Source organism: Lycium barbarum, chromosome 7 (genome assembly GCF_019175385.1).
Source record: "Lycium barbarum isolate Lr01 chromosome 7, ASM1917538v2, whole genome shotgun sequence".
Taxonomy (NCBI): Eukaryota; Viridiplantae; Streptophyta; class Magnoliopsida; order Solanales; family Solanaceae; genus Lycium; species Lycium barbarum.
Window position 1 is genome coordinate 6,967,397 of NC_083343.1, and position 72,089 is coordinate 7,039,485.

Consider the following 72,089-nt stretch of genomic DNA (forward strand, 5'->3'; position numbering starts at 1 on the left):
TTATTTGATTAGTTAGTTATTTGTTTATTTATTAATTATTTATACTAATTGTATGCTAACTAATTGTTAATTATTTGACTTATCTTTATATTTTAGGAATGAAAACCGTTAGTTTAGGATTCTTAACCCGTAGCTTAGGATTGAAAACCCTTAATATAATTTTCTATAAAAGATTACATAACTAATATTACTTGTTAATGATTTATTTAAAATACGTAAAACAGATGGGTCAACACAATCTTTAATAAAATATTCGATAAAAGATTACATAACTAATACTAATACTACTTGTTAATGATTTATTTAAAATGCGTAAAATAGATGGATCACCACCCTCTTGATCTAGGGCCCTTCGACCGAGAGTTACTGTATCTTCAGCCCGAGCATAGGTCGCAACATATATGGACATCCGACCTGCAGCCTGAGTCTCAGTTCCGTACCCGGTTAGGGGACTCAGCATGGGAGATCTTAGCTGCTCGCCCACCACATCCTCGTGTCCTGGATATACTACGTCGGGGCGGTATCTACCGGTGCGTCGAAGTTGGTCGGGTACAGCACGACAGGTCACTAGTGACGGCATTGATTGAGAGGTGGCGACCGGAGACGCACACATTTCATCTCCGCACAGGTGAGGCTACCATTACCCTTCAGGCTGTGGAGGTCATTTATGGGCTACAGGTTGATGGACGCCCATTGTATATTGAGGAGCCTCCTGTGCTGCCGCCTTACCGGGGTGAGTTGATTAGGCTCACCGGTTTCGCGGCTTTGGATGGTCATATTTCCGGCCAGAGTCGGATTTTGTTGTCGGCCCTTTAAGCTCACTTGCGCCTCACAGACATGCAGCATCCGATTGGAGAGGACACGCCTCAGGCTGATGTTGATCGACGTGCGCGTCTATACCTACTCATCATATTCGGGGCCATCCTATTCCCGAACACTTCGGGTTCGCATATGAGCTTGAGGTATCTTCGGTATATCGACGATCTCGCCGAGATTGGATGTTATAGTTGGGGCGCTGCTGTGCTGGGCTACATGTATCGAGGATTATGCCGATGTTCTATGGGCACGAGGGTAAAGGTCCCTGCATTTTGCTCGCTTCTTCAGGTAATATATTTAAGTGTGTGTACTTATACACAAAATATATTTATTTAAAACGACGACTGATAATTTTTTTTTAATTGACTATATTAGATATGGGTGTGGACTAGGTTGAGACCTTTTTATCCCATACCAGCTAACCCTCCCGCTGACTATCTTACTGTCCCGATGCCATACGCGCGGGGATGGTCGCGAGGAGTACGCCGACGTGTGGAGACACACCACAGCCTTCTCCCGTTTAGGGATCAGCTAGACCGCATGACGGCGCAAACGGTATGTTCATATTTTGGATTCACACGCTAGACCACATAACTACTATTTTAGTCTTTTGTTGTTAACTAGTTCAATTCTTTTTACAGGCTTTTATATGGACGTCGTATGATCATATTTTGGATGAGCTGCCGGCGTTTTGTAGGGCTGGTCAGCACATGTGGATGTCGCGGTGTCCATTGATACATATGGATATCGTTGAGTATCACGCGCCCGAACGCGTGTTACGGCAGTTTGGGTATGTACAGAATATACCCGTGGCTACGGTTTAGGAGCATGACCACTATGCGAGGGACGAGCGTGCGGGCGTCGATGATGCATGGCGACTCCATATGCAGCAGCAGGTCCAGAGTTGGGATGTGAGGATGGCGAGCCTAGCGGTGGTCGGACATGGCACTCCCATCCATGTGTACATGGAGTGGTACATGCGGATCACTCGCATCATTATTGGCAACCCCTCTAGGCGTCGTCCAGATGGCCTGGGATATGTAGCTCTCGCAGGAGCATACGAGGCGCTGGTAAGTTTTATTAGTCTTAAACTTAAACCATCGTCTTATGTACTACTTCACAAATTTATTCAATTGTTAATATTGACAAACATATGCAGGTACGGACTGTTCAGACGATGCGCTACAAGAACACTGCCCGTACGGAGTCCCCCAAGACGGCGGAGTACGCAGCACGGATGATTGAGCTTGCCGAGACTGGTATGAGACAGGCACATGACTTTGAGCGTTTCCATGAGCGTGTTCCCCGTGCCCCACCTGGGGCAGCAGGTAGCCGTGGTCGTCGAGGAGCTGGTGGCCGTCGCAAAGGTGCTAGGGCTGGCAGAGGTGATGAGGCTCCGTCGACAGATATCCCATCGACTTCTCATTCCCGGCTGTCGACTTCACAGACACCTCTGTATACGTCGGACCTTTTTTCAGGTTATGTGCCCTGGCCTTCACTTTCAGATCCACCAGTTCGTGATCCACATGGTGAGCGGCCTGTTCGTGATCTACAGGGTGGCCTACATTTGCAGTTCGACGACTCCATGTTCGAGGACTTCATGTTTAATGTGGCACCATCTGCATCTCCTGCTCCAGCGGCCACTCAGGAGCCCTCTCACCAGGCATCTATGGAGGTCGTCGACACACAGGTTTGACTTTTACAATAAAGTGGAAATAATTTATTAATTATTTTTTATTTCAGTTCCGTTTTAGAATACATCAAATCCAAATTATTTATATATTATTTCAGGTTCATTGTTCTACGCCTGTGGGTCCACAAGAGCGACCCATCCAGGAGACTACCTCATATTCACCACCACACCTATCTCAGGAGCCTACTCAGGCACCCGTTGACACACAGGTTCTATTAAATAAATAACGTTAATGTATTCAATATAAATAATAAATGGTACTAATTATTATATACTTTTCAGGTTCATCCTTCGGCGCCTGAGGTGGCGACTCCCGACGAGGTAGAGTTCGAGATACCAGACCTAACTCAGCCTGAGGTTCTGAGTGTGCCAGCGGGACCAGATCCCAAGAAGAAGCACGTTCTAGTCAAGGGAGCACGTGCCAGGCAAAGAGATGATGATCATTACTTGGAGCGCCCTGTTATTAAGAGGAAAAAAGGCGATGGAGACGATGACGAGGGCGGTGGGGATGGTATGAGCCTTAGGCCTAGGGATAGTCTCCAGCATACTACATGTGAGACCCATCCTCGATAGTGTATATACATTAGTGTTGTAAAATTTATCGTAAATAACGTATTTTTTTTTTTGCATATTTAGTCTTTATTATTGTTTCATATCGTAAATTGAAAGTGCAGCAACTACCACATAAACCCTAAAATCTGTGCGTGAAATGACGTTAAGCCCTTTCACGCACAAATTTTGTGCGTGAAAGTGGAAAATGTATTTTACCCTTTCACGCACAGATTTTGTGCGTGAAAGTGCACCATAAACCCTAAAATCTGTGCGTGAAAGTGCACCATAAACCCTAAAATCTGTGCGTGAAAGTGGAAAAATATATTTTACCCTTTCACGCACAACTTTTGTGAGTGAAAGTGCACCACGTTACCCATAACATTTCAGGAATCTATGACACATAAAGGCTTGATTTGACAATACGTTGCTGCAATATTTGACCGTTTTGTATTGCGCACCATTTTAATGCGCACTATAAGTATTGATTTGACAACATTTCAGGAATCTATGACACATAAAGGCTTGATTTGACAATACGTTGCTGCAATATTTGACCGTTTTGTATTGCGCACCATTTTAATACGCACTATAAGTATTGATTTGACAACACACCACGCATGTCAATTTCAGGAATCTATTTAACTTGAAGGCTTGACGAGTGAAAAAAGCATCAATTGCACAAGTGTAAGTCTTACAAGTCATAAAAAAAATCAAACTTCATTGAAAAAATGTCTCAAAATGCTTCACGTGTTAAGGTTTCACTATTTTGGGATGGAGATATCGTCGAGGACAATTACTCCATTCGTTATAGTACCAAACCAAAAGCCCATGTTAAATTTCCAACAAATTTAGATTATGAAACACTAGTCATGTACATGCACGAAAGAATGAAAACTACACCCACTGAGTTTGGAATCTCAATAACTGGCAGATATCCACAAACAATATCAAACGGTGTAGTGCGTTATGGCATGCACAATATCAACGATGATGAATCTTTGAGTGATTATTTGGGATCACCGGAAGAATATCGTGATTTAGTATTCATTAATGTTCTTGAGATGTATGTTGAAAAGATACCTCGGGAAGAAATCCCTCAAGTCCAGCCTATTCATGGTAACACATATGGGGACTTTAATTCCTATGGAGACATTTTGAGTGGTCAAGTGCCGCTGGAAAATCTAAGCCAGCAATTTAATCAAGCTTACAACGAATATTGGTAAATATGAGTTTTTTATATTATTATTACGTGTAGTAGCATGTGTTTGTTGTATAAATTGGTAATAACCAGTTTTTCAAATCTTTATAGGAACTATTCTCAAAACTCACCAGTGGTACCAAATATGGATGTTGGTCAATCCTCTCAGTTCGGTGGAGTTGATCATTCTCCACACCGTGACAGTGCTTATGAACGACAGTAAGTTCATCACCTTGATATTAATTTATCTATATATATGTATGAAGTTGGTATTTAAAATATGTTACTTTTCGTGTAGGAGGATGAATGCACTTGATAATGAAGATTTTCTTAATTATTATGAGTCATCATCAAGTGATGACGATGAACTAGCTAATAATGCAGAAGTAACCGATGATGATGATGATGTTCAAGTTGGTATGACCAACAATATTCCTCAAAGCCAAAACCAACAAGAACCAATGCACCACCACGTACCACCACCGATGGCTGAAAACCCAACTTCTGAAAGCCCAATTCAGTGGCATTCTAACAATATCCCTTATCTTGACAGCCTGCAGGGTCGTGATGATGCATTTGTCTTCACAAGAGAAGATGATGATAGTCGCCAAAAAACCTGGATTGAACCAAATGATCTCAACAAAGATCGATGCTACCTTGCAAAGGGAATGTTGTTCGCATCCAAAAAGGCGTTGCAACGGGCTGTCAAAATTTATTGTTTTAAGGACATGAGGGAGTTTAAGGTTGATCTTTCAACCTCAAAGATATGGATACTAGTTTGTAAACGACGGTATCAAGGCTGTGAGTGGTTGCTTCGGGGAATCGTTAGGCCTGATGGTATGTGGGCTATCACAAAATTCCGCGAAAGACACACTTGTGATATGGAAGAAAATCGAGCAGATCATTATAATTTAGATACAAACATGATTGCTCAAGTATTACTTAAGGACATTGCCGAAACGCCAAGGTAACTTATCCTACCTAGTACATCATATGTCTTATATCGATTAAAAGATCAATTACTAAATGTTGTTTGTTTAAACTTGTGCAGGATCCCCATCAAAGATTGTATTCGAAACATTCAAACCATATATAGAAAAACTATAAGCAACAGAAAGGGATTTCTCGGGCGTAGACGCGCTTTTGAGATGGTCTTTGGAAATTGGCATACTTCTTTTCAATCGCTGCCAAGGTATATGGCAGCTCTACAACATTTTAATAATGGTACTGTTGTAGAGTGGCGGCTTATAGAGGGTAAAATCTTCAACTTCGTATTTTGGACATTCAAACCATGCATTGATGGTTTTGCTCACTGCCGACCAGTGATATCCATAGATGGTACGCATGTATATGGTGCCTACGACATCAAGCTCCTAATTGCAATAGGAATGGATGCCAATGGGTCAATATTTCCTCTTTCTTTCGCAATTGCCGCTAACGAGAGCAACGACACATAGGAGATCTTTTTGACCCATTTGAAAACTCATGTTATTAAGGATCGTACCGGCATATGCGTGTTGTCTGATCGTCATAAAGGCATATTGCACAATATGGCTAATTTACCAGGGTGGCAGCCTCCCTTTGTTTACCATCGCTATTGTTTAAGGCACTTGAAGGCAAATTTGCAATCAACGTTTCACAATGGCACTCTAAACAAATTGATGTGGGGGGTTGCGATGGAGCATCAACAACGAAAATGGGCTGCAAAAATGGATCTGATCAGGGCAGTGAGTGAACCCGCATATATTTGGTTGATAAAGCTCGAAGTTGAAAAATGGACGCTTCATGCTGATGGAGGCAAAAGATGAGGCATGCTCACAACAAACAGCTCAGAATCTTTCAATGGCTTGCTGAAATCAGCTCGAGGACTACCTGTCACCGCAATGGTGAGAATGACTATCAAGCAGGTTGTGTAGCGATTTGTTGTTAGGACAAGGCAAGCTAGAGCGATATTAGCCGACGACGGGACATGGATGCCAAAGCCCTTCAAAATTATGGAGCATTATAGAAAAAAATGTGAGCACCACCAAATGACCGAGTATGACCCAATTCGACAAGTCTACGAAGTTAGGACGGGTTATCACAACGGTAAGGGTGGCAACGTGCATAACGTTTATGAGGCAACAAGAACGTGCACTTGTGGTAAGTGGAAAATGTATCACATGCCGTGTTCTCATGCTGTCAAGTGCTTCGAGAGAATGAGAAAAACGGTAACAAGTTATGTGGCGGGGGAATACAAGGTCCACAGTTACCTTAGAGCATATTCCGGTCAATTCCACCCACTTGGTAATAAAGCTTATTGGCCAAACGAGCCGTTTTCGATGGTTGCTAACAAGGATTACATCAAGAAATTGGGCATTAACTCACGAAGTCGTAGACCCAATCAAATGGATGTTAGTGAAAGAACTTATTCTCGCAAGTGCTCTACCTGTAAGCAATATGGCCATGACAAGCGTTCCTGTGGGCAACAAGGCCGTGGTAGTACAAGCACCTCTCGAAGTAATAGAGTCTCTAGAACTTGAAAATTGTATTATTATTGTATTACTTTGAATTAGTATTGTAATTTGATGGAATGAATTATTTTTAAATTAGTATAAACCTCTCGTATTGGATGAATTATTATTAAATCAAATATTTATATTTGAACATTCAAATATAATAAAACACTTAAATCAAAACCCTATAAATAGACAAGTTTCAAAACTTACTTCGGGGCACCTTAGAACCCCTAAAACGGTTATCCAAACGTTTAGGTGGACTTGATGTAATGAGCCGACATTATTGTACGCAAAAAAAGATATTAAGTTTTATATAAAATATTGATATTTTGGGATTTTGAAACATGACTAATCTTTGCCCAAAGTATGGAAAAAAATGTGATTTAAAAGGTAAGACCAAAAAAAAAAAAAAAACTGTGCTGCTTCACGAGTATATGGTACTATTGCAAGTTGATCCTTTAAAACGGTCAAATAATGCTCCATTCACGGACTAAATTCATGCGTGAAAGGAAAAATGGGAATTTGCTCTTTCACGCATGAAATTAGTGCGTGAAAGGAGTATATCCTATTACATTTCATGCGTGAAAGGAGTATATGGTATTATTGCAAGTTTGGTCCTTTCACGCACGAATTTCGTGCGTGAATACTACTTATGTTCTTTTTTTTTTATACTAGTTTGGTTCAATTTTTTATTTTTTGTGCTACTTAAGTCGCGGTTCCTTATTTGACTAAATTCAACAACAGCCTCATGTGATCAATTTGACGACAATACGGAAGGATGTGATAGAATGGATGGATCGCTAAATTTTAGAGGGCAATTTGCTGGATTGTCTTTCGTTGGGTGATCTTTAATTTTTATTCTTTAAGTAAAATTTTTGTCTCACTGGCAGAATTTACATATGGACAAATTTTATAAATTTTTACAGGTGCAAATTCTATTTTAAGGCCCAAATTACATGGACATAATACTATCTTAAGGCAGAATTTTACAACTTATGCCTTGAGTTTTTTGTTTTAACTGAGTTGAGGTTCAAACCCACAATCTCAGGGCATTAGGCGAATGATTAAACTTAAAGACCATCAATTTAAAGGACAAAAATTAAAGACCACCCCAAATGAAGGACAATCTGCGCAAAAAGAAAAATGAATTTTAGATATCGAAATTTAAATTTGGATTAGTCAGATTAGTGAATTTAGGATATTAAAATGTGAATCAGAATCAGTAAATTTCGGATATCAGAACACGAATCTACATTAATCGAATAAAAAAATTTAGATCATTAGACTACGAATTTAAATTAGTCGAATCAGTAAATTACAGATATCAGAACGCAAACATATATTTAGCCTGTTTGTCCAAACTTATTTTTTTTTCAAAAGTGTTTATTTTAAAAAATAAGGTGTTAGACTAAGCTTTTGAGAGAAAATAAGTACTTCTGGGAAGTAACAAATGTTATTTTTTGGAAGCTAAAAAAATAGCTTCTTCCCAAAAGCATTTTTTTAAAAGCGTTTTTGAGAAAAATACATTTAGAAACACTTCCAAAAAGCTTGGCCAAACAATAATTGTCATTCAAAAGTGTTTTCTAAAATTAAATGACCAGATACAAATTGCTTTTCGCCAAAAGTAATTTTTTGAAAAATATTTTTCAAAATAAACTGATTTTAAAAGTTTGGCCAAACACCTAATTAATTTCTATTAGTTTTGATTCTTTTTTATTTTACACAAAGATCTTTAAGTTTTTGTTCACTATAATATTATATTATTACTTGAAATACAATGGTTATAATCATTTTATAGAGGGAAGGGATAAAAGAAAAGGAGAGATACATAAGATTACAGCAGCTATTTCTAGGCTACAGTTAAGATGAAGCGGTCATTCGCACAAGCGTCCTTATTGGGGGTGGTCTTCAATTTCTGTCCCTCAAACTGTTAGTCTTTAATTTTTGTTTTTTAGCACTTTAAAATTTTTTTGAGATTTTGTGTTTGAACCTCATCAGAATATAAAAATAAATAAGTTGTAAGGCAGAATTTTGTAACAAATTAGGCCTATTCAAGGCTTAACTTTTGTAGAATTCTAGCAAAGTAAAATTTTTTTTTTTTTGCGGGGATTGCCCTTCTTTTGGTGTGGTCTTTAAATTTTACTCTTCAAATTTGTGGTCTTTAAATTTTGCCCCTCATATTTGTGGTCTTTAAGTTTTGCCCTTTGCTTGGAAAGATGGACGAATACATGAAGTTTTGGGTTCAAACCCCCGCTCAGGCAAAAAATAAAAAAATAATTTCGCTAGGCAGGACTGCGGGAGTGTATGCCGGATCCAGCATACAATTTTTAAGGAAAAGCTAAAGTTATGTCGGATCCGGCATAACTAAAAGTCTACCTCATAAGGTAGAATTTTTCCTAAGACATAATTTAGTTATGCCTTATGAGGCAGAATTTTAGTTAAGGCATAACAAAATTATGCCCCATAAGGCAAGAACTTGCCTTATAAGGCAAAGTTTAAGTTATGCCTTAAGAAAAGGTTCTGCCTTATGGGCATACTTTTAGTTATGTCTTTGGGGTACACTTTTTAGTTAAGGCATAATTAAAAGTTTACCTTGAAAAGTAATATATATATATATATATATATATGCTTCAAGTCAAAGTCTGTCGGAGGGGGCAAACTTTTAGTTAAACACAACTAAAAGTCTGCCCCCTCCGTCAGACTTCTAGTTAAACACAACTAAAAGTCTGTCGGAGGGGGCATAGCAAAATTTAAACTTTGCCGCCTTATGGGACATACTTTTAGTTTTGTTTTATGGGGCACACTTTTAGTTAAGGCATTACTAAAAGTTTGCCTTGAAAAGTTAAAAAAAAAAATATGTATATATGCTTCAAGGAAAAGTATGCCCCCTTCGACAGACTTTTAGTTAAATATGACTAAAAGTCTGCCGAAAGGGGCATAGCGAAATTTAAACTCTGCTTTGCAATTTTTTTTTTAAATTTTTGACTGAGCGGAGATTCGAACCCAAAACCTATGAATTTTAGCCGAAGGGCAAAATTTAAAGACCACAATATGAGGGCACTAAATACCACCCTAAAAAAAGGGCAATTCTGCGAATTGCCCCAAGTAAAAAACAAAAAAAATCAAAGTTGATGCACCTTTAAGGCCCATTAGAATTTTTGGACTGATCCATATATTTCACGATAATGGGATTCCTTGGGTTCTACAAGCTTCCATCCCAGAGCAGAGTTAATCAGGTTTGCGTTTAAATTCTACTAATCTTAGTGAATTAATGTTTCCAATTCTTAGTTTATTTTTTACTGCCCCTATAACAACAACAACATATCTGAAGAGGTTAGAGTATACCCAAATCTTACCCTTTATAGAGAGAATGGGTTTAACCTTACTATTGGACCTAAAATAAGTGTTGTTTGAGTGAAATAGAAATTGTCTCAAAATAAGTGTCTTTTATAGCAAAATGAAATGTTCCCAAATTACTTCTCGTTTTAGGAATTCTAAGATAAAAATTAGTCACCGAAACAAAACCTTTAGGTTTGAGTCTGTATGCTTCCAACGAGATGATAAGTGGTCGTTTGGTACGCGTACAAATTTGTGCAGAGGCATCAAAATATAATACAACCATTAAACCTTTTGAAGATCATGAATTTAGCAAAAAGTATCAACCCATGGCCAGCCCGTACAATCATATTAATGTTCTTGGAAATCTATCATTGACAACCATCCACACATATAACATTGACATCCACATCCTTATGCTCTTCTCGACTACATATCAAGTTTATAGAGCTAAGACTTCAAAAACAGATACAATCATTAACCCTTTTGAAGGTCGTCAATCTAGCAAAAATATCAACCCATGGCCAGCCCTTACAATGATATTCATGTACTTGGAAACATGTCATTGACAATCATCCATACAATGTTTTGACGTTGAAGTTCACCCATTCGTAAGAACAAATCAATTTTTCTAACATCAGAAGTAAGCCCCATTGATGCTTTGATTTGTTGATCTGGACTATACAACTCTTGATAAGTAGGGGATGAAAAGATATCTAAAACTTTTCCACGAATTTCAGATTCATCACGCGCCCCATACATGTCAATTAAAGCACCTATTATTTTGCTGTGATTTGTCGTAAATTCCTTCATAACATCAACTAAATCCCTTAAAGTTGTCTCGTTAACATCTTCAACATTTCTTTTTCTTTTTTTGCTTTTCTCTTTATCATTGACATTAGAAGAGGAGCTTCTAGTATTTTTACCTTGTTGTTGGTTTTGTTGGTGTTCAGGATTTACACTTTCAGAAGCTCTATCTGCACTTTGAGAAGCTCTACTAGGTCTATGAGCATTTTCCTCTTCTCCAGGGGCTACATCAGGTTCATGTCTAGCATCTTCTTCATCAACTTCAATAAGAAATCCTAATCTCCTGTCATTAGAAACTCCTTGACCTTGGCTCCTAACAATTTACTCAAAAGCATCTTCCGGTCCTTCTGCAAACTCTCCCGTTGCTCTATCTTGTTTTGCATTCCTTTGGCATTTGGATCAGCCTATAATAAAATAGGATAAAGCAACATATTCAATCAACATACGTACTTTATAAGTAAACAAATTATACTTGGCATATGCAACAGAAATCACATGTTAAGAAACTTTATTAACAACATATTCGATGAGTAGAAAATAAAATTTTCATTACCTTAACAAATTCATCCCATTTGCTTGGATCATCAACTATAATTCTTCCTTCACCATATTGAAAGCCCAAACCACTACGACTTTTTAATAAAGCTATAGTCCCGTAATCCTTCTTCCATGTTTTCATTTTAGAATTAATAAGTGGTTGAGATTTAAATCCATAATTAGGATGGATTTTGTTTAAATAAAGCTCCAATTCTGTCATGTGTCCGGGCCTAAAGGTGCCATTATCCGCTTTCCAACCCTTGACACACAAATCCTTTAAACCATCAATAAGAGTGCGTTCTTCTTCTAGTGTCCATGACCTTTGGCTCTGAGGTGTTGCTGTCACGACCCAGCCCCATGGGCCGCGACTGGCACCCTACCTGGGTACCCAGACCAAATCGCACATTCATTTACCGAATCCAAACTTATTTCAAAATTTCATAAAAGTCATATCAAACATAATTTATATCAAAGTATGTCTTAAGCGGTCGCACATATCAAAATATCATATCGAATCCGAAAGGAGCGGCGGAATAGACATCGTCGGTCACAAGTGCAAATATAAGCATAAGGGCCATTTAGGGCCATCATAACAAACGGACCGCTTTAAGACCAGAAAACAAAATCGAACAAACATATATAGGACCCTCGCCCCACACACATGACTACAGGCCTCTACGAATCCAAAACAAAGACATATGGCGAGACAGGGCCCCGCCGTACCCAATAGTCAGATGTACAAAATATACATAGCAAAAGATGTCTGTACCAGAAGTGGACTCCGGATCAAGGAGGAGTACTCCGAAATAGCAGAAAAGTGAAGCCTACAGTGGAGGATCACCAATGTCTGTACCTGCGGGCATGAAACGCAGCCCTCGAAGAGAGGGGGTCAGTACGAAATATGTACTGAGTATGTAAAGCACGGAGTACAGAAATATGGGCCAAAACTGAAAGCAAACCGGATATCAAAGGGAAGTACAAATCAGTATGTTAAAATCCGTATCAAAATCATATACATATACATAATGCAAACGAAATCATGCAAAGCTCAAGAACGTGGTCACCACTCCTACGCTGGTGCCACACACAGCATAACACCGGAAGGTTTCAAATATCCGTACATCCCCGAACACATACATATGGGAGCGTATCGCATCACCAGCCATATCACAGCATAACTCCAAACGGAACCCAGCCCTATGGCGAGGCCTCGGGAATCGTAACACAGCATACGGCCGAATTATCATAGGGCGCACGAATCATAACCGGCCCGGGAACCGGTGAATGAAGTCATAATAAGGCACGAGCGGAGTCGTGAGCAAACAAATGCAAATTATATTTCAAAATAGCCTTTCAAAACTTAATAATTTCATAAGTCATTTCGTAGACCCAAAATAGACAAATGGTTACTTGATACGAAAGTTTAATTCAGGAAATGTTTCCAAAGTGGTACGTATGGCTCAAACGGAACTTAACATGTCATACTAGTCAAAACATATTTCATAGAGGGAAGTTTCAAAGTCGAAGATCTCATATCGAAGTTCATCCAAAAAGAGAGCCCGATAGGACAACTAGGGCGTCTCGGGGTTAGCGGGCCCACCTCGAGTCGAATCGAGGTGGCGAACATAATTTACGAACATTTAAAGGCCAAAAGATCATACATAATGATTTCAAAGTGACCCGATCACATTTCGATAGGTTTCGAACATTTGGTTGCATTCTAGCCAAAATAGAGCCTTTAGGCTTCAATTGAATTGAATGAATAGTAGCCGTTTTATAGATCGGGTTTCGAGGAGCAAAATTGCTCCGAAGGTTCCAATATTCACCTAACATACTAAGACATGCCAAACGAAGAAGTGGGAAGCTTTACATACCTTATAGACGTCTTATGCTCTCCCTAAAATCAAATCCCGTTTCGTCCGGAATCTGCAAATGGTCAAAGTTACCAATTAGAGATTCTTAGGCTTAAAATCCCCATTAACTTGATTTTTGTCTACCGAAATTTCGGCAGCATTTCCCCTATAAATCTAACACCCCCGAGACTTAGCTCGGCTCAAAATACATCAACAACAACAACCCAAACATCATCAAACAACATGGACCATCATCAAGCCATTCTAACTTCAAAGTTCTACCTTACTACACAAGTTGACAACTTTCATTCAGACTTCACAATTCCAAACTTATATCCACATTATTGTATTCATTCACTCATTCAAGATTATTCAATCACATCCCAAATATGTTCCAAACCATATACAAAATTTCCCGAAGTTCATTACTTTCCATATTCTATCCAAAACATCAAAAGTCACGACGAACATTCTAACTTGCATCGTTTCATTCCGAATTCATTAACATCAACTACAAGTCACATTTAAAGTCTTTTAGTATAATAGATATACAATGATATACACAAATATACCAAAGGTATATACTTTCCGATAATGTTCCGAAATCATTTTCCAACACCAATTCAATTTATTAAACGATCATTTACGTCATAAATGTCACAACGACGCAATAAACAAACTAACAAGATCAATTCGCATTTCTTTCTCCTTCCAAGTGCACACGGCCACAACACAACCCACACACACTCACACGGTTTTCTACACACATCAAAACTACGGGATTCTCGTCTATTCTCAATCCTTAACACATTCATACCAATTCCATAACATTTAAGGGGCAAAATTCTTACCTTTTCTTGAAAATCCGACTTGCCGCAAACGTGATTCTTGTGCCAAACAAATTGTATCACGTCGAAGAGCGTCTTGCGCTTGGTATAACTACAACAAGGACACGATTTTTAGGATTAAATCAAGGCTAGCAAAATTTTTTTGTTGGGGAAAAGAAAGGGCTCGGCCGAATGGCTTTGTAGCTCAAAGTTGAAATTGTGATTTTTCCTTAATAATTCCAAAGGCTTACATTGATATATATCCACTTATATAGCACATGACCAAAAAAATTGGGCTTAGACCTTGCCTCTTGGCCGGCCACTTCAAGGCTTTGGGCCTCAATTTTCATCAATTTCTTCTTTGCCCAATTCATTAAAAGTCCCATTTTCTAATTTCCGAAACTAATTTCCGAAATTCCAAATTTACCCTCGGCCTTCCCCGATGTCTTAACATTAATGATTTCATAACCAACATAGCCATGTCAACTAGAATCAAAATATTTCCTTATAACATACAAGTCTTACTTATTCCTCGATTTCCAATTATACGAAAACACGGGACATAACATTCTCCCCCCCCCCCCCCTTAAGAACATTCGTCCCCGAATGTTAAATTGACCTTATAAGGTCTTATGATCATGGCGGGGGAGTTCTTTACTATTAGTGGCATACGAATTTTTTTTTTCAACCAACATAACAAACTGAAAGGTTTAGATTACCTGTGGACGTCGGGAACAAGTGGGGGTATCTCTTCTTCATCTCGTCCTCCGCCTCCCAAGTCATCTCTTCCCGATTACTGTTGCGCCACAGAACTTTGACAGAAGGCACCTCCTTAGTGCGCAATCTCCTTACCTGTCGGTCCAGAATAGACACAGGCTGCTCGTCATAGGCCAACTGCTCCGTTACCTGAAGGTCATCCACTGGGAATATCCTGGAAGGATCACCAATACACTTCCGCAGCATAGACACATGAAATACCGGGTGTACGGCCTCCAAATCGGATGGTAAGTCCAGCTCGTAGGCGACTGCGCCTATTCTTCGCAATCTGATATGGCCCAATGTACCGCGGGCTCAACTTACCCTTCTTACCAAATCTCATAACACCCTTCATGGGCGACACCTTCAGGAATACCCAGTCGCCGATCTGGAACTCTAACGGTCGACGTCGTCTATCAGCATAGGCTTTCTGTCGACTCTGAGCAGCCAATAATCGTTCCCGAATAAGCTTTACCTTATCTACAGCTTCTTGGATCACATCTGGCCCAATCAGCTTAGTCTCGCCCACGTCAAACCAGCCAATAGGAGATCTGCATTTCCTGCCATAAAGGGCCTCGTACGGAGCCATCTGAATGCTGGAGTGATAACTGTTATTATAGGCAAACTCAATAAGCGGCAATTGATCATCCCCGCTGCCCCTGAAATCAATAACGCAGGCCCGCAACATATCTTCGAGCGTCTGAATAGTGCGTTCGGCCTGCCCGTCGGACTGAGGGTGAAAAGCTGTACTAAGGCTCACCTGAGTCCCTAATCCCTCCTGAAATGACCTCCAGAAATTTGCTGTAAACTGAGCACCTCGGTCAGTAATAATAGATACAGGGACTCCGTGAAGTCTGACTATCTCTCTGATATACAATTTGGCATAGTCCTCAGCCGAATAAGTAGTCCGAACCGGAAGGAAATGGGCTGTTTTCGTCAGCCTGTCCACAATAACCCAAATAGAGTCGTACCTGCGTAGAGTACGCGGCAACCCAACAATGAAGTCCATATTAATCATCTCCCATTTCCAGGCTGGAATTTCCATCTCCTGTAATAATCCACCGGGCTTCTGATGCTCGATCTTAACTTGCTGGCAGTTCGGGCACTGACTAACAAACTCAGCAATATCTTTCTTCATGCCGTCCCACCAATACAAACACCTGAGATCCCGATACATTTTAGTGGAACCAGGATGAACAGAATACCGTGCATTATGGGCCTCGCCCATAATCTGCCGCCGTAAGCCCGCAACGTCCGGTACACAGAATCTGCCGTCATATAATAATACTCCTTCAGGCGAGATCTCAAACTGAGTCTTTGCTTTATTAAGGGCCACATCTCTGTACTGAATCAAAAGAGGATCTTCAAACTGGCGCTGCTTTACCTCCTGAATGATGGATGATTCAGCAACTGCACGAACATAAATCCCAGAATCTCCAGAATCCGCCAAACGAACTCCGAGGCTGGCCAGCTGGTGAATATCACGAACCAAATCTCTCTTATCAAATGGTACACCAGCCAGACTGCCTACGGATTTGCGGCTAAGCGCATCAGCTACCACATTGGCTTTCCCCGGATGGTACAGAATATCAACGTCGTAATCCTTTAGTAACTCAAGCCATCTCCGCTGCCGCAAATTTAGATCCTTCTGCTTAAAAATATACTGGAGACTCTTATGGTCCGTATAAATATCGACATGGACCCCATATAAATAATGCCGCCAAATCTTCAAAGCATGAATTACTGCGGCCAACTCAAGATCATGAGTGGGATAATTCTTCTCGTGCGGTCTGAGCTGCCGGGAAGCATAGGCTATGACTCGACCGTGCTGCATCAATACACAACCTATCCCAATACCAGAGGCGTCACAATAGACAACATACCCGTCGGATCCCTCTGGAAGAGCCAAAACTGGTGCTGTAACCAATCTCTCTTTCAGCATCTGAAAGCTGCGCTCGCAGGCATCTGTCCACTGGAATTTCGCTGCTTTCTGAGTAAGCCTTGTCAGTGGTGCTGCAATAGAAGAAAAATCCTCCACAAACCTGCGATAATACCCAGCTAACCCCAGAAAACTGCGCACCTCTGTCGGTGTAGTAGGCCTGGGCCAATTCTGCACAGCCTCAATCTTCTGCGTGTCGACCCGAATACCATCTGCGCCGACAATATGGCCCAGGAATGCTACAGAAGTCAACCAGAATTCACATTTAGAGAATTTGGCGTATAACTTCTGCTGACGGAGAATACCAAGCACCGTCCTCAAATGATCTGAATGCTCCTCGGCTGATCGCGAGTAAATCAGAATGTCATCAATAAACACAATAACAAACATGTCCAGAAAAGGCCGAAATACCCGATTCATCAAATCTATAAATACCGCTGGAGCATTAGTCAGCCCGAAAGACATAACTCTGAACTCATAATGCCCGTACCGGGTCCTGAAAGCAGTCTTCGGGATATCTGACTCCCGCACTCGCACCTGATGATAACCTGAGCGCAGATCTACCTTCGAAAAATATTTAGCACCCTGCAGCTGATCAAACAAGTCATCAATCCGGGGGAGGGGATATTTATTCTTAATAGTCACCTTATTCAGCTGCCGGTAGTCGATGCACATGCGCAGTGACCCATCTTTCTTTCTCACAAATAATACCGGCGCTCCCCAGGGTGATGTGCTGGGTCTAATAAAGCCCTTATCCAACAAATCTTTCAGCTGCTCCTTCAACTCCTTCAATTCAGCCAGTGCCATCCTGTACGGAGGAATAGATATAGGCTGCGTGTCTGGCAACAGCTCTATAGTAAAATCAATCTCCCGCTCAGGCGGAAGGCCAGGAAGCTCGTCAGGAAATACATCTGGGAATTCATTAACGACCGGAACAGACTGAACGGTAGGTGTCTCAGTTGCAGTATCGTGCACACGAACCAAATGGTAGATATAACCCTTCTGGATCATCTTCTTAGCCTTGAGGTATGAAATAAACTTACCCCTCGGCGATGCTGTAGATCCGAACCACTCTATAACTGGTTCCCCTGGAAACTGAAAACGGACTACCTTCCTCTGGCAGTCGACATTAGCATAACAGGAAGACAACCAGTCCATACCCATAATGACATCAAACTCAAGCATGTCTAACTCTATCAAATCAGCTTTAGTGCAACGATCATAAATAGTCACAGAACAATCCCTATAGATCTGTCTTGCTATAACAAAATCCCCAACAGGCGTAGCTACCTCAAATGGCTCTATAGGCTCAGACACTATCCCAATTTTACTAGCAACGAGCGGTGAAATATATGATAAAGTAGAGCCAGGGTCAATCAATGCATATACAGATCTGGAGAAAACCAGTAGTGTACCTGTGATGACGTTTGGCGAAGCCTCCTGATCCTGGTGGCTGGCCAAAGCATATATGCGGTTCGAGGGACCGCTAGAACCTGAAACGCCACCGCGGCCTCGACCGCGTCCTGCCGGTGCCGGCATACCTCGCCCTCCAGGGCGTGCAAAAGATGGAGCAGATGATGAACCGGCGGCTGACCCCGTCGGCTGAGCCACGCTACCAGAACCGCTCGCCAACGGACAATCTCTCATAAAATGGCCCTGACCACCACACGAAAAACAAGCTCCAGTAGCTCGATAGCACTCCCCAGGATGAGACTTCCCGCAATGAGAACAACGGGGCCTGGGTGGTCTGGTCTGGCTGGGACCTCTAGTCATCTGTGAACCTGCCGCTCTAGAGCTCTGACCGGCCCCAGACGGTCCCGCACTGTCAAATCTCCGGCTGCCTGACTGAGTACTCCGGCCGGACGGAGGTAGCTGTCTGCCTGACTGCTGCTGCTGAGGCTGTCCGCCTCGAGAATCCCCGGAATAACCTGCGGACCTAGCCCTCTTGGGCGGCCTCCTGTCCCGATCTCTACCAGAATGATCAGACCTGTGACGGTCCTCCATACCCATCGCATAGGCCTGAAGTCGGGCAATGTCCATATCTGTCTGTAATGACACTGCCATATAACCGTCAATCAAATACCGATCCAATCCCATAACATATCTGTGCATCCGATCGGACATATCTGCTACTACGGCAGGGGCATACCGGGCCAGAGAATCAAACTCAAGATTATACTCGCGAACACTCCGACCCCTCTGCTGTAGATGTATAAATCGATCAGCCCGCGCCCGCCGCAACTCTGGGGGAAGGAAGTGGCGGGTGAAAGCAGTCACAAACTGATCCCACGTAGCTGGAGGAGCACCCTCACCCCTGGATAACTCCCAAGTCTCGTACCAGTGAGTGGCAACATCTCGAAGTCTGTGCGAAGCCAGCTCGACCGACTCGGTCTCTGAAGCCCTGACCAAGTCCAGTGAGCGCCGCATCCCCCGAATAAAGTCATGGGGGTCCTCGTCGGGCTTAGACCCGAAAACCTCTGGAGGGCCACATAATAAAAACTCCCGAACTCTCAGGCTGTCCCGCCTGTCATCATCATCATCCTCCCTCCGCCCGCGTCTGCGAGCCTGTCCTGCCACCAGTGTAGTCAACAACTGTACAGCCTCCCTCAGGGTCCTATCCTCCGTCCCTGGTTGAGGAGCTGGAGTCTCAGGAGCGGGTACACGGACCCCTGGAGCTGCTGAAGGTCCTGCTCCAGGCTGTACTAGTGGGGGTGTAGCAGACCCCTCAGAATGAGGCACAACCTCAGGCAAATCATAAACACGAGCCCGGGTAGATCGTTGTGCCTGACTAGTCTCTCCCATCCTCGCTTTGCCCTTCTGGGCCGCTGTTGCCTTTTTCGGAGGCATCACTGCAAACACAAGAACGAGTCAGATCAGAATCATCCTAATAGCACAGCTCTATCGCACGATCTAAGATTCCAAAGAAAGTAACATCCTAAATGCCCTGTAGCTTCCTGTTTATAGATGTGGTGCACAACACATCGATAAACAAGACTCTACGAAACACGGCCTGTAGACATTCTGAGGACAAACCGCTCTGATACCACTTTTGTCACGACCCAGCCCCGTGGGCCGCGACTGGCACCCTACCTGGGTACCCAGACCAAATCGCACATTCATTTACCGAATCCAAACTTATTTCAAAATTTCATAAAAGTCATATCAAACATAATTTATATCAAAGTATGTCTTAAGCGGTCGCACATATCAAAATATCATATCGAATCCGAAAGGAGCGGCGGAATAGACATCGCCGGTCATAAGTGCAAATATAAGCATAAGGGCCATTTAGGGCCATCATAACAAACGGACCGCTTTAAGACCAGAAAACAAAATCGAATAAACATATATAGGACCCTCGCCCCACACACATGACTACAGGCCTCTACGAATCCAAAACAAAGACATATGGCGAGACAGGGCCCCGCCGTACCCAATAGTCAGATGTACAAAATATACATAGCAAAAGATGTCTGTACCAGAAGTGGACTCCGGATCAAGGAGGAGTACTCCGAAATAGCAGAAAAGTGAAGCCTACAGTGGAGGATCACCAATGTCTGTACCTGCGGGCATGAAACGCAGCCCCCGAAGAGAGGGGGTCAGTACGAAATATGTACTGAGTATGTAAAGCACGGAGTACAGAAATATGGGCCAAAACTGAAAGCAAACCGGATATCAAAGGGAAGTACAAATCAGTATGTCAAAATCCGTATCAAAATCATATACATATACATAATGCAAACGAAATCATGCAAAGCTCAAGAACGTGGTCACCACTCCTACGCTGGTGCCACACACAGCATAACACCGGAAGGTTTCAAATATCCGTACATCCCCGAACACATACATATGGGAGCGTATCGCATCACCAGCCATATCACAGCATAACTCCAAACGGAACCCAGCCCTATGGCGAGGCCTCGGGAATCGTAACACAGCATACGGCCGAATTATCATAGGGCGCACGAATCATAACCGGCCCGGGAACCGGTGAATGAAGTCATAATAAGGCACGAGCGGAGTCGTGAGCAAACAAATGCAAATTATATTTCAAAATAGCCTTTCAAAACTTAATAATTTCATAAGTCATTTCGTAGACCCAAAATAGACAAATGGTTACTTGATACGAAAGTTTAATTCAGGAAATGTTTCCAAAGTGGTACGTATGGCTCAAACGGAACTTAACATGTCATACTAGTCAAAACATATTTCATAGAGGGAAGTTTCAAAGTCGAAGATCTCATATCGAAGTTCATCCAAAAAGAGAGCCCGATAGGACAACTAGGGCGTCTCGGGGTTAGCGGGCCCACCTCGAGTCGAATCGAGGTGGCGAACATAATTTACGAACATTTAAAGGCCAAAAGATCATACATAATGATTTCAAAGTGACCCGATCACATTTCGATAGGTTTCGAACATTTGGTTGCATTCTAGCCAAAATAGAGCCTTTAGGCTTCAATTGAATTGAATGAATAGTAGCCGTTTTATAGATCGGGTTTCGAGGAGCAAAATTGCTCCGAAGGTTCCAATATTCACCTAACATACTAAGACATGCCAAACGAAGAAGTGGGAAGCTTTACATACCTTATAGACGTCTTATGCTCTCCCTAAAATCAAATCCCGTTTCGTCCGGAATCTGCAAATGGTCAAAGTTACCAATTAGAGATTCTTAGGCTTAAAATCCCCATTAACTTGATTTTTGTCTACCGAAATTTCGGCAGCATTTCCCCTATAAATCTAACACCCCCGAGACTTAGCTCGGCTCAAAATACATCAACAACAACAACCCAAACATCATCAAACAACATGGACCATCATCAAGCCATTCTAACTTCAAAGTTCTACCTTACTACACAAGTTGACAACTTTCATTCAGACTTCACAATTCCAAACTTATATCCACATTATTGTATTCATTCACTCATTCAAGATTATTCAATCACATCCCAAATATGTTCCAAACCATATACAAAATTTCCCGAAGTTCATTACTTTCCATATTCTATCCAAAACATCAAAAGTCACGACGAACATTCTAACTTGCATCGTTTCATTCCGAATTCATTAACATCAACTACAAGTCACATTTAAAGTCTTTTAGTATAATAGATATACAATGATATACACAAATATACCAAAGGTATATACTTTCCGATAATGTTCCGAAATCATTTTCCAACACCAATTCAATTTATTAAACGATCATTTACGTCATAAATGTCACAACGACGCAATAAACAAACTAACAAGATCAATTCGCATTTCTTTCTCCTTCCAAGTGCACACGGCCACAACACAACCCACACACACTCACACGGTTTTCTACACACATCAAAACTACGGGATTCTCGTCTATTCTCAATCCTTAACACATTCATACCAATTCCATAACATTTAAGGGGCAAAATTCTTACCTTTTCTTGAAAATCCGACTTGCCGCAAACGTGATTCTTGTGCCAAACAAATTGTATCACGTCGAAGAGCGTCTTGCGCTTGGTATAACTACAACAAGGACACGATTTTTAGGATTAAATCAAGGCTAGCAAAATTTTTTTGTTGGGGAAAAGAAAGGGCTCGGCCGAATGGCTTTGTAGCTCAAAGTTGAAATTGTGATTTTTCCTTAATAATTCCAAAGGCTTACATTGATATATATCCACTTATATAGCACATGACCAAAAAAAATGGGCTTAGACCTTGCCTCTTGGCCGGCCACTTCAAGGCTTTGGGCCTCAATTTTCATCAATTTCCTCTTGGCCCAATTCATTAAAAGTCCCATTTTCTAATTTCCGAAACTAATTTCCGAAATTCCAAATTTACCCTCGGCCTTCCCCGATGTCTTAACATTAATGATTTCATAACCAACATAGTCATGTCAACTAGAATCAAAATATTTCCTTATAACATACAAGTCTTACTTATTCCTCGATTTCCAATTATACGAAAACACGGGACATAACAGTTGCTCGGCTCGACCTTTTTGATGCTTGGTCAGAAGATGATGTGTGATTACTCATTCCGTCAATATGATATTGACCAAAGCTGATCAAATAAACAACATAGTAAGAAATGAGCAAGTATTTGCTATTTGCAATCAAATAATTAAGAACCTTAACAAGAAGATGTGAAGTCACTTAACTTATGACTCACTTATAAATATTTTATCCATCACCAAAAAAAATAAAAATACAACTAAATTGTTCAGGAAAACTAATACTGTGAGACTAACTCATAGATACACTGCTTAGATATTACATAATATAAAATTGAGTTCTTGTTTTTTTCTCATGTACAAATAAATTTCACCATTGTCACCATCAGTCACTAGAACAAATAAGTTTCACAAAAGAGTTATGTTTTTCACCGCAATACGGTCCTCTTTTATAACTGGTGACAATTAGAAATAGTATAGTCGTCTATAAACACAATAGTTCTAGTTGAATCATTACATCAAAAGAAGGTAAAAAAACGTCAGTATCCCGCTAAATCTCCATTAGTAACATAAAAATAACATTGAAAAATTCGAAGCTTCAAAAAATCAAAACTAGTACAACAAAAATCCAAACCCCAACATTAGTGATTACAAAATGTGAATCTTCATCTCATTTTAAAAAAAGTTTAACCATTTATCCACATTAGTACTGATAAGAGGAATATAACCGAAGAAATCTAAGAGGAACTCAAATTTAGCATGGTATTACTCCTGAGAGAAACTAAACTACAAGACCTGCTACTTTATTCAATGATCAATAAACATACAAAATTAAAAAAATAATTAATAAAAAATAAAAATTTACAAGAAGAGGAGAGTGAAAAGAAAAAAAAAAAGAGGAGGAAAACATGAAACAGAAGGGAGAAGATTTCTTGTGATACAAAAAACTTATCAATTTGTAAGTAGAATGATAAAGTTTTTTTTTTTTTAATGATACTACATACATGGTAAAGTAACAGAAAAGGAGAAGAAAATAGAAGGATAAACTTACAAAGATGGATTTCTTGGAGTATCAATAAGTTGGATTTGTTGGAGTATCAATCTCCTATAGCTGAATGCCCAAAGCTCTGGTGGGAGAAGTGAAGATGAGAAAAAAAAAATCTGGAACAGAGCTATACGTATATATGAAACAGATTAAGGGGCAAAATGGTCATTAGAAAATTTATCCCAACATATATTAGTACCGGTATTAGTTATACCAACTAAAAAAAGGGATAATATTATCCCAATTTATGGTATAATTATGTACCAGTACTAATTAATAACTCAAACCAAACATGGTACTAATTTAACCCAAAAATTTAGTACCAATATATCCCATCTTATACCCTATACCAAACGACCCCTAATAGTAATAGTCACCGGAAGGTAATGTGAAAATAGTACCATAGGAGTCATAGAAATCAATTAACTTTGGCACCTTATAATTTCAAAAACATAAATCAATCAACGTTGGTACCTTAAATAATACCTTAACGTATATATTCACGCTTTTAAAATTATATAGATTAACATTTTATAATCATTTACAACTTGTTTGGATGGTTGTTACCTATTGTATTATATTATGTTGTTAGTTTAAATACAATGTTTGCTTTGATTGTTACTTTAATTTTATTGGTATGTAACGACGAAAGGTCCTATTTTATGTAATCACTGACTTGGTCCTATACAATACAACACAATACGATAAATGTCAAAACAATACATAACAATCATCCAAACAAAGTGTTAACAACATAATAATTCATTACCAATCAACTTCTTTCAATTCATAAACAATATTTAACAACTAATAAATTCATAATCAATATTTAACAAATAATCAATTAACAAAATAATAATTCATTAACAATTCATAAATAATTAACAAATTAACAACTCATAAACATATAACAAATTCACAATTCATAAAAATTTAACAAATTAACTATTCATAAACATTTAAAATGAAGAATTAAACAAAAAAAAAATCGGAACAGGGGCAAAAGCCACTGCCTAGTCCGAACAAGAGCAATTTTTTTTTTGGAAAATAGTAAGGATTAAATGTTAAGCATGCTTAGAATATAATGTATATAACAAAATAATAACAAAAATTCATAGTAGAAAGCCTTAATCGAAGATTTTTTTGTAGAGTTATTTTAATTGAGTTGTTCGCGTTTTTCTCCAAAATTTGAACTTAGAATTTTGCTCCTTGACTTGAATATACAGAGAATCTAAACTTTCCGGACGAAATTTAATAGAAAACGACATTTTTTGGATGTGGGGACCACATTGGTATCGTCTCCAATTGTGTTTTTCAATTTATTTTTGTCACTAGAGGGACCAGTGGTGAAATCCGATGGGGTTTTAGTTGGGTCACATAGCGCAGTACTTTACTGTGTTATGGGTGAGAGAAAGAGCCCTATAGCGCAGTAAAATAATGTGTTATAGGTGAAAGAAACATTTGTATAGCGTAGTAAAATACTGCGCTATAGCACTTAATGGCTCCGTCTCCATGAAGTGCTATAGCGCAGTATTTTACTGCGCTAAAGGTACTTTTGTAATATTTTTTTGTTGGGATATTTTGGTTCAATTTTTTTTTTTTTGGCATTTTGATTCCGGACTCGTAAAAGAAAAAGAGAGATACATAAGATTACAACAGATATTTCTGGGCTACAGTTAAGCTGAAGCGGTCAGTCGCACAAACGTCCTTATTCGGGGTGGTCTTCAATTTCTGTCCCTCAAATTGTTAATCTTTAATTTTTGTTTTTCAGCACTTTAAAACATTCTCGAAATTATGCGTTTGAACCTCACTAGAATATAAAAATAAATAAATTGTAAGGCAGAATTTTGTAACAAATTAGGCCTATTCAAGGCCTAACTTCTGTAGAATTTCAGTAGAATAAAAAATAAAAAATCATATCTTGCACTTTAAGGCATAACTAAATTCTGCCTTATAAGGCAGAATTTTTATAAAGCCTTTTGCCAAATAATTTTTTTTTACTAAGCAGAAATTTAAATTCAGAATCTCAGAATATTTTCGATCATTTTTTAAGTAAAAGATAAAAATTAAGGACCAGCAATTTGAGGACCAAAAATAAAAAAACCAGCACCTTTCAAGGCCAATCCACGCAAAAAAAAATAAAAAAATCAAGCTGATGCACCTTTAAGGCCCATTAGAATTTTTGGACTGATCCAGATATTTCATGATAATGGGCTTATATATATATATATATATATATACACACTTATTATAATTCTAACCTTATTTCGATTCCCTCTCAAATATAAACCCCTTGGGTTCTACAAGCTTCCATCCCAGGGCAGAGTTAATCAGGTTTGCGTTTAAATTCTGCTAATCTTAGTGAATTAATGTTTCCAATTCTTAGTTTATTTTTTACTCCCCCTACCACAACAACAACATATGCGGTGAAATTCCACAAAGTTAGGTCTGAGAGGGTAGAGTGTACGCACAACTTACCCTTAATAGACAGGATGTTTTTTACTGCCCTGTTGGACCTAAAATAAGTGTTGTTTGAGCGAAATAGAAATTGTCCCAAAATAAGTGTCTTTTATAGCAAAATGAAATGTTCCCAAATTAATTGTCGCTTTAGGAATTTAAGACAAAAATTAGTAACTTAGTAAAAGATGACATTTATTTATTATTTTTCTTAATGGATTGTGAAATGAGCTAAACCGACACTTATTTGGGACGGTAATTTTTATTTTTCGGACTTTGTGATATTTTCTGTTGCATTAATTAATTGTTCCTCCTTCTTGTTTGACAATGGGGGAGTGCAGATTATGAGACAAAAACTTGTGTTTTGTTAGTATTTCATGGTCGATGATTTGTAGGAACATGATTCTTTGTGTCAAATTGGAATATTGAGATCTTTGCGGTGTTCCTTTTTGAGCTTCATATGTTCAATACATTTAATTTTAGAGGTTGATTTGGGTTTGAGTCCGTATGCTTCCAGCGAGATGATAATAGTAATAGTCACCGGAAGGTAATGTGAAAATAGTACCATAGGAATCATAGAAATCAATTAACTTTGGCACCTTGTAATTTCAAAAACATAAATCAATCAACGTTGGTACCTTAACAGTGGCGGAGCCAGGATTTTCACTAAGGGGGTTCAAAATATAAAAAAGTCAACATACGAAGAAGCTAAAGGGTGTTCAACATCTATTATATATACATAAAAAAATAATTTTAACCATGTATAAACAGTGTTTTTTCTGTCAAGAGGGTTTCATCCCCCTCAGCCCTATGTGGCTCCGCCCCTGTACTTTAACCATTGTAGCCTGTTGGATAACCATTTCCCTGTACACGCAGGATCAGTTTCTCCACCAGTAATTTGCTATACTGAAGCTTAAGTTTGGACAGACTTCCAATTTTCTTTCCGTTCTAGCCCATTCCACGTGCCACCTTCTCTATAGAGACTTAGATGCTTGGGATATCCTATGTAGAAATTCCATAATTTAATTATCCTAAGGTTAAGCGGATGATGTAGACTTTTAATCAAACAGAGGAAATATAAGCAATATCAGTTTGTTGGGACTTGGGATTGAGGCTTAGTTATTGTTCTTTATGCTCATAAGAAGTTCGCTGTTGGGAGTCTATTGGTCTCTTGAGACTTCTGATCAGTTTTATGATAACTGTTGGATGTAGAAAACCTCGCCTGAATTCTTTACTGGTGTTGAAAATAAATGGTTCGGGGAGAATAGACAAGATATAGAAATTGAGGCGTAGTTGGTTTTAGTTAATTGATTGATCAGCGATAAATGTCCTTTGGTGATACGTAGGAACAAGCTAGATAATGTGCTCGTATAAGGACCAATGAAGCCTTTTCTTTAAATTATGCCCTAATAAATCTACAAATCTCTGTTGATCACAGAAAATTAGAGAATCATCAAGGTATGTCATTGTGGTTGCTATTATTTGCCTTTCTATAATATGGACACGCTTACGGTTGTTAATCAATCGAACTAGTATGATAAGTCCTACGAAGCAAGTATTTTAGCAGGCATTCAAACAAACTAGTATGATAAAATCCTATAAAACAAGTATCTTTAATAGGCACTTGGTCATGACTTCACCCAAATATTAATTACAAATATTGAAATGTTATTTTTAAATGAATGGTTCTTATACAATTTTGTCCAGTATGGTAACTTCAACTTGAAACCGAGAATTTGAAGTTGAAAAAACTTGTTTGAGGAGGGTTACAAGTGAAGTAGTTTATAAATAGAACTTCTAACTGTTTTCCCAATTGGAATTCCTGTCCAAAAAAAATTGATTCAACTTCCAAAAACTCTTCTTCAACGTCAACTTGAGGTACTCATTTTAAACTTTAACCAAGTATTCCCCAAATAGAGCCTGAATCTTTCATCCTCTTTATTCGAAGGTAGATTAACCTCCAAAGGGAAAGTGATTCTTGATTTGAGAATCTAACAATATTATTTTGGTTGGGTCCTGGTCTACTTTCGGAAGGGCTTCAATTTCTTGCTTCCGCTGAAGTATACTACTCATTTTGCACTGTCTTTTCTCCTGCAAAATGAAATGTAGCACTACTGCTATCATCATATAGGACACATGGTTTGCTTCAATCATGAGCTTTTGGTTAATTTCAGACTGCCTTTTCTGTTTTGGATATTCTTGGGTGTTTACGTTTAGACATTGTGTACCTTTTTTCTAAGAGAGGCAGAATTGTTATCTTTTATTATTCTATGAAAGCACTGCACCAGACCTTTTCTTCCTATTTTTTTTTTTCCGTTTGCAAAAGAAACAGGAGAATTGCTCTCTCAAAATTCCATGGAAGAACAACTTTAACACCCCCCCCCCCCCCCCACCCACAAAACCCTGTTTTCCTAATTTCTTGTTCTTTCTTGTTAGGGAAAGTTAGCCTTTTCCAGAGGAAAGAGATGGTGCTTTAACGCTTAGCTTGATTCAAGAAGTAGACACTTTAAAACTCAGTAGTAATTCTCGGCTTTCTGCATATTAGTAATTTTCTTAGGAAGACGAAAAAGAAAAGAGACAATATGATTTCCTTAATAAAATTCTAGTCATTAGAGATGTGAATATGTCAGTGTACTATTGATATGATGAAAAGAGACTGTCTCCAAGCTCTTGTATTTACTGAGCTTAGATAGTTCCAGATTGGACGCTAACTTGATTCGGGTGTTAAAACACTTTTTAAACCTCTGCAGTAATGCTTGAGTTCTGCAAATGGAACTTTAGCCTTAGTTGGTTGTGACCAAGAAATGTAGGAGGTCACTGATAATTTGTGTCATCGCTCTTTGATATGTTGCACTTTCTTTTTCCTTTTTTTTTTTTGGGCATATCGTAGTAAGGAAAGGAAGTGAGAGCACTCATTCGAATCGAATAGCTGAAACTACTAGAACTAAAAGTGCTCTCCGAACCGTGCTGGATAGTCACCCATCACACGGCTCTCAAACCCAACCTGTGGTGGATCCCGGGAGACAAAGTCAAAACGCAACATCCTTTTAGTCATTTGCCCAGGAGCACAAAGAAGAAATAACCTCCATCAAACATTAGTCATTACAGATTTGAATATCCGAGTTTACCATTAGTATGATGAAAAAATTATATTGACAGGCTCGTCTTTATTAGGTACTCAGTGGTTCTCTTTTTCATTTGTTCAGGTTGAGACGTCGACAAAAGCATGGCCAAGCATCACCCTGACTTGATCATGTGCCGGAAACAGCCAGGAATAGCTATTGGACGCCTTTGTGAGAAATGTGATGGCAAGTGTGTTATCTGTGATTCTTATGTGCGTCCTTGCACGCTGGTGCGAGTTTGTGACGAGTGCAACTATGGTTCCTTTCAGGGCCGTTGCGTGATCTGTGGAGGTGTGGGTATTTCTGATGCTTACTATTGCAAAGAGTGTACTCAGCAGGAGAAAGACAGGGACGGATGTCCTAAGATTGTCAATCTTGGTAGTGCAAAGACTGATCTGTTCTATGAACGTAAAAAATATGGTTTCAAAAAACGATAGTACGGGTTTTTTTTTGGTCTGTCTAATGGCATTGTTTACTCGAAGTGTCCCTACGGATAGGATGGTGTTACAATCTAAAGTCAATTTTATCAGATGGGAGATTATGTACTTGTATTTTATGTGCCAACATCTTGTTTAGGCTTAAAAGTAAATGTTGAATATATAAATTTCTGTTGTTTGGATAGCGTTATGCGGTACTTGTGTTACATGGAATTAGTTAAGGTGTGTGCAAGTTGGTTTAGACATCATGGTATCGAAAAAAATGTATGTTGTTTGGGTGTTTGGTGATGGTTAGCTACTTATTAATGTCTCTTTAGCAAGATGGGTACATGCTGTTATTTCTTTTTCTGACCTGCTTTGAAATGTTTTCTCTTGAGTGGAGGGTCTATAGGAAACAATCACTTTATCTCCCGAGGTACCCTCTTCAGACCCCACTTGTGGGATTATTGGGTATGTTGCTTAGGGATTTTCTTAAAACTTTGGATGTGGAGAAGATAATGCCTCCTAATAATTATACGTGAATTTGAGTAATGTCTGCTATAGTAGATCTCGATTAAAAAATAATTAACCAACAGCAGTGGTCCAACTTCACATTTTTGCATCTTTCGAGAAGATGCTAGGAGTTTTTTCTTAAACTGTGTTAAAGAAGAAAGTAGCACCTCCAAGCTTGCGTTGAATTCGCACACTGTCAGTGCTCCTTAACTGATCTATCTTCACAGTAATAACAACACTGCATTTCTTTTAGTTCACGTTTCAGCAACATTAGGTTCATTCTGTGCGTGACTCCAAAACAAGCTTATTAATTAGTTACATCACAAGTTAGTTACGAGTATCATGAATATATATATATATATATATATATATATATATGAGCTAACCAATGCACCAAAAAGGCGACACCCCCTCTTTGTCTCTCTGTTTATGTTCGTTTTTTTTTTCCTGAAAAAAAATGCATGTATATATATATATATATATATATATATGAGCTAACCAATGCACCAAAAAGGCGACACCCCCTCTCTGTCTCTCTGTTTATGTTCGTTTTTTTTTTCCTGAAAAAAAATGCATGTATATATACATATATATATATATATATGAGCTAACCAATGCACCAAAAAGGCGACACCCCCTCTCTGTCTCTCTGTTTATGTTCGTTTTTTTTTTCCTGAAAAAAAATGCATGAACTGATTGATCACCATGCACCTTCATACAAGTGTTGCATATGAGGTCCGGCATGGATAGTTCAAAAAGATTCATGCATATAATGAGAATCTTGATTTATCTCCAGAGGTGTTAAATTCCCTCTAACCTTGCTTCCTCACCTAGAATGAGGTGACCATATTGAACCATTAACGTCGTTTCTATAGCACATGCAGGATGAAGATTCCAACCCTATTTGTCTCACTAATGAGATAATTGGGGTCCTAATTTTTATTTTGCATCGACCCCATAAATGACGTTAATATTAACTCATATAGTCACTTTATTATAAGCGACGGAACAGGTTAGATGGGATGCATTTCCTCTCCTCCCAAAAACCACAAATCTTCTTCAATGTTAATGTATATGTTTGCATCACTCATTTACCCAATTTCAGAAAGTATTTGAAGGTGCTTTGCTCTGTTAGCTTTCATTCTTGCAAAAATGGACTCATTTACTGACATTGTCTGGTAAAGCTACTTGCCAGACATTGCATGAGCTGAGTGAGGACCTTATTCTTTTTTTCCTCCTACAAATGTAACTGAGCCCTATGTCACATTAATTTGAGTACAAGTACCTTGATATTGGTGTCAATCGGTCAGAGGTAAAGACCCAACTCACACTTAGTGTGAAGCTTCTTTTTGTCCTACAAGCCGGCGGATCAAATCTTACACTTTTGGGTCTGCCGAGCCAGCGGTGTCTTCCCATATGACTACCGAGTCACAGGTAAGCTTTTTATTAAAATTTGTTTTATTCAATATAAGGTCAATATTTAATATACATATTTGATTATTTAAAGTACAACAAGCCCAATATAATCCACCATGTGGGGTCTGGATATTTGATTATTTAAAGTACTTATTTTAAATATGCATGTTACTTATTATTTCGTTTTTTTTTTTATATTTTAGGATTCGGCGTCAGTGGGTCCACAGGAGCTACCTATTCAGGAGCATTCTCATCAGCCTGCCGAGGCAGAAGTGTCTTCTCATGAGACAACCGAGGCGCATGTAAGTTTTTTACTTAAAACTAATTTTATTCAATATAAGGTAAATATTTATTTAATTTTTATAACCTTTACTTGGACTTCAAACAGCATCTCATCCAGGAGACTACCTCATATTCACCATCACACCCATCTCAGGAGCCTACTCAGGCGCCCGTTGACACACAAGTTTGATTAAATAAATAAAGTTAATGTATTCAATATAAATAAGAAATAGTATTAATATTTATATACTTTTCAGGTTCATCCTTCGGCGCCGGCAGTGGCGACTCCCGACGAGGAAGAGGTTGAGTTTCTAGACCCAGCTCAGCCTGAGGTTCTGAGCGTGCCAGCGGGACTAGATCCCAAGAAAAAGCACGTTCTAGTTAAGGGCGCAAGGGCTAGGGGAAGAGGAGATGATCTTGACTTGGAGCGCCCGGTTATTAAGAGGAAAAAGGGCGATGGAGCTGATGGCGAGGGCGGTGGGGATGGTATGAGCCTTAGGCCTAGGGATAGTCTCCGGCATACTACATGTGAGACCCATCCTCGATAGTGTATATACATTAGTGTTGTACAATTTATCGTAAATATTATCTATTTTTTGCATATTTATAAATATTATCTTAGTCTTTATTATTGTTTATAGTTTCACATCCTAAATTGATAGTAAAAAAAAACATGACACATTCGAGATAAAGTTAAGCATTAATTTAAAAATAACACGAAAACTAAAAGATAAATAACTTAAAGCTAATGACTACAAGTCTTCAAACAAAAAAGGACTTCGAGCACTTTTCAACCACTAAAACGACAATCCAAAGTATTGCGTATTCTTGATGTGTTGAGCCTATTTATTAATTGTACAAATATAACTAGATTCTATATAAAATATTGAAGTTCCGGAATCTCAAAGCATGATTAATATACGGCTAAACTACGTAAAAAAGATAAACTACGTAAAAAGGAGTGAAAATGTAATGTTTTGGAAAATGGCGGAGTCCTATAGCGCAGTAAAATACTGCGCTATAGGTGAGAGAAACATTTGTATAGCGCAGTAAAATACTGTGCTATAGCACTTAACGGCTCCCTCTCCGTGAAGTGCTATAGCGCAGTATTTTACTGCGCTAAAGGTACTTTTATAACATTTTTTTATTGGGGTATTTTGGTTACGATGACATACATTACCAAGTCCAATTTCATTATTTGACTAAATTCAACAGCAGCCCCATGTGATCAATTTGACGATAACACCAAAGGATGTGATAGAATGGATGGATCGCTAAATTTTAGAGGGCAATTTGCAGGATTGTCCTTCGCTGGGGTGGTCTTTAATTTTTACCCCTCAAAATGGTGACTTTAACTTTTGCCCTTCAGGCAGAATTTCTGCCTGTGCAAATTTTGTCTTAAGGCCCAAATTGCATGGACATAATTCTACCTTAAGGCAGAATTTTACAACTTATGCCTTGAGTTTTTTTTTAACTGAGTTGGGGTTCGAACCCACAACCTCATGGTATTAGGCGAATGGCAAAACTTAAAGACCATTAATTTGAAGGACAAAAATTATAGACCACCCCAAATGAAGGGCAATCCGCGCAAAAAAATAAATAAATTAGATATCGAAATTTAAATTTGGATTAGTTAGATTAGTGAATTTAGGATATTAAAACGTGAATCAGAATCAGTAAATTTCGAATATCAGAACACGAGTCTAAATTAATCAAATCAAAAAATTTAGATCATTAGACTACGAATTTAAATTAGTTGAATCAGTAAATTACGGATATCAGAACGCAAACCTATATTTAGCCTGTTTGTCCAAGCTTATTTTTCTCCAAAAGTGTTTATTTTAAAAAAGCAAGGTGTTAGACCAAACTTTTGAGAGAAAATAAGTGCTTCTGGAAAGTAGCATAAACTATTTTTTGGAAGCTAAAAAAATAGCTTCTTCCCAAAAACATTTTTTTTAAAAGCGTTTTTGAGAAAAATACATTTAGAAACACTTTAAAAAAACTTGGCTAAACACTAATTGTCATTCAAAAGTGTTTTCTAAAATTAATTGACCAGACACAAATTGCTTTTCGCCAAAAATAATTTTAAAAAAAACACTTTTTAAAATAAGCTGATTTTAGAAGTTTGGCCAAACACCTGATTAATTTGTGTTAGTTTTGATTCTTTTTTATTTTACACAAAGATCTTTAAGTTTTTGTTCACTATAATATTATATTATTACTTGAAATACAATGGTTATAATCATTTCATAGAGGGAGGGGATAAAAGAAAAGGAGAGATACATAAGATTACAGTAGATATTTCTGGGCTACCGTTAAGCTGAAGCGGTCATTCGCACAAACGTCCTTATTCGGGGTGGTCTACAATTTCTGTCCCTCAAATTGTTAGTCTTTAATTTTTGTCTTTCAGCACTTTAAACCATTCTCGAGATTGTGTGTTTGAACCTCACCAGAATATAAAAATAAATAAATTGTAAGGCAGAATTTTGTAACAAATTAGTCCTATTCATGGCCTAACTTTTGTAGAATTCCAGCAGAGTAAAAAACAAAAAATCCTATCTTGCGCCTTAAGGCATAACTAAATTCAAAATTTTTACGAAGCCTTACCTTGCCAAATAATTTTTTTTACTGAGCTGAAATTCGAACCCAGAATTTTAGAATATTTTCGATCACTTTTTTAAGTAAAAGATAAAAATTAAAGACCAGCAATTTGAGGACCAAAAATTAAAAACAAGCGCCTTTCAAGGCCAATCCGCGCAAAAAAAAAAAACAAATCAAGCTGATGCACCTTTAAGGCCCATTAGAATTTTTGAACTGATCCAGATATTTCACGATAATGGGCTTAGGTGTGTACTATATATATATATATACACTTATTATAATTCTAATCTTATTTCGATTCCCTCTCAAATATAAACCCCTTGGGTTCTACAAGCTTCCACCCCATAGCAGAGTTAATCAGGTTTGCGTTTAAATTCTGCTAATCTTAGCGAATTAATGTTTCCAATTCTTAGTTTATTTTTTACTGCCCCTACAATAATAACAACATACCCAGTAAAATCTCACAAAGTGAAGTATGGAGAGGATGGTTTTTACTGCCCTGTTGGACCTAAAATAAGTGTTGTTTGACCGAAATAGAAATTGTTCCAAAATAAGTGTTTTTAATAACAAAATGAAATGTTTAAAGAAAAGAAGAAATCAGAACGTGGTCGTTTTGATGGCAGAATATTCCCGTGTTGTTTACGAAATGGCAAAGAGTCAAAGAACCGCCTCTCTTTCCTTTTGCATTTGCATGCTTTATATATATATATATAATAATATAATATATATATATATTTGCATTGAGCACCCAATTGCCAAACACTACTAGCAGAGTATTTTAATTATAGCAACAGACCACTTGTATTTCTGATACCTCCATACCCTTTTTGTTTTTACATTAAGGAAAAAAAAAAAAAAAAAAAGCTGCATGTGAAGCTGTAATATTGTGACCAATATTTTCTCGCGGCTCAAGGTTTTGTGTCTAGAATAAAGGGTGCCTTTTTTTTTTCTTTCCTTTTTGAGTATAAAAGCATACTGTTAGCTCCTGATATCCTGGAAAGCTGCTGAAAACAAAATCTTTGGTTTCTTCTGCGGTTCGTTGTCTTCTTTAAACTCTTAAAGGTAATCTTTTTCGTTGTTCTTCTGATTTTTCAGGCATTTCTTTGCATATCTATGCTTGATTTTGATTGTACATGTGTAGTTTCATCATTGTTGAAGCTTATGTTGTGAGCCTCTTGAGTTTTCTGCACTCAAAGTGTTTAATTAGTCATTTGCAAGGTGTTTCTGACATTCAGTTGTGAATATGATGTTACAAACAGAGCAGCCATAACAAAAATGGGATTTCTTTCCCCTTGTTTAAATCTGATAAAAATTCATGGTACCTGCTGATATGGTTCTTCAATGTGTTATATGTAATGGTGTTCAGATTACTTTCCTTTTGGTTTTGTTTGATATTTGGTGTCTGCACTAGATAGCCCCTAATTGCCTCAACCAAAAGAAAGACAGGATGGCGGCTTATGGTTCATGCTGCGCGTAAAGGAGCTCTTGATCCATGGGTGGATTCAAGACATGAACTTTATGGGTTTGGGATGTCAATGAAACCATTACCCTTGATAGAGAGGATGGTTTTTACTGCCCTGTTGGACCTAAAATAAGTGTTGTTTGAGCGAAATAGAAATTGTCCCAAAATAAGTGTCTTTTATAGCAAAATGAAATGTTCCCAAATTAATTGTCGCTTTAGGAATTCAAGACAAAAATTAGTAACTGCTTCCAACAATATCCTTATATTAAAGAAGTACTTCAATAGTGCTCAGTTCTCAAGAAACATCTGATAAATAGGGACAACTTAGTAAAAGATGACATTTATTTATTATTTTTCTTAATGGGTTGTGAAATGAGCTAAACCGACCCTTATTTGGGACGGAGGGAGTAATTTTTATTTTTCGGACTTTGTGATATTTTCTGTTGCATTAATTAATTGTTCCTCCTTCTTGTTTGACAATGGGGGAGTGCAGATTATGAGACAAAGACTTGTATTTTCATGACAATGGTCGATGATTTGTAGGAACATGATTCTTTGTGACCTAAAGGTTTTGTTCAAGTATTTGTGTCAAATTGGAATATTGAGATCTTTGTGGTGTTCCTTTTTGAGCTTCATATGTTCAATACATTTAATTTTAGAGGCTGATTTGGGTTTGAGTCCGTATGCTTCCAGCGAGATGATAATAGTAATAGTCACCGGAAGGTAATGTGAAAATAGTACCATAGGAATCATAGAAATCAATTAACTTTGGCACCTTAAAATTTCAAAAACATAAATCAATCAACGTTGGTACCTTAACAGTGGCGGAGCCAGGATTTTCACTAAGGGGGTTCAAAATATAAAAAAGTCAACATACGAAGAAGCTAAAGGGTGTTCAACATCTATTATATATACATAAAAAAATAATTTTAACCATGTATAAACAGTATTTTTTTAGAGGGGTTCATCCCCTCAGCCCTATGTGGCTCCGCCCCTGTACCTTAACCATTGTAGCCTGTTGGATAACCATTTCCCTGTACACGCAGGATAAGTTTCTCCACCAGTAATTTGCTATACTGAAGCTTAAGTTTGGACAGACTTCCAATTTTCTTTCCGTTCTAGCCCATTCCACATGCCACCTTCTCTATAGAGACTTAGATGCTTGGGATTTCCTATGCAGACATTCCAAAATTTAATTATCCTAAGGTTAAGCGGATGATGTAGACTTTTAATCAAACAGAGGAAATATAAGCAATATCAGTTTGTTGGGACTTGGGATTAAGGCTTAGTTATTGTTCTTTATGCTCATAAGAAGTTCGCTGTTAGGAGTCTATTGGTCTCTTGGGACTTCTGATCAGTTTTATGATAACTGTTGGATGTAGAAAACCTCGCCTGAATTCTTTACTGGTGTTGGAAATAAATGGTTCGAGGAGAATAGACAAGATATAGCAATTGAGGCATAGTTGGTTTTAGTTAATTGATTGATCAGCAATAAATGTCCTTTGGTGATACGTAGGAACAAGCTAAATAATGTGCATATATAAGAACCATATATGAAGGAACTATAAGAGAAAACATACAAAAGCATTACAATACTGCCAACCTAATGCATGCTGGTTTGTTGTTCAAGGATACATAGCCTGCATCCTGTACTCCCATTTAGACCATCGTTTGAAGTTGTAGAAGAAATTGAACAACCCCATAAAAATTGCACCACCCACTTGGTTTAAAATTGTCCGGAAGGTCTCACAAAAATTTACTGGAAAATAAATGCATACAAAATAAAAGTTAAGGATTCGTATAAGCAATATTAATATGTTGGGATTAAGGCCTAGTTATTGTTATATAAGTTTGCTGTTTGTTAGGAGCTTTTTAGCCGATTAGAGACTTGTGATCAGTGTTGTCACTGTTGTGATAACCGTTCGATTTAGAGATCCTCTAATGCAAAAGAATCATTACCTTAGAGCCGAAATTCTTTACTAGCGTTGAAAATAAACGGTTCGAAGAGAGTAGACAAGATATAGAGAATATCTTTAATAGGCACTTGGTCATGACTTCAACCAAATATTAATTACAAATATTGAAATGTTATTTTTAAATGAACGGTTCTTATACAATTTTGTCCAGTATGGTAACTTCAACTTGAAACAGAGAATTTGAAGTTGAAAAAACTTGTTTGAGGAGGGTTACTAGTGAAGTAGTTTATAAATAGAACTTCTAACTGTTTTCCCAATTGGAATTCCTGTCCAAAAAAAATTGATTCAACTTCCAAAAACGCTTCTTCAACGTCAACTTGAGGTACTCATTTTAAACTTTAACCAAGTATTCCCCAAATAGAGCCTGAATCTTTCATCCTCTTTATTCGAAGGTAGATTAACCTCCAAAGGGAAAGTGATTCTTGATTTGAGAATCTAACAATATTATTTTGGTTGGTTCCTGGTCTACTTTCGGAAGGCCTTCAATTTCTCGCTTCGGCTGAAGTATACTACTCATTTTGCACTGTCTTTTCTCCTGCAAAATGAAATGTAGCACTACTGCTATCATCATATAGGACACATGGTTTGCTTCAATCATGAGCTTTTGGTTAATTTCAGACTGCCTTTTCTGTTTTGGATATTCTTGGGTGTCTATGTTTAGACATTGTGTACCTTTTTTCTAAGAGAGGCAGAATTGTTATCTTGTATTATTCTATGAAAGCACTGCACCAGACCTTTTCTCCCTATTTTCTTTTTTTTCTGTTTGCAAAAGAAACAGGAGAATTGCTCTCTCAAAATTCCATGGAAGAACAACTTTACCCCCCCCCCCCCCCCCCCCCCCACACACACACACACACACAAAACCCTGTTTTCCTAATTTCTTGTTCTTTCTTGTTAGGGAAAGTTAGCCTTTTCCAGAGGAAAGAGATGGTGGTTTAAAGCTTAGCTTGATTCAAGCAGTAGACACTTTAAAACTCAGTAGTAATTCTCGGCTTTCTGCATATTAGTAATTTTCTTAGGAAGACGAAAAAGAAAAGAGACAATATGATTTCCTTAATAAAATCCTAGTCATTAGAGATGTGAATATGTCAGTGTACTATTGATATGATGAAAAGAGACTGTCTCCAAGCTCTTGTATTTACTGAGCTTAGATAGTTCCAGATTGGACGCTAACTTGATTCGGGTGTTAAAACACTTTTTAAACCTCTGCCGTAATGCTCGAGTTCTGTAAATGGAACTTTAGCCTTAGCTAGTCGTGACCAAGAAATGTAGGAGGTCACTGATAATTTGTGTCATCGCTCTTTGATATGTTGCACTTTTTTTTTTTTTTTTTTTGGGCATATCGTAGTAAGGAAAGGAAGTGAGGGCACTCATTCGAATCGAATAGCTGAAACTACTAGAACTAAAAGTGCTCTCTGAACCGTGCTGGATAGTCACCCATCACACGGCTCTCAAACCCAACCTGTGGTGGATCCGGGGAGACAAAGTCAAAACGCAATATCCTTTTAGTTATTTTCCCAGGAGCACAAAGAAGAAATAACCTCCATCAAACATTAGTCATTACAGATTTGAATATCCGAGTTTACCATTATTATGATGAAAAAATTATATCGACAGGGTCGTCTTTATTAGGTACTCAGTGGTTCTCTTTTTCATTTGTTCAGGTTGAGACGTCGACAAAAGCATGGCCAAGCATCACCCTGACTTGATCATGTGCAGGAAACAGCCAGGAATAGCTATTGGACGCCTTTGTGAGAAATGTGATGGTAAGTGTGTTATCTGTGATTCTCTTGTGCGTCCTTGCACGCTGGTGCGAGTTTGTGACGAGTGCAACTATGGTTCCTTTCAGGGCCATTGCGTGATCTGTGGAGGTGTGGGTATTTCTGATGCTTACTATTGCAAAGAGTGTACTCAGCTGGAGAAAGACAGGGACGGATGTCCTAAGATTGTCAATCTTGGTAGTGCAAAGACTGATCTGTTCTATGAACGTAAAAAATATGGTTTCAAAAAACGATAGTATGGGTTTTTTTGGTTTGTCTAATGGCATTGTTTACTCGAAGTGTCCCTACGGATAGGATGGTGTTACAATCTAAAGTCAATTTTACCAGATGGGAGATTATGTACTTGTATTTTATGTGCCAACATCTTGTTTAGGCTTAAAAGTAAATGTTGAATATATAAATTTCTGTTGTTTGGATAGAGTTATGCGGTACTTGTGTTAGTGGAACGTAGCAAGTATCTCATGGAATTAGTTGAGGTGCGTACAAGTTGGGTCAAACATCATGGTATCGAAAAAAATGTATGTTGTTTGGGTGTTTGGTGATGGTTAGCTACTTATTAATGTCTCTTTAGCAAGATGAGTACATGCTGCTATTTATTTTTCTGGCCTGCTTTGAAATGTTTTCTCTTAAGTGGAGGGTCTATAGGAAACAACCACTTTACCTCCCGAGGTACCCTCTTTAGACCCTACTTGTGAGATTAGATTGGGTATGTTGTTGCTGAGGGAATTTCTTAAAACTTTGGATGTGGAGAAGATAATGCCTCCTAATAATTATACGTGAATTTGGGTAATGTCTGCTATAGTAGATCTCGATTAAAAAATAATTAACCCACAGCAGTGTTCCAACTTCACATTTTTGCATCTTTCGAGAAGATGCCTAGGAGTTTTTTCTTAAACTGTGTTAAAGAAGAAAGTAGCACTCCAAGCTCGCGTTGAATTCTCACACTGTCAGTGCTCCTTAACTGATGTATCTTCACAATAATAACAACACTGCATTTCTTTTAGTTCACGTTTCAGCAACATTAGGTTCATTCTGTGCGTGACACCAAAAGAAGCTTATTAATTAGTTACATCACAAGTTAGTTATGAGTATCATATATATATATATATGAGCTAACCAATGCACCAAAAAGGCGACACCACCTCTCTGTCTCTCCGTTTATGTTCATTTTTTTTTTCCTGAAAAAAATGCATGAACTGATTGATCACCATGCACCTTCATACAAGTGTTGCATATGAGGTCCGGCATGGATAGTTGAAAAAAATTCATGCGTATAATGAGAATCTTGATTTATCTCTAGAGGTGTTAAATTCCCTCTAACCTTACTTCCTCACCTAGAATGAGGTGACCATATCGGACCATTAACGTCGTTTCTATAGCACATGCAAGATGAAGATTCCAACCCTATTTGTCTCACTAATGAGATAATTGGGGTCCTAATTTTCATTTTGCATCGACCCCATAAATGACGTTAATATTAACTCATATAGTCACTTTATTATAAGCGATGGAACAGGTTAGATGGGATGCATTTCCTCTCCTCCCAAAAACCACAAATCTTCTTCAATGTTAATGTATATGTTTGCATCACTCATTTACCCAGTTTCAGAAAGTATTTGAAGGTGCTTTGCTCTGTTAGCTTTCATTCTTGCAAAAATGGACTCATTTACTGACATTGTCTGGTAAAGCTACTTGCCAGACATAGCATGAGCTGAGTGAGGACCTTATTCTTTTTTTCCTCCTACAAATGTAACTGAGCCCTATGTCACATTAATTTGAGTACACGTACCTTGATATTGGTGTCGATCGGTCAGAGGTAAAGACACAACTGACACTTAGTGTGAAGCTTCTTTTTGTCCTACAAGCTGGCGGATCAAATCTTGCACTTTTGGGTCCATGCACTAATTTGTGAGACAACAGAAATCTCATACAACTAGTATCAATTATGTGAGGCACAAAATAATTTTTTTCTTCAGAGGTCGATATATTCAAGTTGCAGTATATCTATTCTGTATTTTGGAGAATCACATCGCATATGCATAGCCATGATGATATATACATTTTACATAGGTTGTTTAAGGCAAAATGAAGAGTCCAAAGCCTATGCATAGATATAACTTGCCTAGTATAACCATTTCCCCTTTCCCATTTATATTGCTAGTTGGTTTTTGTGCTGGCATGGGCCTGGGCCCCTTTTTTTGCTTGGACTTCACAGTAATTGGCTACAATGTTTGGTGAACTCCTTCTGTTTGGTCAGAGTTACTGTCTAAAGTTTACTGCTTTTAGGTCCACTGCAACTACCTCAAAACTCAGGTATATGCTCCTCTCTTCTAGTTAATAGAAAACATTGAACATGACAAGCATAGAAAATATCGAATGTGGGGTTCGAAAAGAAGCATGTAGAAATTGAAGATCATGGAGTGATGCATATTGTTTTCATGTTTTCTGGATATGTTTTGCATGTTTTCATATAGTTAGGTGTAGAAATGTTATGAAAAAGTGTTAAAGATGTTGCCTAGTATATTCAAAGATTAAAATTGATTTCAACTGGCTCTGGTCAAGTTGTCCACCTATCTATTATTTGGAAAATACCTAATGACCCTTCATCCCTGTTCAGATTTGCCCTCTTCTCATACTGTTGGACATTGGATTCGGGCCACCCATGTGAGTCAAACCGGATCCATATCCATATAAATAAATATATAATGCGTTATATATTATTATATAATTATCATAAAAGAAAAGAGGAAAAGACACAACTGTTAGGAATTTACTTCCAACAGTTGTATCCTTTTAGAATTAATAGAATATAAGCATGTTTCTGTTGAAGAAACCAAAAAAATATCTTTTTCCTCTAACGCACAAAAGACAAAAACTCTCTTCTTTGTAGAAAAGAACTTTTGTGGAAGATTCCTGCATTGTTCATGGTGAAACTTTACGGTGTAGTTCGTGTTCTATAAATATATGATTACACCGTCGACCAGTGAAACAAATATTGGAGAATATTGGGGGAACTATGTGTTCTAGTAGATTGTGTATTTTCCTTCACATACAACTTGGCTAAGAACTGGAGCATAAAAATTGGAAACAAAGAGAAATGATCTAAAACAGCCAGGTTAGTTTGACTAAACGTAGATGAAGATCGGACATAACACTCCACTTCATCGTATAAAGAGCCATTTGTAACTTGCCTTGAGCTTGACTTGTTGTGAGCTACAAGATTCTTGCAATTTTCCTCAATGAATGCAAAAAGATTATAACTTGTCTCAACCCGGAGTTTTATGTTTGGGATTCTTGAAAGTTGTTACCAGAAGAAGTTACTTTCCGGACCGATTTGGCAAATGTGCTAGTTTGGTTGATGTTTGTTTAATGGTAGAAGCACTAGAGCCCAAGAGGCTGTGGTACTACTAGTATCTCAGTAAGGTACACAAAAGACAAACCACAACTTATAGGAAACTCTTTCAGACATATATGCTTTTTCTAGCTGTAGGAATTCATTGGAAACAAACAAACAAAAGTTAAACAAAAAAAAGTTTTTTTTTCTTTCTTCCAATGAATTTACTGTGATAACAATTGAAGGTAGCTAAATGGTATGTTATGCACAACCAGGGACTTGTTACTTTGTAGTTTCTTTGTTTTCTTAATTGAATATGGTTATTTCTGAATGCCTGCCACCCCATTACTCTATTCCCGATATATTTATGCTTCAGATTCTGTGATCGCCTCGCATTAGAGATGTAATTCAAAACGCCTGTAAAAGGATACAGTAATAGTTGGATTACCAATACCTTATAAACAGGTCCAAAGCCTCCCTCTCCAATCTTGTTTTTAATGGAGAAATTGTCTGTAGCTTCTTTTATTTGATCAAAGCTGAAAACTTTCATATTACGACCTATAGCTCTTTCATTCAATTCCCTGATACCTATAATCAAAGGAAAGCTTTTTAGTTCCAGTAGATTCTGGTTGGTCGTTTAATAGAAATAGTGACAAGGGATTGAATTAGTTACCTTCAGATCTTATAGTTTTCTTTTTGAAGATACACAAAATTGTACTTATTAGGAGAATGGTGATAGTGATCGTTGGCAGAAGAATTGCCAGTAACCTTCTCTTGCTACCGTGTTGGTCTTCTTCTTCTTTTTCATCCGAGGCTGTAAAGAAAGTTATCGTATTTACAATTTGTGAAAAATGCATTTGTGAAAAAATATATTTACAGGGATTATGAACCTGCTTTTGAGAGCTCCCAATCAACATCATCGCTAGGAATTTGGAATGCGGCAAAACCAAGAAGCCCCTTATCCTTCGCATAAGAAACTTTAGTTCTGATAGCCTCGACGTCATCATAACCAATCCAAAATGATTGAATAGTCACATAGTTCACAACATAAGTTGAGTTATAGATGGCTGTAGCTCCATAACTTTTCATATACCACTTGATGAATCTATAGCTCATCGATCCATCTGGTGTTATTGCGAGACCTCCTGCAGGTGAACCCACCGTGTTATGATTTGGATTCACAAGTGTCCATGCATAGCCATGGTATGCTAAACCTAGAACTATTTTATTGGCTGGTAATCCACTCCTGATCCATTCTTTTATACCATAGTCTGTATTTCGCTTGCTAGCTGGATCATATAAAGCTGCATGTGCTCCTGTAAAATTATCTTTTATAGGCAAGCAATAGTCATATGCTATGAGATGAACCCAATCAAAGTTTTTGACAATTGTATCTACTGGATAGGTCATGGAATCTAGCATGGGTGAGTAATATGCTCCCATAGTCAAGATCAATGAATTCTCGGACTCAGAATTAAGCGCTGTCCGCCACTCTTCAATAAATGTTCTCATATTGGTCATGTTGACAGCCGTATTTGGGTTGACACCAACAAGATCTAGTCCTTGAAATCCATATTGTCGAGCAGTTTTTATCGATGTTCTGATGAACGATTTCCTACGAGAAAATTCGCTAGTCATAGCGAAAAAGCCAGGGGACTCATCCTTTCCTCCCCAGATGGATAGAAGTGTGATAGCTGATGGATTCTTTTGCTTCACTGTGTTTGAGAAGGTTGATATATACGGTTCATCAGAGTGAGATATGTAAAGCTCAAAACTTGAAGTGTTGATATATGCAAAGGCAAAGTGAAGGTGTGTGAACAGAGTGGAAGGAATTTCAGGAACTGGAAACTCACTGCCAGTATACCAGAAACCAGATTTTATCCAACCTGTTGAATCAGAAAAAATCGAAAACGGAAGGACAAGTAGAAAGAGGAAGGAGAATAGGTTTTTGGAAGTCATTTGAAGTAAAAAAGTAAGATTCTTGATAAGTCTTAACTCTGAACCATGTAATAAGCTTCTTGATAATGGTCTTAAAACTATAATGTTGATTTGTCTAACCCCTTTTGCTTGTAAATACTGAATTGGTCATTCTGTTGTATGCCTTGTCCTTGTGATGAAAAAGGGCGTTTGGTGCTTTCATAGAAACTCCTGGTGCACTTTGGAAAGTCAATGGGAATTTTGGATTTTAGGTACAGCTGACTGCTGGAAAGACTAAAGAGTCATAAATCTTGCAAATATGGTCTAGTCATGCTCATATCTGCAATTGCATCATCCTTGTATAGTGCTTGAGATTTTATGCCACCGCCCTACAGGGCCGGAGATAGGGAGGCACAAGGAGGTTCGTCCGAACCCCTTTTAATCGGAAAATGCAATTGTATATATATGGTCAAAATTTATTTAGGAATAGATAGTAGATGTTGAATCCCTTGCTTTTTTGTTTGTCTACTTGTTTATATTATAAATATCCTTAGTGAAAAATCTTGGCTCCATCCAGTAGTGCAGTTGTACATGCAAAAATTCTTGATTCCAAGAAGCGATACAATTTCAGAACCAGCAGACTTGGGGCGGAGCTAGGGGCCCAAGGAGTTCATCCGAACCCCTTATTTCGGAAAATTACACTATATATACAGGGACCAAAATTATTTTTTATGTAAATAGCATATGTTGAATCCCTTTGGTTTCTCCGTTTGTTTACTTTTTAAAATTTTGAATTTTCTTAGTGAAGATTCTAATTCCGGCACGGCAACATTACGAATCTAACTTTCCACCATCTGAACTTCTTGGTAAGTGCTTTGTGACCAGATATTATGAAAGCTATGTTATTGGTTTCTATAATTAGTAATTTGTATGCTTTCATTTAGAGTGAAAAAATTGTTAAAGAAATTATGAATTGACAAGTGAAGCATCCTTGCATGCTGTTAACAAAGATCATCCTGACTTTTATGCCACTGCCGTGCATGGCTCTTTTTTCACCGTCCCATATGTTGGGTTTGTAGGCCAATGCTTGGATACAAGATCCAAGTGATTCAATAGGGTCATCTTATTTCCATAAAACGCAGGGGTAAAAATGGCTAAAAATTATCCGATTTCGATATTTATACTAAATCAAATAATTTAAACTTAGCAGTTAAAAAATAAAGTTAGAATAAGTATCGTTTGACTATGCGCTTTACAATGGTTAAGTAACAAGTGTGTTCATACAAGATGTGTCTTGTATTTATTGATTTGATGCAGATACCCGGTGAGTAAATGTTTACCACAAGAAATTAACTCTTAGACAAGTGAGAGTTGGAAAGTTGACAGGAAATGAAAACGATGTCTAATATGAACGGATGATGTATTGGTCAAAGAAGTGTTTGAATTGATAACATAGGAAATCAATGAAGAATTTCACTAAACAACGGTTTATTTGAATTGACTAAACGTACGTATTTTCTTTTCTTCTTTTACAATACATATTTCGTTCACATAACAGATTGATCACCAATTTTGTACTTGGAGCATGGTTAGAAGCAATTTTATCCTACTATCTCCATTCCAAATAAACGAATTTTTGGGATGTGACACCTCTTTTGAAAGCCAATCAAAAACATTAATTAAAGGGTAATTTGTCAATATTACCTTTTTTCTTTTTTCCCAGACTTTGAAAATTTATTCATGGACCATATGGTAGAAATTCATTTATATTGGAATGGAGGGAGTAATAAGGTTGATAAAAGTTTTTCGTTGTTTGTTAGTTTGTGTGATCCACGGTCAATTTTTCGTTTGAGTTTCATTCTTGAGAACGTACTCCCCAAGCGAGATACTTAATGCGTTAGTTACAATACTACACGAGTTGATGCACACATTGCCTAGTATCTAAATATATTTATTTGCACGGTAGAGTAACTTTTAATTTTCAGGGAAAATTAAAGAAACTAATTACTAATCCTATAAAATACAAGTTCATAATCAAGATAGGTTACAGATTTTTTGTTTCTCAGTAAATACTCGAGAAGAAGTTCGCCCAACACAGAAGGCAATTGGGTCATTTGCACTTTTATCCTCTTTTGTGCTGGTCTATAATTTTTGGTCTTCAAATGGGCTGGTTTTTAATTTTTGTGCTTCAAAATCGAACTTATCCCTTTACGCATCATAACATCTATAAGTTATGCCAGTTTCTTTAAAAAATTTATATCCTGCTAGGCATAAGTTCGATTTTGAAAGACAAAAATTATCGGAGGACGAAAATTAAACACCAGTCCAATTGAAGAACGAAAATTAAAGACCAGTTCATTTGAAGGCCAAACCGGGCAATTTGTAGTAGCCAATTAAGTGAAGTCCAAGCACAAAAATGGGCTTCATTCAGATGGAATGGAAGAAAACCCAGGAACAAGTAAGAAGGCGTTCAGGCCCAAGCCAGCACAAAAACCAACTAGCAATATTTCTCCCTCGTCGACTGCAGAAAGCTTCTTCGTCGTGTTTATATAGCGAAACTGTGACGTAACATTTTTTGTCCCGAAGGGGACATCCGATAAAATTGGAACGCTACAGAGAAGATTAGCATGGCCCCTGCACAAGGATGACACGCACAAATCGAGAAATGGTCCAAATTTTTTTCTAAATCACATCCCCCAATTTTCTGAAGCTCCATTTGTATTTTTTACAAAACAAAATGTATCCGGTGTAATCCTATCATAATATTTTTTTTTTCATTTTGCCATTTTTAATCTACGTAGAATTCTGCATTTTACGTTTTTATTCGAGAAACTAGGTAAATTGAGTGTAGTGAACATATAATTTATCTTTTAATTAAAGGGAAATGTTAAATTTTGGAACAAGATTTATGTTTTGGTGTTAGAAATCACAGCGTTGGAACTTCTCTTGCTTACTAAATTTAGGCAGTTTGCATCCAAATAGGAAAACAAGAAATTGATACACTAAGCAAGTTATAAATATGCATAGCGTCGTCCAGTTCCTACCCAAAATCAGGTCATTGATGAGAAGGCTAGGAAATTCAGTAGTAAGGCACAACTATCAGGAGCCGAATATAAGGTCATTGATCTGTTGGCATAGGAAGGAGCGAGAAGAAAGCTTTTGATAAAATACAAATCTTAGTAGTTCCTCCGGTGTTTGTAAATAAATTTTGAGCAGACATTCTAGGAAATACTTATGAACGTGAAGTTTCTTTTTGTAATTCAACTCGAAATGGGATCTCTACGATGGGCATACATGCCCCGGCAACTATGTAATTTTTCTTTGTGTCCAAATAAGAGCTTCTTTGTTTTCTTAGTAAAATGGATTGCAATAGTGTATTTTACTCCAGATACTGGGAACTGTGACCATAAAACGTTGTCCTTCAAGCACAAAAAGAGACCCGTATTTCCCTTTTGTAAAAATTGTTAGCATAGGTTAATAGCATATAGTTCACACAACATAAATAATGAAGAATCGTAAACGGAACATAATATGGAAATGAAAAAATGACCCGAAAGTGAACAAGTATCCAGCTAAAAAACAATCCACATCAAGGGAAAAACTAGAATTGAGAAAAATGAAGCGATGAAAATGGACACGACCTCAAATTGGCAAAAAACAAATATTGGACCATTTCTCGATTTGTGCATGTCATCCTTGTGGAGGGGGCATGCTAATCTTCTATGTATCGTTCCAATTTTATCAGATGTCCCCAAAGGGACAAGTGGAGGTGCTAATGTTCTGCTACATTAAGAGAACTAAGCTTCTCTAAGTAGCCGATGTGGGAGAAATGGCTTGTGTTACACCTCGGATTTTCGCACGTTAAAGTCGCATCATGAGTTAGTCGACGTAAGTTAAAAAAGAAATTATGTTGAGGATAAAAGGGATTGAGTTTATTAATAAAAATGGTTACAAGAGTCTATAAATAATATAAGTACGTGGCGGAAGATTTGAAGGGTGAATGAATCAAAGAAGCATGAATTTCGTCAAAAGTCAGCAAGTTGGGAATACGATAACTTGTACTTTTGGGTTAGATTAGGAGTGCTCCACATGCTAATCAAGTAATGATATGAAATATTTGAATTTTATAATGGTCTCTTGTTAAGTTTGGAAGTCAAACGAGTTGTAATACGAAAGTCGACAAAGGGCGTCGCAAGTTAGGTTTGTAAATTTCACTGAAATTTGGGTCAGATGTCTCGGGGATTTTCTCTCAATCTACTTGAAGTTATAAGGTGATCCAACTACCAAATCGAAGGTCTATGAGTATAGTTTCCATTGCATTTTACCATTCATTGATATGACATCGAAGTAGAGAGATATTCGCATTTTCGTCTAAGGATGCAAACTGCCGCGGGAACAGTGACCAAGGTCGGTGGCTGCTCACTTTTAGTTATATAAAAGACCCCTCTTCACGATTTTTTTCTCCATTTCCTCACCATACATGACCTGTAAAACTCTCAAACCCTATCCAATTAATCCTCCATCAATCTCAATCCAAACCAAGAGCAAATCTATCAACTTTAACATGAAGAACAGCATGACAACTACGGAATTGTGATTTTTTCGCTAATTTGCTTCTTGGATAAGGACTTCACCTTGAAGTAACTTGGAGTTTGGAATGATTTTGATCATCTAAGGTATATTCTAACTTCCTTTTTGATCTCTTTGAACTTCTACAAGTAATTAAACCTAGAAATTTGGTGAAAACCCCATAGAATAAGCTTTGACAATTCTTGTGAACTCTTATGGACTTGGCTTGATAGTTGGGCTGTTTTATGTGGTTTTAACGTGTTGTTTGGAGCTGTGTTGATATGGATTGGATCATATTGATGAGGAGGAGTATAAAAGTAGAATTTAGTAGCATTTTACGAGGAAAGTATGCTACAAAAAGTCCTACAAATTCACGCCCATGAGTTGCTCGATTAAATGTCTAAATGAAGATTTCTATAAGCTATGACCTTGGTTTTGATCTTGAATAGTCTGTATTATGTAGGAAATCATTCGTAAGACGTTCGAGGACTCAGAGAAATGTATATAACTCCACCGATGAGGTATGTAGGGCTTTCTATTCTCTTTGTGGCATGACTAGATTTCAAATGACCTTTCATTGAAAAGTTGTTTCGCTAACTTGGATCGATCGCGTTCCATGATAATTGAGCTGACACATACTCATCTATGACTTATATCAAATTATGGTCCACATTTCCTTTTGGCTATCGATTAAAAGACTTTCCGTTCAACTTGTGTCGATTATGTCCCAAAATGGTTAAGCTTGCCCTTTTTTTATGAATAGCTTGTATTGAAGTACCTTTCACATTTCGTATTCCTCTTGTTTATCGAATGAAGAATGATATTAGTTATGGTACTCTTCACATCAAAGTTTAGTTGATTGTACTTCCTTTAATTGAGTTAATCCTTATCTTCTTGTTTATTGCTACAAGGTGACAAACCTCTCGTTGGCACACTCTTTCCGATAAAAGTTGTGTCGATCATATTTCATAAGAGTTTGGCTAACTTTGGATTCGTGAATAATTCATAACAAGATGTTTCCTTGTACTTTTATTTCTTTGGCCTAATGATCAAATAATGATAATCGTAGCGACAATAATAATAGTCGGATGATAGCGACAATAATGATAGTCGGAGGATAGGTCTTTCATTGCACTTATATATATGTATTTATTTTCATTATCGAGCCGCGCTATAGTTGGCCGGGTAGGCATTTATATGTGCACCTAGACATGTTTCTTTCTTTACCGAGCCGTGTTGTAGGCGATCGGGTAGGCACACAACTGTGCACCTAGATGTATTTCTTTCTTTACCGAGCCATATTGTAGGCAGCCGGGTAGGCACGTAGCTGTGCATTGCCATTGATCAGTTGGGCAGAGATGATGTTATGATGATGAGCTCACCCCACAGAGGGATTTATTATTGTTATATGATATGATATATGCCTCCACATGAGGAATGATTTTACGGGCATGCATTTACATTTATGTCATGATTATGGTCGCCCTCAGTAGCCTCGTTTAGAGTTTCAGGTTGTCTCTACATCTTTTCCCAAGTTATCTGTATCTCTTATGCTTATGTTATGTTTATGCGTACCGCCTTACATACTCGGTACATCTTTCGTACTGACGCATTTTGTGCGCTGTGATCATGCCCACAGGAACGGTAGATGAATTGTTGTACCTTTCTTAGTAGGATACTAAAGTTCAGCAAGGATGTTCGCACTCCATTCTCCGAAGTTGCTGGTCAGAGTCATTAAATAGGATGCATGCAATATATATAGAGAGTATGGCTATGGGTACGTCGGGGCCACTGTCCTGACTATTTGATGTATATTAGTGCTCTTAGAGGCTTATAGACTATCAATCAGTGTACATGTATTGCGTTTGGCCTTGCCGGCCTTCTGACTAGTTGTCTTTCTTGGTTGTGGCTTTATTGGCCCTTGTAATGCATATATGTGTTGTTGGGCCTTTTCTGTTTGCAGGTTGTTATGATATACTTCTTATTGTTGTTATTCAGCGGCCTCGTCGGCCTATGATTCACGTTACAGAGTTTAGATATCACAGTTGGTTCGCTCGGCCCTTTGGGTGCCGGCCACACCCCTAACGTTGGGGTGTGACGGCTTGCTTAGCCTGGGCTATTGTTTTGTCATCCATTTCACCTTGACACCTGAAAGATTTGTGTGTGTGTGGTTTTTTTTTTTTTCTGGAAATGAAAGCATTGGAACTTTTGTTTATAATTTCTCTTGCTTACCCAATTTCAGGCAAATTGTATACAAATGGGAAGAGAGGAGATGCATCTTATATACCTGTTCCATCACCTATAATAAAGTAACTACATGAATTAACATTAACGTCATTTATGCGGTCAATGCAAAATGAAAATTAGGACCCCAATTATCTCACTAGTGATTCCTCATCGGCCAGGCTCCATAAGGAATAATTAGTGAGACAAATAAGGTTTGAATCTTTATTTTGCATTGGCTATAGAAGCGACGTTAATGATCCCATATGATCAGTTCATTATAGGTGAACAATTATTGATAAATTTTATGTGGTAACTAATAAATTTTTAGCCAAATGTTGTAGTGACCCCTTGAGATAAATCAAAATTCTTATCATGCATGAATCTTGTTCAACTATCCATGCCGGACCTCGTATGCAACACTTGTAAAAAGATGCATGGTGATCAATCAGTTCATGGATTTTTTGTAAAAAAAATAAAATAAAATAAAAAAATACGGGGAGACATTTTCTCCTTTTCGTCGTTCTATCTAAACTAGGCCCTTTTTTGCGACTAGACTTAACTGTAATGGGCTGGCGTTCTTATTGATTTACTGGGATTGGACAAACATCTTACTATATAACTTTATATAACTATACAATGCAAGAGACATTAAATATCTTTACCACAAAAATTTATGTATCATTGCCAAAGAAAGTTTACCTTTGATAACATATTCCACCATAAACGTAGATCTACATTACAGGTGACAAAATTCACTCATGAAAACATGATCCGCCCCATCCGTTCAAGTTTCGACTGATCATTGACCCGGACATTTATTAGCCCAGCCCATTTTTTCCAATTCATTTCAGTCCATCTAAAAATCGGATTGATCATTGAACCGGCCATTTATTAGCTCAGCCCGTTTTAGTCCAATCCGTTTCAGTCCATCTAGAAATTGAGCCTATATGTAGTCCAAATTGACCTATGAGATACTTTGTAAAAATCTTTTCAAAAAGACATTTTTTTTTTCATTTAATACGTTATATATATCCATAATAAAGAAAAAAGTATTAGTTTTATTTGGTATTTAAAATATTATAAAAGAACACACACAAAGAAACTAGAACTTAGTAAGAATTGGGCGAGTTGAGTTATGATCCGTTTTCTAGCCTATTTTTGCCTAACTCATTTTGTTTACCCCGAATTTGGTAAATCAATTGAATTTGTACGCGGGTATAGGATATGTGTTTGAATCTCGATATATTTGATGGATACAAGATTCGTATGGTTAAGATGTGAAGAAAACGATGATGCTTAGAGGACCACTGTGGATTTATACATCTACTAACATATAAGTATTATTTGTTTGAACAAGTAATAGAGATGAACACAATGATTCCGGACCAAAATCTAATATTGAGAGAGAGATTTGTATGTATCTTCTAGTACAAAAATGTTGTTGATCCCGGGGAGCCAGCCCCTACAAAGGAGAGGGATGTGCTCTATTTATAGTGTGACCTCCATGGGTCTCATATGATGTGAGCTAATAAAATAATATCAACAAGGACAGCTCTGCACGGATTTTGGTGGGATTAGACTGACGGCGCCGTCTGACACACGCATGGTGGGTAGTTGACCAGGACAGGACGTTACTGGCGCGTGACCCGCGTGCAACGGCCACCCGGACCAACGGCTACTCGGACCAATGGCTACTCGGACCAACGGCCACACGGACCAACGGCCACGAATGCTCGGGTCACCGGGCTTGGTCGTTCCAATGACGAAGAAGGCAGATCAGTCGGCCCCCTCGCTCCACCGGTTTACCTCGCGTCCGGTTTTTACCGTATACAGATAGCCCCACACTTCCCGGATCTCCGATCTATCGGAGTAACGGGGAGTGGATGACTTCCGAAACCGGTGGCCCTGTCAGCTCGTCGTTACCTTCTTATTTCTTTGTTTTGAATGTTTGCCATTATTTTGGTCATGATCGTTGGTCCGTTTTAGGACAGGTCGACTTATAGTCGTTAATTCACCGTGCCCGTGGGACTTATCCGATGCTTCATAAGTTCAGATGCCTCCGAATTACGATAGGCATTTTCTTCAGGGTCGGTATTTTTTCAACCTTGGCAAAGTTTTTGATGTAGCAGTCCCCGTTTTGGGGGAATTTGCCGAGCTTTGTCTTGGGTCATTGTGACCTTGTCGCCTTTGTCGAATTTCGGGCACAATCCTCGATATAGAGTATGTGAGTGGGGCAGTGCCGGAATACGGCGGTTACCATCGGGGCGAAGTCCTTTTAACAGAAAGACACCCAAGATTTTGTTATACCAGCTTTTGCGTTTGCAAAATGTTTGTACATATGAGAATTTTAATTCCTTCTGCCTTGTTGTAGTAAATAAAAAATGGGACACGATTCATTATGATCGTTTGGTCCTTACATCGGAGGCTGTGGCCGGTGGCCGGGCCTTAGTTTTGCCGTAGCAAATGTTGAATGGGACACGATTCATTATGATCGTTTGGTCCTTACATCGGAGGCTGTGGCCGGTGGCCGGGCCTTAGTTTTGCCGTAGCAAATGTTGAATGGGACACGATTCGTTATGATCGTTTGGTCCTTACATCGGAGGCTGTGGCCGGTGGCCGGGCCTTAGTTTTGCCGTAGCAAATGTTGAATGGGACACGATTCGTTATGATCGTTTGGTCCTTACGTCGAAGGCTATGGCCGGTGGCCGGGCCTTTGTTTTGCCGTAGCAAATGTTGAATGGGACACGATTCGTTATGATCGTTTGGTCCGGTCTTGACTTGTTGAGCCCCTCCGTTTTCCACTAACCGGGGTAAACCTCGATGTGGGTATAAGTCCCCTAGTATTTATCCGAGCTGCGAGGTCGGGTGAGTGCTATCAAGCCCCCACTTCGGAGGGTGTGACCTCGAGTTTCCGAGTGCTGGTCCCTTATCTTTGTTGAGTAACACGTTGTACTCGTTGCCTCATTAAAAACCTAGTTGGAAAACCCATTTTGGGACAAAACCGTACTAAGGAAAAGAGTGCAACACGTGTTTTCAGACCTAGATTCTAACTTTATCCGGTACTTGACTTCCTGCAAAAAAAGAAAGAGGTCAATAGAAAAACACGAGGAGTCCATACCTTAGTCCGACCTGAAGCTTGGTTTCTCCGGATGAGAATATGGCCGGTACCTCTCCCTCGACGATCTGGCCTCCGGTTCGTAATTCTTCCTTGGTCTCTCCAGACTTTTGTTCATATTTACGGGCCCCGGGGGAAGCTCGAGTTGGTCATCCTCCACCCGAATCTTCGACTCGTACCGGTTATGGACATCTGTCCATGTCACGGCCTCGTATTCCACCAAGCTTTCCTTTAATTTGAACGAAGCCGTCGAGCTCCGAACATTGAGCCCCTTTGTGAAAGCTTGTGCAGCCCATTCCTCCGGAACCGGAGGAAGCTCCATTCGTTCCCTTTGGAACCGACTGACAAATTCACGCAGTAACTCATCGTTTCTTTGGGCAATACGGAAAATATCCGTCTTCCAAGCCTGCACCTTTTTGGCTCCGGCGTGTGCTTTTATGAAGGCATCGGCGAGCGTTTCGAAAGAAGTGATTGAATGCTCGGGCAGATGATCGTACCAAGTCAATGCTCCTTTTGCCAGAGTTTCCCCGAATTTTTTCAGCAACACGGATTCGATTTCATCCTCTTCCATATCATTGCCTTTTATAGCACATGTGTATGAGGTCACGTGTTCGCAAGGGTCCGTTGTGCCGTCATATTTTTGGATTTCCGGCATTTTGAACCTCTTTGGGATCAATTTCGGGGACGCACTCGGAGGAAAAGGCATTTGAATGTACCTTTTCGAGTTTGGCCCTTTTAGCAAAGGTGGAGCCCCCGGTATTTGATCCACCCGGGAGTTATACGTCTCGACCCTCTTTTCGGTCGAGTCTACCCGTTTTGCCAAAGTTTCGAGCATCTTTAGAACCTCGGTGGAGGAACCGGCTCCGGAACCGTTACTTTCGACCATCCGTGGCTCGTTTCTTCCGATTTCGACAACACCCTTCGTCTTCCCCGGGGTTGCTTCATCTCCTCCGTTTTGCAACCGGGCTATTGCGATTCCCTGTTCAGCAATCGCCGCTCTCTGTTCCTGCAACATTTCAAAAATTAAACGCAAGTCAATATTATCATTCGGGGTATCCGGTTCTTTCCGGACTTGTGTCCCGGACAAAGTAATCGAATTGTTAGTATTTAAAGGGTCAGTGGGGTTTGGCAATCCTCGCGGCCCGCTGCTTTCATTTTCGGCCACGATCTCGTTGTTGTTGACGTGACCAGATTGCCCACTGTTAGCCATTTGATCCGTTTCTTCCGAGACGGACAGCAGATGTTTCCGATTTTGATGGGTAAGATAGAGATCAAGATCAAAGACCACTATTATCCTAGCCCCACGGTGGGCACCAAACTGTTTACCCCGAATTTGGTAAATCAATTGAATTTGTACGCGGGTATAGGATATGTGTAGAGTTTGGTTGTAAACACCCTATGCGAGTAAGTATTAACATAATACGGAAACAAAAGATCAACCTGAAAGTGAAGGCGTATCAAATAAAAAAACAACCCACATGAAGGGAAAAACCAGAATTTGAGAAAAATGAAGCGATCAAAAGAGAATTTTTTTGGATCATTTCTCAATTTGTGCATGTCATCCTTACGCAAGAGTCATATTAATCTTCTCTGCATCGTTTCACTTTCACCAGATGCCCCTTGCGGTTCAGGTGAAAAATGTTGATGTTCCTCTATATTAAGAGAACGAAGCTTCTCTTCGTAGCTGATCTAGGAATAATAGCTTGCTTAGTTGGGTGTTTTCACTGGTATAGGGCTGGGCTACTGCGTAGTTGTTTCTGTCTAGACTTAACCATATGGGCTGGGCTTCTTGGTTGTCTTAGTAGGCGTTTGGCCATAGAGACAATATTTTTCACTTTATTTGGAATTTTGAAGATGGAGTTGCACTTGATTTTAGTTTTCGCAAGTAATATTTAGTTATTTGAATGTACTGAAAGTGAAAACAGGATTTTAAGTGTTTTCCAAATCTTAAATTTTTTATGATCAAACGTTGATTTTCAAATAAGTGAAAATATTTCCGGAAAAAGTGAATAATTCTCATGGCCAAATGGGTCTTTTAGTCACTCTTTTTGCAAGAAACGAACCATACGGAATAATAACTATTTTTTGTGAAGGTAAGAAACTACTTTGAGTGAGGATGTTAAACAGAAGTTAGATTATCCTAACATTACATAGAAGAAAGTTATCTTGAAAATTTTACATAATAATGTTGAAATCCATGTAGATTTAGTACAGATTAGAACATGATGGAAGAAAAAGATCTTTATATAATCAGTATTAATCGGTTCGGATTTAGTTTTAGTCATGTTAGTAAATTTTCTTCAAGATAAGAAATACAGTGTTCTACTAAAATTTTGAATAGCAATTTGAAATTAAGTTGATTCTATCTCAACTCTTCCACAAAAAAAGAAAAGTAACAAGACTTAAATGTTCCTATGATTTTGTACTTCATTGAAAAAGAACCTCAACCTACAAGAATATGCCCAAAAGTGTTTTTTCCAAAATTTGCACCGAGAATGTCTAATAGGGATACTTTATTATGTGCTTAAGTGCTCAATTAGAACAAGTCGTAGTTCAAGTATCTAAATAACTTTATTGGCAAGTTTAAGAAATTGACTATGTATTAAGTCATTTTAATATGTAATGTAATTAGTTATAGGATATTGTGTGTGATCTTCATAAGTGGAGTAAGCATATAGAACCTCTAGTGGATGGTATTTTCTTTGCTATTAGCCTATTAATAATTCAATGCCAAAATAATTTGTTTACGATTACCGATAAGGATCGAGGTGGAGTAGTGGTTCGAACTCTGCTGCATATGGGACCGCCTTCGTTATGAAGCGCTTTACACCTGCCACCCCCTCTCCCTGCCCCTCCCCAGTGTGGAACTTTTCTATGCGAATTCAAATTTAATTTGATCCCAATACGAGTATGAGATATCTGATGAAAATTTCTTAATTTCTTAAAAAATCACTTATATTGGACCAAGTTTTAAAGTTAAAAGAATAACTTAAATGGAACCAGCAGCAGTATATGATTTAACTTTAATTTAAGTGATAAATAAATCAAAAAAAGGAACATAATTTATGATTACTGATTTAGAGTAATCATTGAATATGAATAAGTTTTTGCATATTTCTAAATGCTTCCTCTAGACCTTACCTTTTCAAAAAGGGCTATGTACAACGTACGTGAGGATATTCTTTATTTACATAAAGTAGTGGATATATATCATATCTCATAAAAGAAAATGTTTTGTAGACTTTGAACTATGAGGCACCATGAAATAGTAGTCAACTCTATAGATATACCGTCTCTTTACATTACTGATCTAAACTCATTTTACTTTTAAGGATTCGTAAAAAAGTCAAAAACGAAACCACTATGGATTTGTCAACTTCAACGATACAAAAAAAAAAAAATGTCTTCAACGTTTGATATATAGTTCTATTAATAAATATCATTAATATGTTTATCTTGTGAATAGAGCTGACTCAGATCATGTCCTTTTTCCCTGTCATTAATTAGTTCAATTACACATAGTTCCAATACCCTATACATATTTTGTTTGAATAAATTGCTGATAACAATTTTGAGAAAAAAATATTTTTCATTGTTTTTTAAACTATAAAGTTAAATAATTTTGCCCTACTGTATGTGTTGTGATATAAAGAAAGTCCACTAGACAAATGGAAAGTGAAATAACAGAAAATCCTAAACATAATAATTCTTCCCGAGAAAATTTGTCTTTGACTAATAGATAAAGTTTAAAGTTGACTATTTTAAATTACAAATTTTAACTTTTGTTCACAAATTGAGTGCGCCATCAGGTTAAGACGATGACTTGTCGCAATGTGTAACTCATTCTAATCAATAAGAAGGAAAAATTACCTAATGTGCAACTAATTATGTAATTACATTTTACAGCGATACTTTTAAATAATTATAAAATGTAACTATACTATTACACACACATGTATTCCTAAATTGTGGACATAATTCTTGCATGTTGTGTGCATACTGTGTATACGTTATCAGCTTATCAGTATATATATATATATACACAATGTATTAGTATGCAATATATCAGTGTATATACATGGATTTTGTATGCGCACACATACAGTATATTACGTTTTCAAAGAAAATTATTGCTGCATTTTGAAAAAAAATAGTGTTGTTGTTCTTTGCAAAGACAAAGGCACCAATCTCGTTACTTATGAAAGTTTCCTTTTATAATAAGCTTGCTTTGACAACATAGAAAATAAGGCTCATGTCACATACTGTTTGCTTTGGCCCAATAGACCTTGCAAATTCGTCCTTTGGGCTATGCCATTATCAAGCCTAAAATTGTGTTCATGTAAACTTGTGTTATGTCTTATAAAGTCTTTCATTCTGTTCTCTCACTTCTATGTGACATTTGCCTAAGGTGTTGTGCACCCTTTCTTCAGAAATTTGTCATCATAGGCCTCATTTGTTTGTACTTAATGGAGGTCTGAATCTGAATGGTTCAGACCTTAAGCTATTAAATGCATTTGTTTAGATTACGATCTAAGCACTTATTTGGTCTGAATTGGTCTTAATCATTAAGATCTTGAACAAAGTCTTAATATTATTAAGAGGTATTTTTATATAGACAATTTCACCCCCTCCTCCTCCCCCCCCCCCCCCTCTCACCCACCCACCCCATCTTCACCACCACCACCACTAACCACCTTCTTGCCATCATAATCACCACCACCCCCGCTCTCCCAACCTCTCTCCACCCCACCACCACTAACCATTTCTGCCATCATAACACTACTACCCTCCCCCTCCCACCTCCCATCCACCCACATACCCCCTACCCACCCAAATCTCCACCCCCCACCCCAATACCCCTTACCTCCACCCACCACCCCACTACCTGTTGGGTGTGCAAACAAAGTACCACATTGGTAGCTGAAAAGAAAAAGGAGCTACTTATAAGGAGTTGGATACTCTTAATGATGTGAGGCCTTTTGCGGAAAACTGTGCGGGTTTGGCCCAAAGCGGACAATATCACATCATGTTAAGAGTATCTTTGGGCCGTTTTAGCCCAATAACTGGTATCAGAGCCAATGGTTTGGCGGGACGAGTATGAAGATGGCGGAGTGTGGCGTGGGGCCCGGCTTAGTGCCTTTGGCCGTCTATGGGCCGGTTTACGACCTTTACCCATAGCTTTGAAGACGCATTCACAGCCTTTGGGCTTCGGTGACCGTAAATACTCTGATGATGTGGGTGGCACATTGACACGTTGAATCTTTGACCCGTAATGAGTCATGTGGAACTTAGTTTGAGGGGGAAATTGTTTGGTGTGCAAACAAAGTACCACATTGGTAGCTGAAAAGAAAAAGGAGCTACTTATAAGGAGTTGGTTACTCTTAATGATGTGAGGCCTTTTGGGGAAAACCGTGCGGGCTTGGCCCAAAGCGGACAATATCACATCATGTTAAGAGTATCTTTGGGCCGTTTTAGCCCAACACTACCACCACTACAAAAGCATATCTACATCACTACCAAACATAAATGTTTCATTTTTTATCAATTAAAATTTTTATTTTATTAGATTTATATTTATTTTTTAATTTAATATTTAGTTATTTTTTATTTAAAATGTATATTTATTATGTTTAAATAAATATATTATGCACATTCAGATGTTGGAAAAACAAACGGTCTTAATAATTCAATGTTCAAATCTAGAGATGACATCTTAATAATTCAGAATTGCATTCAGATTCAGACGTCTTAATCATAATGAAAACAAATGAGGTCATAGTGTCTGATAGTCTTTCACTTTGACTTGCCCTCATCGGCCGGCCCTCTTTTGTGGGTGTCTAGGGGCTCACCGTCCTCGTTGAGGTTTGCCCCCCTCCAAATGACTCTGATACTGTATTTATCTTGACCTAAACTCATGAGATGTATTATTTACTTTGACCCAGCAGGTCCCACAGACTTGTCCCTTAGGCTAAGTTATCATCAATCCTAAAAGCAAGCATATCATATGAAGTTATGTCATGCCTTAGAAAATTCTTTATTTTCCTCTCCTAGTTCGATATGAAATTCACCTAAATAAGTAGTCCGTAGACGTCACGCCATATAAGATAACTCAATCTTTAATAAGTTGGAACTGCCGAACCGGCCCCGAAAGTCATGATAAATGTTGGACGAATTAGCTTCATAACATTTTGTAATACTCTAGAAGAAATCCCCTTAATTAAGATGGAAATTAACTATAAGTCATGGATGATATGCCAACAGAATTTGAAAAAAAAGATACATCCAAGAATAAAAACCAAACCGTTTGTTGACAGGTCCTTGTTATTCTATTATACTATCATATAAAGTACGATAGTACTAAAAGCTTCAGCTATAATACTTCTTAATCTCAATTTGCACTAAAAGCTGTCTAGAGTGTTACAAATTCATCAAGTTATTAGATTAATTTATATTGAGGTCAGTAGTATATATACAAACAGAAAATGATACCAGTAGTTCAATTCAAGATTAATTTATTACAAGCTAATAGTGAGTATAATACATTTCAAAGCTTAATACTAATAACTGAAACTTATTTATTTGCATACTCATACAATAGACAATATTAATGAAAAATTAAAATTTAATATTTAAGAACATTTCATTACAATGATGTGTCATTTCAAATTTTTTCTTCTTTATTTTATTCTTCGAGCATCTAGTGTCCAAAATTATTGGTCAATTAATCCAAATTCACATTGTTCAAGGTACACTAAAGGATATTAGCAAAACTGGCAAATAGCCACTTTTTGGACCTTATATCTAGCTTTAGCCACTATCTCAAAATTATTCAACGTTTACTCACTCTTTAATGCTAAAAAATATTTGGACTAACTAGCATTACCTAAAACACCATTTCAGTACAGTGTATTATTGGAGTTCGAAGCTTTTTACATGAGAAACTCTATCATGTTGTGTTAGAGTTCGAAACTTTTGAAGGTGAAATGATTCTTTTCACGTTATTATAAGTGCCTATTTCGTCATGATTGCCAATTTAATACTTATATATTTGATCTTATTTCACTTACGATGCTTATTTTAAAGGCTTTAACAGAAAACAACCTTTTATTTAGACAATCGAACTATGGCTGAAACATGTCTCGAGTTGTACAACTTATTGAGGCTAGTGCATATAATTAAAAAAGGTGACATATTTTAAGTGGTTAATTTATTAATGGGAAATTGAAAGCACACATTTAAAAAGTCCAAAATTTAAAGTGGAGGTGTCTAATAGGAACGCTTTATCATGTGTCCAAGTGCTCAATTAGAACAAGTTATAGTTCGAGTGTCTAAATGAAATTTACTGTCATGTTTAAGAGGATATCTATGTATTTAGCTTATTTTAAAACTTTATCATTATTTCACTCATGACTCGTGGTACCTATTTCAAATTCAATGAAAAATTCCAACAGTTTGAACCTCCAAAACCTTTTAACTTCAGGAACTTTCAAACTTCTTTACATTCTGTTAGAATTCTATCTTTCGTATATTTGCTGGAGGTATTTTTCGTCCAGATATTTTCTTGCCTTAAATAGCGACTATTTTTCTATTACATTTGAAATGATGGCTAAATTTTGATTGTCGGTTGTTCCACCTAATTTTTTTGATATTAGCACTGTTTATTGAATAAAACTCCATTTTCTAGGATCGAACCCTAAACCACTAAGGAAGGAGGATCCTTTACTATTCCATCAGTCTTTCGTGGTTATTTATGCGTATTAATTCTTATTTTAGTTTTATACCCCACAAACTTTTTATATAAGAAAAGTGCAATTAATTACAAAACCTTAAATTAAACTACGCATTATAATGAGGGCGGCTTCTTCATTTTATGGCGAATTGACTCAACATCACGATATGCAGATCTGCTAATATATCTTTAGTATACATATTTAAAGATGACCATGTCAACATAACAACATTACTATTAACTTCAATAACTGATCAAGACTTTAATTTTCAATCATATTCTATATGTAAATTGGTCCAAACATGACCAAGCAATTGATGAAAATGGGTGCTTCTGTGGTCCATATCCATTAATTATATCTTTTAGTTGTTCCTTACCTGTCCATTTTACTACATGAGGCATGTTCATTGAAGTGAGAAAGGTCAATTGTCATTGCAATTTTAAAAGGATTTAACTTATACCGACAATCGCCAGAGACGAATTTAGAATTTAAAGTGTATAAGTTCGAAAATTTAGGTATCAGGTTCTAGATTGATAATTTGAAAAATTTTAAATGATTTTTTTAAAGAAATTTTTTGGGTTCGACCGAACCCGTAGTGGAAACTCTACCTACCCCTGACTACACCATAACATATTATTAATTAGTGTATTTTATTAGGTAAGTTGCTTTATTTTTCAAGTTATTAATCTAATTTTTTACGTTACTTTGTAGTTATATTTTAGGTATTTGGAGAGTGTAATTGTTTTTTCCTTTTGCATTATCATCGTATAGAAATGAAATCTCATTTTTGTTGTAAAATCAAACTAAAAGAGTAACAATAAAAAAGGATGAAAGCAATAGAAATAGAGAGGCAAGAGATAATAACTTTCTTATTCATCCAAGTGTGTTCAAGCGTCTTTCATATCACATTCCATGCCTCTATTTATACATTTATATAGAGGTAGGATTACAAAAGGGATGTCTTAAAAGACATTAATCATTGACATAATGGGAAAGATCATGGATGAAGTTGTGGAGGTGTGGGAGGTTATGTCATTAAAGATTTGAGAATATGGAGGTGGAACATAATGGTGAAAAGCAGTGGGGGAACTACATGGCATCCACATTAATATATTTCATAACACTCCCCTTTGGATGTCCATAGATGATGTGCCTCGTTAAAATTTCACTAGAAAAAACCCAGTGGCAAAAAATCCTAGTGTAGGAAGAAGAGTACATATATCTTGTAATACGCATTGCTTACTGCCTCGTTAAAAATCTTCCAAGGAAAACCCAGTGGAACAAAACCTCAGCTAAGGGAAAAAGAGTACAACACGTATTATACTCCCCCTGATTAAAAAAATCACTTAATTCTCGGAGATAACGCATCCAAATCTTGTATACCTACTTCTCAAATGTCGAGGTTGGTAATCTTTAGTGAACACATCGGTCAAATCATCAATCGAGCAGAGTTGTTGAATATCTATTTCACCTTTTTGTTGAAGATCATGTCTGGAAAGGAACTTTGGCGAAATGTGTTATATTCTATCTCCCGTAGACACGTAATTTTGACCCTCCCTGGTGTTTCACCTTATAGTTTTTGAATATTTCTTTTAATTTTAATTTTTGACGTGGTAGATTTTATTCTATTTTTATTTAGTAGGCTTATTTGCAAAAATCAAAAAGAACAAAATATATTTGCTATTTTTAGAGTATAAGTTTTGCGTTTTAAAGAAAGAAAAATTACAAAATATGCTTTATAGGTTTTAATTTTGCTTAGCCAGTTATTTAGTTTAAGAGTTTTTTTTAGTTATCTAGAAATAGCTATTAAATATTTTTTGTTTTACATTAAATAAAATGTTAAGAAAGGAATGAAAATAAAAAAAAATGAGCAAATGAGATTATACCACCTCACCACAAAATGACAAAGTTTCGTAACAAATCTTATCACAAAAGGGGGAGAGGATCACATTTTTTAGGGAAATATTATTGTTAGGGGTGGGGCCCACACAATACAACCAAAAACAGAATACCAAACCGACCCGTAGCCCACTTAATTTCACGCCGAAATCACCATTGTCACCACCTTCGTTTCCACCAAAAATCAGCACCAAACACCCAGTTTTCTTTTCCGACAAGGTTCAGTCGAGGTTTCCGGTTTGGTTTATTGTTCATTTCAAATGCTCTACTTATTCCTCATATTCGGTAATCAGAAAGCTTACTTTTGAGGTCCATTTTCCTTTAAAGCTTATGTATGGTCCATTATGGAATTTGATTATTGTGTTTATACTTTGTTCGAAAGCAACACTATTGATTTGCCTAAGTTTGGTCATATTTTCATTCCAACTGTATCCTGTTATTAAGTGGTGTTAACTTTTAACTGTTTTGTCCTATATTTATTGTGTGTGGGCATGATAATATTTACAATTTTGAAGCATGTTTTATATATGGTTATGATTGTAGTGTAAAGGTATTTATTAAAAAGAATTTTCTAGTTATAAAGTAATCATAGAAATTAATCATTGAACGTTTCATGCTAAAGCTAGTAGTAGCCTTGAATGTATAAACATGCAAATATGTTACAAAAATACTCCAACAAAAAAAATGTTACAAAAATACTCTAACAAAAATACCTTTAGTATTTTACGGAGACGGAGCCGTAAAGTGGCTAAAGTTTTTTTTTTTTGCATAGCGTGGACTCAAAAAAAGGTGCCCGAAGTAAGTTTTGTTTGAAAAAACTTAGTGTTTTTTTCCATACTTTGACCAATGATTAGTCGTGTGTCAAGACTCCGAAACATTAATATTTTATATAGAACCTGATATTTTTTTCTGCGTACAATAATGTAGGCTCAATACATCAAGGATACGTAGACGTTCGGATCGTTATTTTAGGGGTTGAAAAGGTGCCCGAAGTAAGTTTTGTTTGAAAAACTAGTTGTAAAGTGGTCAAACTTTAGATGGTCATAACTTTGCGCTCGGACGTCCGTTTTACGCGTTTTTTTTTTTGAACTTGCGTATTTTTTCGAGATCTACACGGACAAACGCCAGAGGCAGCTTGGCCGAGCCGATTTTTTTTAAAAAAACACCTTTTATCCCATTCAATTTCAATTTTCCCCCAAATTGGCCTGAAATTTTCAGTTTTATTTACTTATAAGATGATGATACGCAATAGATTTCAACGTAAAAATCCTGGGGTAATGTAGCTGTGAATGTCAATTTCACTTCTACGGTTTCAATTTTTGAAAATAAGGCTGACTAGTTTTCTTGACATATAAAGTTGACTAAAATAACCTTACAGTCAAACACTAAATTTTTTCAAACAAAACTTACTTCGGGTTCAGGAGCGCGGACTACAACTAGAAGGAGGAATGAAATGGATATAACTCCTGCTCGCATGGCTAGAAAGTGTAGTACGTGTAAGCAAACAGGTCATAACAAGAATTACTGCCCCGACAGAAATCAGTAGTTGTTGTTGCTTGTTGGTTTTTATGTTTTTTCTTAAGTTGTACGATCGTTGTTACGGAACCGACCGGTTTCCGGTTAAAAAACCGGAACCGGCCACCGGTTTGAAACCTCAAACCGGAACCGGTCCGGTTCAAAGTGTCCAAAACCCTTTTTGTTTTTGTTTTTTGTATTATATATATATATATATATATATATATATATATATATATATATATTATAGTATTTATTAGTATATTGTAGGTATATTTACATATGTTATACAAGTTTATAAATAAAGTTTAAATATTTACTGACTAACAGGCTAACAGCAAGTCAGCAATACAGAATATACGTGTATACATATATATATATATATATATATATATATATATATATATATATATATATATATATATATATATTAAGTTATATGCTTAAGTTATAGTGTTATATACTACATATACCTAAAATATAGTAAGAATATACGTATATATATCAATATACTTAGGTTATATAACTTATATATATATATAGATATATGTTTAAGTTATATACTATATATACTTATAACTTATATATATATATATATATATATATATATATATATATATGTTTAAGTATACTATATATACTTATAACTTATATATTATAACTTATGTTATTTGTAGCTTAATGTTTTTCTAAGTTTATAAATTCGTATATACGTATACATATATATATACCTAAAAAATAGTAAGAATATACTTATATATATCAATATATGTATCAATATACTTAGGTTATATAACTTAATATATATAAATATGTTTAAGTTATATATAACTTATATATATGTATAACTTAATATATATATATACATATATATATATATATATATATATATGTTTAAGTTATATATAACTTATATATATGTATAACTTACATATATATATATATATATATATATATATATATATATATATATATATATATATATATATATATATATAACTAAAATATATATACATTATAAGTATATTCTTAATATATTTTAGTTATTTTTCAAGTATATAACTTTCTAGTTTTTAATTTAAGTAGATGCATATTATAAGTATATTCTTAGTATATTTTAGGTATATTCCTAACTTAATAAAAGTAAAAATATGAACACAAGTAAATAGAAGAAAGCTCAATGAGCCATATATTTTATTCATTCTTGGATAACATTTATTTGCAAGTTGTAATTTTTTTTAACTTGCAAATAATACATGAGTTGTACAGAAATAGTAGAATAATAAAATCACCAATTCTGAATCATTTCGTTAATTTCCTCCATATCATATTCTTCCATGGAAATATCTTCAAAGTCTTCCAATTGGTCTGGTCCACTAGCTATCAAATCTTCAATTTCTTCCTCTTGACCTTCCTCCGCTTCTAAGTTTTGGTTGCGTCGCTCCGATCTAATCCAATCGCGAATGCACACTAGTACTTGCAAGCTAAAGCCGAATAATGAATGTCTATGGTCTCCAATTTGCTGTCTTCCTTGGCTAAATGCGCTCTCCGAAGCCACGGTTGATACTTGAACCGTAAGGATATCTCGAGCCATTCTTGAAAGTACCGGATAACTTGCCTTGTACTTCTTCCACCATGCTAAGACGTCCAAGTCATCCAGTTCCTTGACATCTACAGTTGGCTGCATCAAATAAAAGTTATATTCATCAAAGTTTGCACTACAAGAAGAAGTTGGCTGTGAATGTAAAACTTTTAAATGCGACAAACCCGACAAGCCCTTTTTGGTACTTTGAGAAGTAGTAGGGCGTGGAGCAACGGGTGTAGCACGTTCTTCCAAATTAGAATTATGAGTAAAAACTTTTCTAAACTTGTCATCAATAGCGAGTTTGGCTTCAGTTAAAGATGGTTGAACTCCCTCTTCAATTTCTAAAAATGTATAAATTTGACTAACCAATGCTTTAGTATAAGATACTTTTAAACAAGAATTTAAAAGAGAACCCAATATAAATAAAGTAGGGATGGGAAAAAAATACTTCTTAAATTTGATTATCATTTCAAAAATAGCCACTTGATAACCGGGTTTATATTTATACTCTTGTAAAACTCTAGCTATTTCCGCTAAGTAGGCTAAAATTCCGGTTACCGTGGGATAGAATTGTCTAGAATAAGCAAGAGTTGCATTATAAAATTTTTCTAAGAGTTCAACACATTCTTTAACATCTTCTCAATGTGAAAAATTTAACCAATCATCACTATCAATATTATATTTGTTGTGAACTTGTTGTATGAGAATCCTATACTCATATGCTTGTTGTAGCATAATGTAAGTGTAGTTCCACCTAGTCTCAATTTCTACTTGAATTTTCCTAGGTCTAAGGTTATTTTCCACATAAGCATTCTTAAAATCTCTAATTCTTCCCCTATTAGCATTACAAAAAAGAAACGCAACCGCATCTCTAACTTTTTGAACAGAATCTTCAAAATGCACAAGACCATCTTTAACAATTAAGTTTAAAATGTGACAACTACATCTTACATGAAAAATATTTCTTAGCGGAGGGTTTAGTTCTCTTTTTATAAGACCAATTGCCTTTGTATTATTAGAAGCATTATCTAAAGCAATACAAAGTGTTTTTCTATAAATGTTAAAAAATCTCATAATAGTAGACATTGAATCGGCTAAAATTTTTCCATCGTGACGACCTTTTCCTTCATCATATAAAAAAGCTATAATTCATTTTTGCATAACCCAGTTGTCATCAACCCAATGACATGTAATAGCAAAAAAATCTAACTTGTTAAGACTAAGACTCAAATCAGCGGTAAGACAAACATTACAATTTAAAGAATTAAATACATGGCTCAAATAAAATCTATATTTTTTAAACAAATCTATAACATCGGCTCTACAAGTACTTCTACGAATACCCTCAAATAACGGATTATAACAACGTTGAATGTAAGTAACAAACCCCAAACCCGAGGGAAAGGAAAATGGTAAACAATCATAAGCTACCATTTTAGCTATTTCTACACGTTCTTTTTTCTTGTCATACTTAAAATTTCTACCGGCTCGTGGGTCTATCGTCATTTGAATACCCCCCACATTGAACCCATATGCTCTCCCCAAACAGCCATATGTTTGGTTCTCATATGACCATTTAGTGTACCCGTTCCACCATCCTTGCCAGTTCCTTGCTTAAAACTAAATACTTGTCCACATAGGGTACATGTAGCTGATTGGTTTTCCCTATTCTTAGTCATAAATTTCCAAACTTTAGCTGTTGGCTTATGAGTTCTAGGCGGTTTGTCTTGTGTATGTGATTGTGCAGGACATGTATCTCCTATGGGATTTTCGGGGGGTTGTGTTTCATCATCATCATCATCATCATCATCATCATCATCATCTTCATTAATTTCATTAAAAGTGTCGGTAAAATGTTGTTGCATTGCCTCATGACCTAAAAGTGGATTATTTCCACCAATATCAATACCTAAATTAGGTGTTTCTTCCACAAATGTTTCCTCATTAAGCCCACCCCTAACAATACGACTACTACTACCGGCACCACGTCTTAATCTCTTTGACATTATTAAATAGAATTAATTTAAATCATAATCAAATAAATCACAAGAAAATAAATTACAACAAATTAAATTGTTAGAATTAAATTGCGTAAATTAAATTGCGAAAAATAAATTGCTAGAATTAAATTGCGAAAAATAAAGATAGAGTTGGAACGAAAGTACCAAATTGCCGGATTAATTTCCAACAAAGTGAAGGCGGCTAGAATTGCAAATCCACCAAAGCTACTTCGAATTGTTGCAAAATCACCAACTCCACCAACAATATTATAATTGCAAAATTAATAATTGAAACTATAATAAGACTTTGTAATATTTATTTGAGAGAAATATAAAGTGGCTAATTATTGCAAAGTAACTATAATTGAGAGATTGAGATTTGAGAGAAAGAGAAGAGTGAATTGGTGTGGATTAAAATGAAGAAGGGTTTATATAGGGGTGGGGGATGGGTTAAAGTGTTAAAAAAAAAGTTTGGGGGGTTGGGGGGGGGGGGGGGGCAAAAATTAAGTTTATGACCGTTTGGCAACGACCATTTTTGCAAATGGACAGTTGCCAACGGTCCATTAACGGACAAAGCCCAGCCAGCAACGGCTATATATTTTTTTTATTTCACCGGTTCAACAGGTTTTATCGGTCCGATTCCGGTTTAACCGGTTCCGATTTCAAAAAAATCGAAATCGGAACCGGTAATATTAGACGGTTAACCGGTTCTACCGGTTCCGGTTTTACCGGTCCGGTTACCGGTTGACGGGTTTAGTTTGAACCTATTTCCTTTTTAGTCCGTGCCAAAATGAATGACCTCTATCATAATTTGAAAACAAATTCACTTTATGAATTATTTACAGCCACACAAATTTTCAAGGCTTATTTTGAACCACAAGTTTCAAAAGTCTTCCCTCTTTCTTAAATGTCGTGTCCAGTCAAATGAGTTCATATAAATTGAAACGGAGGGAGTATATTTTTATAGTTATTATTCACTGTTTTGGCTTTTTCTCATGTTTCTTTTTGCAATTATTGATTGTTTATTATTTATGTATTATTGATTAGATTATCTTACTTTGTTAATTGACGAGGTCTGTGGGGGTTTTACTCCACTGGGCCGTGTAATAGGCTTAATTAAGCTTAAGGGACTAATTAATTAAGTGGTGAGATGAGCGAGACGAGATGCAAATTATTTCAAATTTCGTTGTCAAGTTGAAAAAAAAAGTGGAAAAAACAATCGTGAGAGAGCGAGATGGGTTGCGAATTTGTTCAAAACCCGTTGTCAAAAGAGTGAAAACAATAAATTAATAATAACCAAATAATTTTAAGTCTCAGATTTTAGAGACAAATAATTGTCTTTAACGTTAGACGAGCTTTAGGCACGTTTTAAGATGTTTGTTTCGATTAAGAATGCGGTTACACATCTTATTTCAAGGCGTTTTTTTTTTTAATAACTCAAGGATGCGGTTACACACCTTGGCTAAACTCGTTTTAATAATTAATATTGTTTCGAGTAAGAATGCAGTTATGCATCTTATTTTGAGACGTTTAAATGATCCGGAATGCGGTTACGCATCCGAGTTAAAACTAATAAAAGTACGAGCAAATCAAGGCTTGTAACGCAATATATCCAAAAATGATTTAAGCTAAGTATAAGTCGATAAAGCGACCATGCTAGAACCACGGGACTCGGGGAATGACTAACACCTTTTCCCCGGTCAACAGAATTCCTTACTCGGTCTTCTGTTTTCGCGGACCATAATAAAAGAATCATTTCCTTTTGATTAGGGATTCATAAGGTGACTTGGAACACCAAAACTCAATTCCAAATGGCGACTCTGTAAATAAAATAATCCCTTTTCAAAACCGTCACTTCAAATGGAAAAACCCTTTAATAATAAAAACTTGCGCGTTTATAGCGCGAGGGCGCAAAAAGGGGTGTGACATCTCCTTCTTTATATTCTTCTTTCAATTGAGCTATGCAAGCTTCGTACAATATTGTTGAAATCTTCATTTCCAAATAAACATCACGCTAGTGCAAAATGTGTTGAATTATTGCTCTCAGCCAGATACATTCCTGACTTTCTTTGTAAGTAGCGTTCACCTTGGCAGGACTTGAATAAATATCAATAATTGACTGCCATATAGAACGTCATAATGTGACAGCATCCTTACATGCAAATCGATAACTCGCTTGTAGAACAAACTTCATGTAGTAGTAAAAATAATGCCCTGCATTTTACATAACCAACAAAACCTTGATAATATTTGTTAGGATAAACAAATCTATATTAATAATTTCTTTTGTAGCATGCAATACAAAACGCTACATTATTTTAAAGATACCATCGATGGTCATTTGATATTGGTTCCAATACAACATAACTTATAGAGATATCTTTATT

The 72,089-nt window shown here is 37.2% G+C and overlaps 3 protein-coding genes, 2 long non-coding RNA genes and 3 other non-coding genes across 11 annotated transcripts; 3 read left to right on the forward strand and 5 right to left on the reverse strand.

Moving 5' to 3' along the window:
• The first annotated feature begins 9,969 nt into the window (after positions 1–9,969).
• On the forward strand, positions 9,970–30,122 carry LOC132603037 (PHD finger-like domain-containing protein 5A). Of its 2 annotated transcripts, none has more exons than XM_060315899.1 (2): positions 9,970–9,993; positions 29,450–30,122. In XM_060315899.1, exon 2 carries the CDS (start codon positions 29,470–29,472, stop codon positions 29,800–29,802), a length of 333 nt encoding a protein of 110 aa, XP_060171882.1. In that variant the 5' UTR covers positions 9,970–9,993; positions 29,450–29,469; the 3' UTR covers positions 29,803–30,122. The 2 variants fall into 2 exon arrangements, with proteins under 2 accessions (XP_060171882.1, XP_060171881.1); XM_060315898.1 differs by lacking the exon at positions 9,970–9,993 and adding an exon at positions 25,995–26,120.
• Positions 11,988–15,141, reverse strand: LOC132602097 (uncharacterized). The gene is made up of 4 exons (XR_009567592.1): positions 14,837–15,141; positions 14,142–14,229; positions 13,312–13,363; positions 11,988–12,290 (listed from the first exon to the last, which is right to left on the reverse strand). It is a non-coding gene; the product is annotated as an uncharacterized LOC132602097 (long non-coding RNA).
• LOC132602099 (uncharacterized) lies at positions 19,447–22,435 on the reverse strand. Of its 2 annotated transcripts, XR_009567594.1 has the most exons (4): positions 22,227–22,435; positions 21,397–21,448; positions 20,292–20,375; positions 19,447–19,661 (listed from the first exon to the last, which is right to left on the reverse strand). It is a non-coding gene; the product is annotated as an uncharacterized LOC132602099 (long non-coding RNA). The 2 variants fall into 2 exon arrangements; XR_009567593.1 differs by lacking the exon at positions 19,447–19,661 and having other exon boundaries at positions 19,923–20,375; positions 22,227–22,354.
• A 4,727-nt stretch (positions 30,123–34,849) lies between the features above and the next one.
• On the forward strand, positions 34,850–40,414 carry LOC132603040 (PHD finger-like domain-containing protein 5A). Of its 2 annotated transcripts, none has more exons than XM_060315902.1 (2): positions 34,850–34,954; positions 39,696–40,414. In XM_060315902.1, exon 2 carries the CDS (start codon positions 39,716–39,718, stop codon positions 40,046–40,048), a length of 333 nt encoding a protein of 110 aa, XP_060171885.1. In that variant the 5' UTR covers positions 34,850–34,954; positions 39,696–39,715; the 3' UTR covers positions 40,049–40,414. The 2 variants fall into 2 exon arrangements, with proteins under 2 accessions (XP_060171885.1, XP_060171886.1); XM_060315903.1 differs by lacking the exon at positions 34,850–34,954 and adding an exon at positions 35,032–35,655.
• Positions 40,415–42,730: 2,316 nt separating this feature from the next.
• Positions 42,731–45,756, reverse strand: LOC132603039 (class V chitinase-like). The gene is made up of 3 exons (XM_060315901.1): positions 44,037–45,756; positions 43,820–43,960; positions 42,731–43,734 (listed from the first exon to the last, which is right to left on the reverse strand). The coding sequence occupies exons 1-3, from the start codon at positions 45,103–45,105 to the stop codon at positions 43,331–43,333; spliced, it is 1,614 nt and encodes a 537-aa protein (XP_060171884.1). The 5' UTR covers positions 45,106–45,756; the 3' UTR covers positions 42,731–43,330.
• A 1,884-nt stretch (positions 45,757–47,640) lies between these two features.
• On the forward strand, positions 47,641–47,743 carry LOC132604684 (U6 spliceosomal RNA). Its single transcript, XR_009568798.1, has one exon. It is a non-coding gene; the product is annotated as a U6 spliceosomal RNA (small nuclear RNA).
• A 978-nt stretch (positions 47,744–48,721) lies between these two features.
• Positions 48,722–48,824, reverse strand: LOC132604691 (U6 spliceosomal RNA). The gene has a single exon (XR_009568804.1). It is a non-coding gene; the product is annotated as a U6 spliceosomal RNA (small nuclear RNA).
• Positions 48,825–56,499: 7,675 nt separating this feature from the next.
• LOC132604708 (U6 spliceosomal RNA) lies at positions 56,500–56,606 on the reverse strand. Its single transcript, XR_009568814.1, has one exon. It is a non-coding gene; the product is annotated as a U6 spliceosomal RNA (small nuclear RNA).
• Between the last annotated feature and the right edge of the window lie 15,483 nt (positions 56,607–72,089).

Bases quoted from the DNA above. Each gene is read 5' to 3' on its own strand.
- LOC132603037 (XM_060315899.1), top strand. From the start codon at position 29,470: ATGGCCAAGCATCACCCTGACTTGATCATGTGCCGGAAACAGCCAGGA.
- LOC132603040 (XM_060315902.1), top strand. From the start codon at position 39,716: ATGGCCAAGCATCACCCTGACTTGATCATGTGCAGGAAACAGCCAGGA.
- LOC132603039 (XM_060315901.1), bottom strand. From the start codon at position 45,105: ATGACTTCCAAAAACCTATTCTCCTTCCTCTTTCTACTTGTCCTTCCG. The intron at 43,961-44,036 runs GTTCATAATCCC...CTTTCTTTACAG, and splicing joins TTGGGAGCTCTCAAAAGCAG to CCTCGGATGAAAAAGAAGAA. The intron at 43,735-43,819 runs GTAACTAATTCA...CTTTGATTATAG, and splicing joins GAAAACTATAAGATCTGAAG to GTATCAGGGAATTGAATGAA.